Here is a 72,089-nt window from a genome sequence, read left to right on the forward strand (position 1 = left end):
GAGATTTGATATCATTGCGCTCTGTGATCAAATGTTCGGGGCTGGGGGGGGGGGGGGGGGGGGTGGGATATTACGATCAAGGCTTCTTTTATATAAATAAAAAAGACGATATCTTTACACTGCATTTCCGTTATGACGGACACGGTTAAAACGAAATTCCGGTTACCACGAGGTTAAAATTTAGGTCGCAATATTATTCATAAAATTATGATTGTGATTATAAGGAAATTTCGATATAATGAAAGAAAACTGCCGGTCCCGAGGACTTCGTTATAACGAGAGTCTACTGTATACATTTTTTTAACGCGTCTGTGTCCCCCTCCCCCCCCCCCCCCCCCACAAACAAACAAAAAAACAAAAAACAGCAGTAAGTGTCTGATAAGTCGTTGGTTTTCGTCTGTGGTAGCTTTTCGCCTCTCATCTCATGCCGTTATCCGCTCAATACCTGCTGCGCACCCAGCGCCAGAGAAAGAGAGAGAGAGAGAGGGGGGGGGGAGCTCCCAAGAAAGCTGATTGAGATATTAAAAACAGCCCCTTCTGAATGGGAAAGTTTCGTCCTTACTGGAGACACTATAGGGGAGTTTTCGCTACACGACGGGAAGACCGAGATTTACGCGGAAGCAATCGCTTTCCTGTTAGGACGGAGGCGTGGAGACAAGATCGCTGATTGGCTGACTGGCTGGCTGGCTCGATCCAGCCCAGCATTGGGACCGAACGCTATTTTGGCCGAGCACCGTGCTCGTTTTCCCCAGGACGGGACGTTTCTTGGATTTGATCATGCGCAAAACCAAATTTTGCACACGACACCCTCAACTACCGGCCGCGTCGTGCTTGCGAAAATTCACTAATGATCTCTATACCAACGACGTTGCAGAAGAGATCAGCGCGACTGAAGGCCAAAATACCCTCCGTAAATTGTTCAAGACAGCGAAAGAAGGCGCAATGCCAAGCATCCGTCCCGAGTCCCATTGTATGCTCAGGAATTATTCATTTCACAATAGGAGAAGACACCTGTCTGGTATAAACTGCAAGGTTGTCTGTCCTAATGAACCCATATTGTTCGCTTTCCATAAAATTGGCCCTGGAAGACGGCAATTGGCAATAGAGATTGTATCCTTCCGCCAGAACTCCAGACTAAATGGAAGAAGTGAAGTTCTGTTTGCTTTGTCGACTTTAGTTCTGGACTTATGTCACAGACATGTCAGAGAAGAAGAAAAGTCCACTTTTCATGGATTCAGTTGTTACTGTTTTTTTCTGTGATGTAATCTTCATCTCACTGAATCAAATGTAAATTGTAATATCTTTTCATTTTAGTAATCAGATAACGCCAAGTCATGTTATTTTGTTATCTTTCAAAAGCAATGACAATGATGAGAATAAACAGAGCAGACCATGGTGCCACATTAAGACAGCTATTTCTATGTTTCATTTTGGTATACCTACGATTTCCATACTCTAGGGAAATGGGCGGAGCCCTGTTTTTAAAGGCTAATAAGCTTCGAACAGTCGAGGTCTCCTTTAAGTATATTTTTTCGCTTCGTTGATAATGGCATCATGGAAAAAAAAAGAGAAGATGGAACCAAGAACGGACTATATAATGGTTGAGCTACGTCGAATCTCTCTTTAAAACACTCTTAACTGTCTCTATCAAGTAAGAGCTCGTGGGCCCCTCCTCACATGATCGCATCTCGGCGCAGTGCTTCGCTTTGTGTTCGACGAGGTTCGGCGTTCTTGCTCATAAATCTTGGCTCTCAAAGTTTGGCGGCATTGGTAAGCTTGATAATCATTTTATCAAAGTATCGGTCATTTATACACTTGATTGTCTTGCAACACGGCACTACCTTAAATGGGACTAATCTTGTTTACAGAGAGGAGTAACTGTTTGGGTGATAGTTGAGGAACTGTTCCATCAAAAGCAGTCCCACTGGATGTTGGAACGACACATTAATTATTACCAGACCTATCTGTCAAACAACCATAATAAACTAAATCTGAAAATGTACTAATACAAGCCAAATATCTCTGAATATTGTTCATATACTACGCTTCGTCCTTAGTAGTTTAGAAACCATAAAGAAGTAGCGTTTGCTAATCGGTATATATGTGGCTGATTATACAATATTTATGCACAGGACAGAGTGGATCTGTGAGAATAGTAATGGATGCGCAAGTTTAACTCTGGAAGTGTTTCAATTTCACGAGAGCAGCAAGTGGGTTTTAGACTATTTCCAAAGTAAAGGAGAGCATTAAATTCTTTTTGATCCACGAAATAGGCCTGTGCATCATTTTTCAAACTAAAATTTGCCTGTAAATTCATGAAATTCATCATTTTTTTTGCCATCACGCGTCTCGTACACCTATAATACAAGGCTTAAGTCACGAGCGTTTGTATCTTATCGGTCGCATTGGTCATGCGTTCGGATTTTACAGGATGCCTAACTCAATGATAAATCAGTAAAAATCAATGCATAATGATTGAACAATCAGATTGAAGAGATTTTATTTTATCTATTTGTTTATTTACATTCTTTTGTCAGAGTAGCCTATTCACCAATAAGTAGTGGTCTTCCATTGGGCCTTGAATAGCAATGATGAACTTTTAATGATTGTGTATGCCCTACATTAAATAGTACAAGGTATATACAGATGAATACCTAGATTATGATATAATGTGCATTGCAAAATAACATTTAAAGAAAAAAAAAACAGTGAATACTACAACATGAGTTCACCGGAGAATGCCGAGATATTTATTGAATCGCTATTATGCAGAAATGATGAGACATCACAGAATAAATTTCCTTTGTTACTTGCACATCTTTCAAACGAATATTTATGGAAAAAGTTGATCTGAGCTAATAATCTTGCTTGTTAAGCTATTCAAGAAAAGGTGAGAAATGATTGGGTAACACTTATGACAATCAGACCGAAATCTTGGCAAACGTATATAGACTTCCACTGTCTATTTGTCTTGTGTGATGTTCATGTACATCGTTAGGCTTTAGTAGTGTATCTAAAGCTCATTTTATAGTTTGGTCTAAATATGGTGACGACGAGGAGTCACCACTGTCATTGTATTTGTTTTATTATAATCTGCAGCAAGTACTTTAATGTCATTTCTTGAGAAACAACTATGTTTGTCATTTGTATCCATATTCTTCATCAATCTGTACCAGAGCTAACTTGAAGTCAATCCTGATCTTTCTTTGCTTTATCATTCGTAATACATGTATCTTAGAAACAAAATACAGCGTAATGCAAATAAAGAGCAGCCTTATGAGTGCGCTAATACCATGAATGTTACAGACATAATTTACCCTTTGCATATGAAACAAAAATCCAGCATTAGTGTTTCATAGCTAGGGATAGAAACAACCATTGTAAAAATTTACCAGTATAGTCGATATTAAATATTGTTAGGTATACAAAATGTAAACCACATTTATAATAAAAATGTTTCCAGACTAAACCGTCTACAGTTATGGTTTGTTGAGAAAAATAGTGATATCTCTTTATATCTTAGGATTTATTGCGTAAATTATATTTGGTAGAATGTCTTGCGATACAACTGAATTACACATATGCATCAATTGTGATATCTTTAACATTAAATCACTGCTCCCAAAGGTAGACAAGACCTTCAAGGTAGGAGCAATGTTACTCCTGTAGTAACAGTTAACCACTTCTTTTTTCTTTTTTTTTTTGGGGGGGGGGGAGGGGTCTTATTTTCTGTCGGATTTATTTTTGCCATATAGGCAGGACTATAATTCCTTCTACCATTGTCTACTGCCGGATATCTGCCTAGCCGGCATCAAATGACCATATTATTTCTTCTTCTTTTTTCATATTTCATCGTTTCCTAGGTGAAGCGGACGCGTGTTGCTAAAACAGTTTGCCCGTTAAGATGCAAATTTGCAAGAAGAAACCAACCTCCGAGGCTGGCGACAGAGATGGGCACAGGCCGGCTACCATGTGCAGGATTATTCTCTGTTTGATCATCTTCGCGGACCTCGGGCAAGACGTTTTCGCTTGCCCGGATGACTGTCTTTGTTATCGTAACCGATGGACGTGGCAGGTTGTGATGGATTGTTCTCGCAAAGGTGTCGTCGTGGTTCCGTCCCCAATACCTCCTGGTGTAAGCGAAATCTATCTCCAAGGTAACCACATCCCTGCCATCCCGTCTGGGAGCTTCGACGGCGCCGACCAGGTTGTAAAACTGCGACTGTCATCGAACGTTATTTCCCACATCGCTTCAGATGGGTTTTCAGGGCTTTCCAGTCTCTTCGAGCTCTCCCTAACAAGTAACGCTTTATCAGACCTTGGATTCTTGTCCACAGCGGTTCTGCCATCTTTGCAAATATTGCAACTGAGGAATAATCATTTGCGTCGACTCTCAACCGGAGCCTTTGACGCACTTTCGAGCGTGAGACAAATTGATCTGACACGAAATAGATTAATAGACGTGACCAATGCCTATATTCCTGGGAGCTTCATTTCCCTTGACCAGAACCGTCTGAAACAAATCGGAGGACACGCATTTCATCAACCAGCTGACATTCACTCGTTGTCATTGCAAAACTGCGAGTTTGAAATGTTTCCAGCGCTTTACAACTTCACCTCACTGCAGTGGCTTTCGCTGAGAGGAAACAAGATCAAGAGCGTTGACGGAACTATATTTGCAACTATGAGCAACATCGCAGACCTCAATCTCAGCGAAAACTACATTCGAGATGTCACTCCATTTAGGAACATGGCAACCCTTAAGTACCTACATCTTCGAAATAATGGAATATCGTTCATCCCATTCGATGCATTTCCGGGACTTCCCATGCTTGATGTGATTGACCTGCGGCAGAATTCCTTGACGGAATATGCTCTTCAGTTGCCTGTGAGACAATCACTTCTTCTGAACGAGAATAACCTTAGCTTGTTCGAAGTGCCTCCAAAAGCTCTAGAAAGTGTTCAAGTTATCAACCTTAATTCCAACCCTTCTGTCACTTCTGCTTCATTTATTGGGGCCACTGAATTAACTACACTGTTCGTTGTAAACTGTAGCCTCACCCAAATACTTGTAGAGAACGGCAATGAGTCTACCCTGACAGCAATCTTGGCTTCGGGTAACCGTCTTCATAACCTGTCAAGTTTTCACCATATGCCCAAATTGTTTGTACTTGATGTTGCTGGAAACTTGCTGAGTTATATCGATGCCGATGACATGCATGGCTTGCCTGCGTTAACCAGTTTGGTCCTCGCAGATAACCGCCTCGCACATGTTGAGCTACCAGAGCTGCCTTCGCTGGAACTACTTGATTTATCTAATAATGCATTGATTAGTCTGTCGAGCACACTTTTGACAGCAGCTCCCGGGATAGAAAAGCTAATTCTCAGTGGAAACAACTTGAGTGTTATACCCGTCTTTCCTTTCAGCGACTCTCTGCGAGAGCTTACCTTGAATTTCAACCCAGTGAAGTTCATAGCCGGTGGCGCCTTCCAGAATCTGACCACGCTCGAGAGACTTTCAATGTCGCATTGTGGCATCACTTCGTTATCGTCTCTAGGCCGAATGGACACGTTGATGTATCTATTTCTACGTAATAATCAGATTAGAGGAATAAACAACGAGGAGCTTAATAACTGGCCACAACTAAGAGCATTGTATCTAACGAATAACAATATAACGGAATTGCCTGCCTTCATGGAGATTCCTTCCCTTGTTACTCTCGACGTTTCTTACAACACGATCAATAGAGTTGATGATTATGCTTTTGTCTTTGCATCAGAGTTAGCAGAACTTGATTTCACTCACAATTATCTTACGACCATTGATTTCGTTTCATTTGTGAGCGGGAGTTTAAGATTCAAGTCTGATCATAACGAAATAGAGCGATTCCCTGCATATGGCTTTCCAAGTGGCACACGTGTCGTAGAACTTGCCAGTAACCACCTCTCTGATCTCACCTCCGATGTCTTTTCCTCCGCGACCTCGTTGTTCTCACTCGATCTGGGCCGAAACAGATTAACGACCATACAGAGCAACAGCTTCCGTGACTGCAGAAGGCTGACTTCCTTGCGTCTGAGTGGGAATCCCATTGAAACTGTAGAAAGAGACGCGTTCGCCGGTTTAGAAGAACTTAATTTTTTGTGGCTAGAGGACGTATCGATTGCATCGCCCCTTACGACGATTTTCCATCACTTGGAGAGCCTCAGATATGGGTATTTGTCAAATAATACTGTTCTCAGCGACTCAGAGGCGCCTATTATGCAACCTTCTCTTCTCCACTTCCATATGCATCGCACAGATGTATCTTTCATTCCCAATATTGTGGCCCCCTCACTCACGTTCCTTCTTGCTGACCACTGCCTCCTTACCAGTGTACCCCAGTGCGGTATTCCCTCGTTATCCCTTCCTTGAACTCCTCACAGCTAGCCCAGTAACAGAATTTTTCAGATTCGTGCCGGAGATTTTACGAACGCTTTTAAGCTGGCGTCACTAAATTTAGCAAACAACAGGATTAGTGTCATCGAAGAAGGGTCATTCGATTCTGTTATTCGCCCTTCTTAACTTGAATTTGAGTGGGAACGAGCTCACTCACATCGCTGATATTTCTATCACACATTTCATGTTCCCGTCCCTCGATCTGTCGCTCAACCCCTTGGCACTTGTGATTGTGAGATTGATCCGATCCGTGGTATGATGCAACGTTCCTATTTACCAGTGGATGAGTAGCATGCCGGCCTTTTATTGTTCTTACACCAGCGAATCTCACACGAAATCAAATACCGTCGCTTTCGCATGAGGAGCTGGACTGCCATACAGCGTCCGGAAGACCCGAAGAAGTGACACTTAAGTGCTACACAATGCGAGCAACTCTACAGACGTCGTGGCAATGCTGTTGTCTTCGGACGGCCCCCGAGGTTATGGCTGACATGGCGCTAGCAAGAATTGTTTTCGGTTGGTCAAAGTCTCCCTGAACGTTACGAGCATTGAGAATGAGACATACGTGTGCATTTTTGAAGTCGAGCAAAGTCTCGCCAACCGATAATGCCATAACTGATGGAACCGTTGGGACAGAGTACTACGAGGTCGTGACTGGGATCGACGGAGATTTTGACGAAGTGGTGACTGAACTAGTGGAATGGGTTACCGAAAGAGCCGAATCCTGGACAGGTTGGCAGGTCATTCGTGGAGGATTACGTCGTCACTCGGGAATGGATAACGGAGAGGACGACGACGCTGGTGCAACAGCCCCCTCTACGATGATCAGCAACACGACAGTTGACGATTTCCCGATCGTAGGATTTAACTGTTCTGATAAATTGCAGATTTGCTCACATTCAGAACATGTAAAGCTCAAAATTACGGTGTTCATTGCTTCATTAATGTCATATGTATTGTGCAGCATGACTGCCTTGTAAAATGAAAGTCATTTACTTTATTCGAAGTTGCCAAGTTTTCTCTTCCCAATTTTCTCGCGCAATTACAGATCAATATCTCGGACGGCTAGGCCTATAGATTTTGAATGGCAACGGGAGCGGAATGTTTACCATGACTTGTTTGATACATAAAAAAAGAAAATATATAAATAGAATGTGAAAGAAGTAGAACAAGTAAGAATACTATTAAAAGACAACATGATCAAGCCCACGTTGAATTTGCATTGGCTATCTATTTCAAAAGGAGTATATAAGATTGGCCTTCTACGTAATGGAGTTGTCATCAATAACTACCCTTTCTACCTACACTATAATTTTTTCCATTCACACCTCCAAGGAACCACCGTTTTTGTCGAGCCCACCGGAGGTGCGGGGAGACTATTAGGGATCGCCTGCGGCGTCTGTCCGTCCGTTGTCCGTCAGTAACGCTACAAAAACTTGAATAACTCTCTATTGAGGACTTCAATCTCAATCAAACCTGGAGGTAAGAGTGGTTATGCAAAGTTACACATTTTACTAAACATGATGTACACCTCAAGGTCAAAGGTCACAATGAACTTTAGGGCCCAACACTCTTATTTCCTAGGTGATTTTGCGCGTACGAATGCGCGTTGACGGCTGCCACTGCGCGCACAGTTTGGTAGATACCTATTAGCGTATAAAATACACATACGATCTTGATTGCTAATTCATTCGTACATTCATAATAAATGCAAAAGTTCAAAACAGGCCCATTAATTGGACCCGGCCCACAATTGGTCCCCAAACGGTATATTATAACCTTGTACATAGAATGAATGGATACAGGTACACGCGTGTGGCTGTAAGAGCAATTTTGGTAAAGGTACTCGCTTGTACCTGTAGATACACTGCCTTTTTTTTTAAAGATGTCATAGTGATACTGATGGTGAAAAGTGAAAATATCTAAATAAAGGTTTAAAAACCAACAAAAAAGCATGATATTTAATTTCATACAAACTTTTTTTTTATTCTAGACCCTAAGTCTGCAGCTACTGCATGTTAAGATAGACAAAATTTTGACTTTTCTCCATTCCATTAGCATAGACCTAGACCTGAGATCTAACAAAAAGAAAAACGGCTTAGGAACGACACCATCATCATGACCATTAAGATTTGAGATCATCTTCACAAATGAACTTCATTTAGTCAAAAGTTTTCATTAGTTCTACCAAACACATCACAAACATATCTGTGATACATATTTTGTTCTGAAAATATTCTAATAACATGTAATAAATAAGTTTCATTGTACCATACGGGTAGGTTCCGTGCATGTACAGTGGAGGTGTAGCTAGGTAGGTTCACTTCTTTTGTAGATTGGTTCTAACGTATAGCATATAGCCCAGGGCTACGTACAAAAGGTAAGAGCTACCGTACGGCCGCCTACGGCAACGCCATTACCAGTCAATGTGTCCGTGTCGAAGTTCATTTTGCCCTAAATAAATCTGACTCATTAGACCATGTTTCAGGCAACTATTTATATGAGTGTTGTGAATGAGGTGGGTACTCGCCGATGAAAACTCCTATGTATTCCTCCATTCCGCATTCCTCTGGAAAAGTGCACACAAAATTGTCCATCTTGAAGACAAAAAGTTGCAAGACATCACGCGGCAGCTGCGGATCGTCGAGAAATGACGCTTCTTTTTCTTTTCACGTGGGTACTACGTCACATAGGACACATGACATGTTTTGTCCAATGTAGCACGCGTATGTCATGTACACCGCACTGGGTATTTCTGATGTGACTCTGCGCCGGTGTAAAAATCCGATAACAAAAATGATAACTCAGACTTGAGTCAGAAGTACACGGTTGGTGTTAAGTTTACACGGATCGGAGTGAAAATTTGACTCGGCAGAAATAAGAGTGTAGGGCCCCAATGTTAAGTTTTTACGGTGCGTTTCGATTATGGCTCATAACTTTTGATCCCTATGTCGGTTTGTGACCAAACCTGGATGGTAGATTTCCCTTGGGGAGTTGAAGTTCATCACAAGGTCAAAGGTCACAGACAGGGGTCAACGATTTTTTTAGGGCCCAATGTTAAGTTTTTATGGTGCGTTTGAATTATAGCTCATAACTTTTGATCCCATGTCTGTTTGTGACCAAACTCGGGTGGTAGATGTACCTTAGGGAGTTGAAGTTCATCACAAGGTCAAGTGTCATAGGTGGGGTCAATGGATCTAGGAATTCCGTAAAGGGGAGGCGCCTTTACAAAATTAAATGGGGGGGGGGGGGCACGCAACCGCCCCCTTTTTTTTTCTTTTCATATCTTTTGTTTTAACAAAAAATAAAGATGGGGCGAGCGCCCGGTGCGCCCTCCCCCCCCCCCCCCCCCCCCCTCCCCCCCATCCGTCACTGTTAATTGATGAAATTCATCTTTTTACTGGCAAGGGGGAAGTCTTTTAACGTGCATAGAGTCTTTTTAGATTAGGCCCTATAAATCATATCATAAATGCAAATTATTGTTATTATCGTATTTATAATCATAAATGGATATATGCATACAATATTATGAAATATATAACTACATACTTCTATGCCCAGTGTAGTGATTTTTGTAAGCCTAAAAGTCCTTCAGCTATCAAGTAGGACGAACCTAGCCATTGAATGTAATCATGATTGTATGCATAGTAACGATCACTCTAAGTGGTTCCTATTTAGAGTGTTCTTTTGTGGAGCTGGAGGACAGATAGCAATCATGCGGCATTCTTACTGAAATTGCCTCTAGACAGCTGTATAAAGACCCTCTCTCATTGGCTAGATTGTCGTGCTTCAGCATTTATATGAGAGGATCGGGAGTCCAGTTTTTCAATAAGAAAATTCCTCATCTTAATATATATGCAGAGATATCATAAGACTGACTGTGATCAGCGTACTTTTGGAAACGAAACAGAAACCGGCGTACTTCGGTGAGTGGTCAAACTGACATGTATTCTTTTTTTCTTTTTTGTTTCCCCACTACATGCCGTAACGGTTACGGGCTTTCTAATTGTTTAAGAGAGCAGTGTGATATATTCTTCTTTGTTATGTTTGTTGATACGACCATCTAATTTCACCTGTGTTAAAGATTGAAAATTGTATACTTATCATAATATTAACAATCAAGTCAACATGTTGTTTAAGAGAGCAGTATGATATATTCTTCTTTGTTATGTTTGTTGATACGACAATCTAATTTCACCTGTGTTAAAGATTGAAAATTGTATACTTATCATAATATTAACAATCAAGCCAACATGTTGTGAATATCGGCACAAAAGAAAGGTTACAGCTCGTTATTCCGAAGGTTCGTTATTCCGAAGGCTCTTTATTCCTAAGATTCGTTATTCCGAAGGTTCATTGTTCCGAATTTCATTTTCGGATTAACCAATCTTCGGAATAACGACCCTCGGAATATAAACGTCATACATTTTTGGATTAACGAACCCTTTTTCATTTTCGGATTAATGAACCTCTAGGTATTCGGATTTTGCGTGTTTCGGATTAAAGACCCTTCGGAATAACGAACCTTCGGAATAGCGAACCTTCGGAATAACGAACAGCACTCCAAAAAGAGAAAATGTGATGGCTAGCGCAACAAATACGATTATCAATTTTACGTCTTACCAGCTGAATTTACCAACTTCTCAAGTTTGTGCTAGCGTCCTGTGATTTCAATAACATATTATTCCTTCTTTAACTCACAGGTCTTACTTCCATTGTCTTGTGTTCATTTTTTTTTAACGTGTTAACATGTTTTCATCGATAAACAATGCATCTGTGTGCAAAGACATAACTCAATGGTAGAGCTATACCTTTTATACAATGCTACTGGCAAGCAACCACAGTATTATCATCTGGTCATTTAAAACTGAACGGTTTTGTCTTAATGCTTAAGATGGGTACCAGTCGCTAATTAAAGGATGTGTTGCTCGGTATTTGTGTGTACCGAATGTAACAATGTCGTCCTGATATTTTTCCCGCAATTTTGATTGAGTTATTTCATATTTTTCTTTGGTCAAAAGACACAATATTATATGACACATAAATTGATTTCTTTTGTGTTTTCCGAAAATATTCGTTTGAGTTTACTATTTTTTAAAGGCCAGGAAGGAAATGTTAGAACAGTTTTATCATTTATAAACGTGCTGTAATTGTAAGAGGAATATACACGTAATAAACACATCGCACCGCAGGTTCAGAGTTTTTTATCCTCCCTTTCAATGTTTGAAACTGGATTTCAGACCAGAGCCTCCCAAGTAATTTGTAATAAGCCCGATTGAACATAAGTGGATTACGAAAGATTGTGATGTGTATACTGTACAGCCTGTATTTGATAGTAGAATATCATACATAATTGTAATAATGTAGGGCTCAACATCAGCGGCGGCCCACTGGTCCGAGGCCACCAAAAATTAATATCGGACCAACAAATTTCCAAGAAGTTATCTTTTGGTAGCCCGATTGGCAACTATGATTTAAAATAGATTGTAATGTTTCCTTTTATCTCTGGTCAATATATTTCTTCAGTATATTTTTCAAGCCACCAAAATTTCACACTTAAAAGGGTCCGAAAAGGCCAACAGAGAGAAAAAAAAGTTAAGTATGAAGCCCTGAATAATGTTTGCACATTTTTTGTGAATGATTATATAAGTTGATAAGTTATAAAAAGATTTCATTTCCATGACTAGATGAGTTAACTTTCAGTCAAATTAATGTTCATATATGCATTGTCCTTTGTTAAAAGTCGCATGCAAGAACATTGAGAAAACAAATAGCATGTTATCTGATTTCACGGAAATATTTATCGCTTCGTACCCCATGACATGCGAATCTTCGTGTCTTAACAATCCACGCAGTGCTTGTAATCTTACACAAAATGCTTTTTCTGAATGAAAAATGGTGATAGAAATACATTTATTTTGTTCAATGAAGAGACACAAGAAGGGATAATCGTGATAGACGCATACTATCAATGTGCATTTTACAATGGACACAAAACAAAAACGGGAATGAAATGCATGACGAGTCTTATGTCATGTATGTTTTCAAAATGCACAAGGCGTAGGCATGGAAGCACTGGTGGTCACTGACGCCGAATTTCGGCCTTACGAGGAAGACACTGACGTGAACACGGCCTTCAAGGTCCTCACGGGGACGTGCGCGGTGATCGGATGCTTGGGGAACGTACTGGTCATCGCAGCCGTGATCACCCACCCGAGGCTTCGGCACGTCGGCAACGCGTTCGTAGTCAACCTGGCGGTGGCGGATCTTTGTGTGTCGGCCTTCATCAATCCGTTGTGGGTAGCGGGACTGGAGTCGACGGGGCGGGTTTTCGACAACAGAAGCAGTTTCTGTCAGTCTTTAGGAGCCGTATGTATCACGAGGTAAGCTGGGTTTTTCTTGCTGTTGTTGTTAAAGTCGTCGTCACATCGTTTCAATTACCGGTCTTGTTCTAAGGATGGTTGCGCTTGCGCGTCTTTATGATTTAGGCCTAATGGTAATCATTGATCCAACATCTTCGTTCAAAAGGAAGCAATGTGTTCTGAAAAAAACACACACACAAACAAAACATAACTCTCAGAAGAGATATAATTATTTTAAGAGTCCAATTTTTCGCGATGTTGAGAGGGTTACTAGTCTTCTCCTTGGTGTTTTTCTTTTTGTTTGAATCAAATACAATAAAGATTAATTCCTTTTCTTCTCTTAAAGTACCTATCGTTTTCTTCCTGTGACTTGACTCACTGTTTGTTTGTTTGTTTGTTTTATTTTTCTTCCAACACAATTTCATACATAAGTCAAGATTCTTTTTGGTAATATCACATAAAATATCAGTATACAGATTACAATGTACATGATTCGCAGAAGAAAAATGAATGTTTAGAATAATTCCATTAACAAAATCGTATTACCAAATTTCCAAATAATTACCTGAGAAATTATGTGGAAGAAGGACTGCTGCCACTATAAAAAAATGCATGAACAGGTGTCAGCCCAGGAAACCCATCTAAATAATACACATATTATGTATAGCGGAATGGGGAAATACTACTGAACATGCATCATGTTTGTTTGGTTTTTTTTTTTCATTTTGGTGCGTAAATACGAATAGAAATAAGGTGAATTATGATGATGATGACAACGGGGTCATGATGAGAAAAGAAAAGTGTGATAATGAAATGGATGGTGTTGATGATGAAGGTAATGGGAATGAAATGAGATGGTAGGCACAGAAACATTTTGTACATCTGCTGTAGTTTTAAATCCAATTTACTGAAAAAAAAGTTCTGATCAAGCGAAACAAAATCTATATTCAGATTCTGTATTGTGATCTGACCGTTAAATAGTTTTCAACCTAACCTTTAAAGAATATAACGTTTTACATGATTTAACATGATCTGGGAGTGTGTTCCAAAGGTTTGGTCCATTATGTCTTATATATTTTTGTGCAATTAATAATTTGGGATTTACTAAATGAAAATTTTGCGAATTACGAGTGGGGTAGGAATGAACAGTATCATTTAGTTTGAAGAAATCATGAAAAGTGTTTGGAAGTAAATTGTGCAAATATTTAAACATAAAAGCAAACAGTGAAATGTATTTATATCAAATATACTCACTGTCTATGGAGTATAGACCCTATAATATGGTGATACTACCAAAAACACATTTCTTTTTTTTTGGGGGGGGGGGGAGGAATAATAGAACATAAGAAGAAGTTGTTGCACATTAAAGGGATGGTACAGTATTGGTGGAGATGAGAATTGGGCTTTTAACATTTCGCAAGATACCAAGAAAACACTTATGAAATAGTACAGAGCATACCATTTTAAGAGGGATTCAAAGTTTATTTGATGAAAATCGGGTTTGGCATGACTGAAACATCCAAAAACAAAGTAAAACAAAGCAATCATAAAAAAGTGTGGGTCCCACACTTATTAGAATCGCTCTGTTTTGGATATCTCAGCCTTTTCAAAACCAATTTTCATCAAATAAACGTTGAATTCCTCATGGAATTACATGCTCTTTCATATTTCATAAGGAGTTTCTCATTATCTGACCGAAAAATGTTAGAAACCTGAAATTAGGTCTCAACTAAAACTGTACGATCCCTTTAAATTTGTGTAAAGCATGAATGAATATCACCAAGGTCTTGCCAACCCTGAAGAGCGGGCATATTACGGATAACTTTTTCTTTAAACCGATTTGAGCTAGATTTTAATAATTATACACTATCTCGAAATCGCCAAACATCTTCTTCCTTTTTGTTGATTTTTGTACAAAAAACAAAAGTAATAGAAAACACATAATATTTACTCCTCAAATGCATGGATTTTCCACTTGATTTGACACAACATGGGCTTTTTTTTAAAAGTGAATGAGCTAATCGAAAGCCTGGTCGAAAGAAAGGCACATTTCAAATGAAAGCCTATATATGTTGAAGTTTAGATACGGTCTGATGTGGGCCTGTACTGGATATCTTGAGAAGGGGCAACTTTCAAAATTACGATAAACAAACATAAGCCCCAACAACGTAAAGATAAGATTTGTAAATATTTTCAATTCGCCTATTATACAGTTATATTCGGACCAATACCTTGACATTAGCTGCAGTTTGTTCTTTCGCGATGTGCAAAGAAAATAATCATATTATAATTCATAACCTACCTTCAAGGAGTGCGGGCATAAATGCTTGAAGGGTCACGCGATTTTCACGCAAATAAATAGTATCTTGTTGAAGTTTGAGGAAAGTAACAAGTCTTGTCTGATTCGCCATATGTTTTTGTATCGATACTGCTTTACAACATTCTATAGCCTTTACACACACACACACACACACACACACAAACATATATATATAAATAAATAAATATATATATATATATATATATATATATATATATATATATATATGTATATATATATATACATATATATATATATATATATATATATATATATATATATATATATATGTATGTATGTATATTATTGCAAAGGCGTGGAAGTCTTAAGGTGCCTTTGGTGCATTTTGGTGCCTTGGTAGCGAGGTGAGAACAAGGGTAATGCATTCTAGTCCGTACCAATACCTCACATATAGGCCTACACCTGCCTTCCCAACTCAGAAATCCAGCGCTCATCCACACACGCACACCCGCACCCAACCACACACACACACTTCGTACATGTCATATCCACAATAGGTAGTGACTCCCGTGTACACTAATGGTGACTACAAATGTATTTTGCCCGCCCACCTCTGTTTCTGGTTTTTTGTTGTTGTTGTTGTTGGTTTTTTTTTTTCGTTTTTTTAAACCATCTATCACGCTCATAGCGTAGCTGGGTAGTGTCAAAGCCTTTTGTAGCTCGAGTCCGAGGCCAGGCTATCAAGCATTGTTAAATAATGTATATTACAGCACTTAAACAATATTTTTTTCCGCCCTTGCTCTTTTAGCATTCTACACAATGACAGCGTGTATTTAAGTGCCAAAGCCTTCTGTGGCTTATTAAAGTCAGAGGCCATGCTATCAAGTTAATGTATAGTTCAGCAAACAAACAGCGACTTTTTGCTCGTATCACTTTTAAGCATTCTACGCGTTGAAATCATGCTGTATAATGTCAAAGCCTCCTGTCGTTAAAAGGCATAATTTATCATTTGCAGATGAAACAAAACCCAGCATTAGTGTTTTAAAAAAGTTCTAAAATGTGAGTTATGGATAGAAACAACCACTGTAAAAAAAATTGAATCTGTATAATCACAGTTAAGTATTGTTAATTACACAAAATGGGAACAGTAGTTGTAATAAAAATGTTTCCATACTAAACCGTCTACAGTTATGATTTATAGAGAAAATGGTCGGGTCTTTTGTGATACAACAAACCTACACAAATACATCAAATGTGACATCTTGAACACTTTTAAAATCAGTTTTCCCAAAGGTAAACAGGATCTTTAAGGAAGAGGCCAGGCTATAATCAACTACATCCTGCACTGAGGGGTTCCAGTTAAAATCATGAATTCTTCGGTAACTAGCATAGCACTATTTTCAGAGGGGCGACTGCTCGAAGAAAATAGTGCAATGCCAGTCACCGAGGAATCCATAATTTCAGCTGGTACCTCGAAAACAGTGAGTGGCGTATTTGGATGATATCAAGCATCATGAAGTTCTGAAAATAAAAACACTAATAATTGTTACAATGTGTACGCCTGATATATATATGTATATACATACACATATGAAGTGGGTGAATTATTGGCCAGCTGCTGTATAACAAACTGCATGCACGGTGGTAATTTAACAGCTGATGCTGCAGCGCAGGCGATATAGCTCGCCGCACGGCTCAGCCTCATCGCGATTGCGATTCACTTTGTCGAGATATCGATAACTAACGATCTGGTTATTGCCAAAACGTAATGTCAAAATCTTAGTATGGGAAAAAGAATATATCAAGGCTGACGTCACGTCACGTCCGCCTCCTTCCAGACCTTAAAAAGAATAATAATAATCCTAAATGCTAAAAAGAACAGAAAAATTCGGGTTATTATGATTGCGTCATTTACTTTACCACAGGAAAATTTCTGCTACAAATCAGCACGAGTTTTCTCAGTGAGAACGCTTTATGCAACAGGCCTTAGGAAAGGTATCATAAAATGGTAATGAGCATCACCTCACGGGAAACAAACTTGTCATCTTTCTACTCATGCAGGTGCCTTCATAACATAATCCGTTTTCATTGCCATCTTTTCTCTTCACCGTTATGATATACATTGTACTGGCCCCCAGTCGATACAATGTCTTTATTGCGTTATCCGTTTTCATTGCTATCTTTTCTCTTCACTTCATTCCACCGACTTTTAACCGATATAACCCTCCTACAGAGTTTCATCGTTGGCCTTCCCAAAGCACACAAGGCCGCACGCACACACATAGGCTACGTAATATGTATCAACCATATCGGGCATGAACACAACACTGTACAGTAAAGTTCGCACTTACATTATGTAATACCAGTGAAAAGATCCTTGGGAAGTGTAATCATATCTTTGCCCTTTCTTACCACATGGTAGGCCCTATCTACCAGCCGAAGCATAAATATGCATTTTATCCTTCCCCAAAACTCTGAAGTACAAGCTGAGGTGACAGCAGAACGGGCTTATCACTCAAATAATCAGTTTGTCTTTTATCTGATATTTCTAGTTTAACTTCTTTATGTTTGACTGAAAATTTTTCAAAAGATTTTTGGTTAAGACACAACAGGAATAGTCACTTCATTTACACAATCCATGAATGGTCATTTGCATCGTATAAGGTTATTAAGAAATTGACATTTCAAAGGCTTGAAGATGAATTATTTTATAACTTTTTTCATCTTTTGCTCTGACTGGTTTGACCACTCAAATAACTTGCGTATAAATACAGTTTGAATTTTGTTGTTATAGTTGTCAGTTTATATGCTAAACCACTTTTGGTTCACTATTAAAAAAAGGGACTAAGTATTAAGTATGAACTTTTCAGTCAATTGGATATATTGGGACCACATTGGCCAATGGCTACCGGGGTCATCCCACGAGACATGCCCACGAGTCATGCAGCTCACGAGTTCGACAAGCCTTTGAGTTCGACACTAGGTAAAAACAGCCTACGAGTTCGACAGATACAACGAGGGGCTTAGTTCATGTGTCGGTCTCGTGGGCCTTGTTAGCTTAGTGTCGAACTCATGGGCTGTATGACTCGTGGGCTCTATCTCGTCGTTGTCGGTCTCATGACGTGCAATCATAGCTACCAAGCAGCCCATGAACTGAACGGCTAATTGTCAAAATTGAAATAAATTGTATTCATTCTATCTTTTATATTTGTATATTTCTCAAAGGAATCACAATTTCTGTGACATAAATGAATATCTTATAAAGATAGAAACACATAAAACCACGTGCTTGTATTGCACATCAAAAAAATAAATCACGAACTACTAAGCAAAAAAAAAAAATCATAGTCGTTTCGTTGTTCGACAGGTGTCTCGAAGAAGTAAGAGAACCTTAATTGATGAAGAGACCTACATTAAAAAAAAAAAACTGAACTCTTAAACTACAGGTTCCAAAATTCGTGGGTGTGCAAATTATGAATGTCTAATTGATCAACTAAATAATGATTCAAGTAATCGAATCAATGTTGAAGACTGGATTAGTAAAAAAAAATATATATATATATATATAAAAGTACACGAACATATACACTCTGAGGGCGCACTTTGGATAATTTTGAAGTTTTCATGGTTACGACGTCGTTACTTCAGTATCACTGATATAATTTGATCACGGGAAATCTTAGTTGGGCTTATTAAAGCGGGTATCAGACGTTGCACACGATCGACCGGTAAAACGCATCTTCGGGATTTCATTCCGATCCGATAGGGGTATATATACGTGCCAAGGCTGCCGCGTGTCCACTGGTGCTTTGCCCAGAGTAGCGGGGACACGGGGGACGGGAAAGACTACAGTAATTGGGTTGTCCGATCAGGGGAAAGATGACGGCTACGATGAACGGGAGTGTCGTATCAACTCTTTTCACGGAAATTTTGTGGGTGAGCGATCATGCTGAATCTACAGCTGTTCGCGTCACCAATGTACACTACGTGAACCCTTATCAGGACGACGATGTCGTCAATGAATTGCTCCTTCTCGTTACCGTGTTCATGTTTGTGGTCGGCTGCATCGGCAACGTCCTCGTTATTTGGGCCGTTCTCACCCATCGAAAACTTCGCATCCTAGGGAATGCCTTCGTGGTCAACCTCGCTGTCGCCGATCTCTGCGTTTCGGCATTTCTGAATCCTTTCGCCATTACTGGCTTGGTGACCGCAGGAGAGTTTTTTAGTGACAAGGAGGCGCTGTGCCAAATCATCGGCGTTGTGTGTATAACCAGGTGGGTTCTTTGTCAAAGTGTATGATTTGTAACTTTGACTTTGAAAGAAGAAGAAGAAACGTAGAAAATGTCAAGATGTGATCAGTTATAGTGCATATCACAATATTCTGCATAGACGTAAAAAGAAGCAGCGTCATTATCATGAAACGAAAACTACAACATGAAGAAGAGAGCGGTTATATTCTTTCTAACCCTTTCAAATAACGCGATGATAGTGATGAAGAAGAAAAAAATTCTGGAAAGAACACTGTGTCCCACAGTGTGAAACGCAAAGTGAAACACAGTGTGCATTCATTGTGAACACATTGTGAAATCTCTTCACACTGTTCGAGCGTTTTGATATTGCGAACACACGGTGAATCATCAGTTCACAGTCAGAAACAGAACATTATCATGTGAACTCTTGTGAAAAACCACAAAACAGTTTGAACTCATCTTCATACTGTAAAAATTTGAGCGTTTTCACATAGTCGACTATGTGAACGCTTGTGAACACATTGTGGGACACTGTGCTCTTTCCAGCAGGGGAATTATTCTAAATCTTGAAGACATAAAGCGTGTGACAATTGCATTGTATGACAAAAAGAAATACCTGTTTTGTATCATATTATCTATCATAATCTATCTTGATTATCACTTTTTGAATTGCTGATGCTCTCGAAGGCAAAATTAAATTCATGAATATGTATTGTCTTTTCTCATGACATTGCGTAGAGGGGAAAGCATGGGCATTGCATGGGGAAAGTGAATCAGGAGTTTCTGGTAACTACTGGGACAGTTGCATTTGAAACGTGGACAAAAAAGTCGCAAGAGTAATGTAATGGTCCTGCAGGTGCTGTTGGCGGTGGTTTGAGGAGGACGGAGGGAGGGAGGGAGAAAGGGGGAGGCGAATAAGCCACTTCGGGGTTAGCTCATGTGCAAATAATGGATAAAAATGACATGTCTTCTTTTTTTTCAGTTGATTGGGCACTGCACTAGTTTTCAAGGCGATAGAATGTCTAAAATTGCCCAGAGTAACAATTTATGAAATTTATCAGTCATGTTCAAACAAAGGATGTACTTGCGCATAATCAGGTGGCCAGAATGATCCATCAATTAGCACTTTGGAAAGCATCCATTTCATTTTTTTCCACTGAATATATTAACAATCTTTTTTTTCTTCTATTGATATCGTCAAACACCGCTTTTGCTGTCAGATTGATGTACTTATAGCAAGCACCACTTTATAAGTACACTTGAATAATCATTACATTGCAGATGCTTATCTCAGTGAATTTAAAGACCAACATGCTCTGCTGGTACAAGTGACCCTTTTTTCTGCTTATGCTCAAAGTTGAATCCCAATCTGGCTTATTCAGATATGTTAGGGCAAGCAACGAAGACACCACAAACTGGCTTTGCTTCCATAAGGTGCAGGGTTACAGGTCAAATCGATGGTTGACCTGACTAACAACGATCGAACTAGAAATAATAAAGATTGAAAAATAAAACTAACCAGGAATTTATTTTTTCGACTTAAACTCCTAGCCCTAAGTGACGTAATTGCCACTAAAATGAATTGTTGCAAAGCATTGGTGTCTGATAGTATAGTGGTCAGCAGCAATACGTTTGTTTGTGAGTTAGAGTTTGCAAGAATGAAACTATTATTCTAAAATCTCACATCTACTTTAAACGATGTGTCATAATTTCGTGCTTTAATAGATTAATAGTGAATTTTGCATGGCTTTTCGATGTTGTTGCGTTGGGTGTATCCATACAAAGCATTACCTTTGACACTAGCCTAGCGGTGGCCCGGTGGCCTGGGCCAAAAAAAAAAAAAAAAAAAATGATGTCGGTACACTCAATATTTTCAAAAAGGCTTTCTTTTGGTGGTTCCATCAAGCAGCTAACATTGAAGATTACCTTTTATATTTTCTCATATTTCCGGCAACTGTCTTTTTTCGGGCCACAAAAATATTGAATTCAAAGAGTTAAGTTGCCCGAACGGGCCACCAGAGAAAAAAAGTTGGGCCCTGTTATGTTTACGGTTTAGTGCCACTTGGCCTACTTCCCAATTAGTCTAACAACACTATACGGCTAAACTCATTTTGTCTAGTATCAATTTCGTCTAATACCCATTTTCTTCGTAGGGAGTACAAAAAATAGGTTGAAATTGAAATTACATGATAAATTGATATAATTTTTGTGACTAATATTATTGATCATACTTGCGCGTCTTTTCTGCTCCTGCTTAAATAATGTCAAAATAATTCATGAAGCTCACTATTTCGTACTTGTCAACAAAAATTTGCGTTAAAGGAACTATGCGTTGCAAGTCCGTATTGACTAGTGTTGATTCATGATACCCTCATATCGCTTACTTTGCCAATCATTGACTATCTGAATACGTGAATGCTATCTATCTTTCACTGCAATTATTTTAAACAATTTTTTCCCTCAGATTACATGGATAAGCCCAAAACATAGCCTGTCAAACCACGATTGTGTCTATGACATCATCTGTCAAATCATCGTTAAAAGACTGATTGATTAAAAAAAAAAATTAGAGTGCACTTTCTCCTTGACTGAGCATAACTTGCATGTTTCTTTGTTATAATTTATGATTAACAAAAGGCAGAGCAGCTACAGAAACTAGTTACGCCCAGTCGAAAGGAAGGTGCATTCTGTAGTGTCTTTTCCTATTACAACTACCTTACCAATACTGACACAATGTAATTTTTTAGAGGCTTGGCTTGGAAAGTTTTTTTTTTTGTTTTTTTTTTGTTTTGGGGGTTTTGGGGGGGTGGGGGGGTGGGGATGAGGGTGGTGTATAGAAACCGCAAGAAAAGAATAATATAATCAGTACAGGTCAACGCGCATATGCATCGCAAATTCACTTTAATTGAACTCATATGGAGGCAGGCAATAGGGGAACGACCTTTTTTTATATCGATGTCTGTCACTGTAAATTGGCTTGCGTAATACAATAGGCTCAAACGGATGGTCGGATTTACGTATATTGCCAATTAATTATTACGGTTGACTCGATAGGGCTGCAGATACGTGTGCAGTCATTGATCCGTTAAGATTCGAAATACTTTTTTCTCCTCGGTCAGGCAATGATGGAACTAGACACAGTGAAAAAAAAAATCACCCGCTGCAGTCTAAATCAGGAGTGATTGATGCTCTATATGTTTTATCAAAATTCAGAAAACAAAGAAAGACTGCAGTTATGTAAATATTTCGCTGTCCCATTATATTAGTTGCTGAAAGATAATACTGCGAAAATTCGAGATGAAACGAACAAAGATTTAACGTGGCACTACGTTGTTAGATCCGTAGAAGTCATGAAAAAAAATAAACAGATGATGGTTGTCAGTGTAGACATCATAGATGTCCTGATGAAGAGATGCATCATCATTAATCAGTTTTAGTGCATGATGGTATACACTGTCAAATCCAAGGGTATGAATCCAATATTATATTGCCAGTCATCCACCGTGAAAGGAACTAAGAAGACCTTTTATTATCAGTCTCGGTATTAAAAGTGCGTGTTAATGAAATATCTTTGGCAAGGCTATGATTTCCATGAGGAGGAAATGAAAAGGGTTACAGCTCGTTATTCCGGAGGGTCGTTATTCCGAAAGCTCTTTATTCCTAAGATTCGTCATTCCGAAGGTTCATTGTTTTGAATTTCATTTTCGGATTAACCAATCTTCGGAATAACGAACCTTCGGAATAACGCCACAAATTTTCGGATTAACGAACCTGTATAGGGAATTTGCGTGTTTCCTTCGGAATAACGAACCTTCGGAATAGCGAACCTTCGGAATAACGAACAGCACCCATAAAAAGCAATCAGTGGCGTTTAATGGAATTAATATTTTGTTTGTGTGAAAAATAACTCAGCGGGCGAATTTGGTCCTTTTGTTTGTCTGCACGCGGGCGTGCAATGCTTATTGTATTAATGGTCCATTGTATCGATTGTAGCTGGGAGAGGATAGAGAAGGAGTGGCAAGTCTTCCTAATTTGATCAAATTTATGCGAAGATTCTACAGTATAGGAATTGAATCCATATCATTCCACTGGCTGTGATGTTTCAAGCTCCGAGCCGCAGCGCTCTTCCATATACTAGACTTTTGACATGAAGACCAAATTGCCAAAGAAGAGGTTCTTGATTTCAAAAATTTTTAAGCGGTATGACAGAGGAACGGTTTTGAAATCCTGTACAGAACTTTCTGGTAATATGTTGCGGATTACATCATTTCAGTTGTTCTTCAAACCCTCTTAATTTCTATAGTATAAATAGTATCTCGTAAACAGTAAACATTTCACCATTTTGCGCACATTTGTACATACGCTTTATGGCCAGCGGAACGGGGGGGGGGGGGGGGGGGGGGCTCGGGCCCCCACTTTTTGTGCACCATACAAAGGAATACATAAGGTGTCATCACTTTGGGCCCCCACTTTTTTTGTTTAACCTGGAAGTACGTAAGTGCCACTAAATAGAAATAGATAGAGATCTTGGAGTGTGAGCGCGGAAAGGTTATGTTTTTCCGCTGAAGACCTTTTTTTTTTTTTTTTTTTTTTGCTTGTCAGCTGAAGAAACCCGGAAATGGTAGGGGAGAGATGAGCTGAAGACATTTCTTTTTTCTTGTGCTTGTTAGCTCATGAAGCCCGGAAGTGCCCCCCCCCCCCCCCCAACTTTTGAAAACGCTCCGCCGGCCCTGCGCTTGTATAGTTTTGTTCACCATGCATTTGGTTGGCTAATTCGTGTTTCTTCGTGTTTAACAGAATTTACCGTTGACATTAACATTGAGTAGTGTATATTGTATCAGGGTATCAATCAAACCCAATAAAAGCTTGCACAAATCACCACTGTCCTCGTACCGCCCTTTTAAGTTGAAAATGAGGTTTGATATTTGAATAGTTGTGATAATTGTCATGTTCGTTTAAATATTCCGAAGGTTCTCTTTATTCTACAACACACAAGTTCCCTAAATGTAGATGTTCGTTAATCTTAGAACGAAAATGGATTCGTTTGGGATTGTGGTGTGATTCCGAAGGTTCGATAATCTGAAAATGGAAATAAAGATTTTTTTATTTTGCAGGTTCTTTGAATCCAAACACGAAATGGGTTTCATTATTCAAAAGGTTCAAAAGGCAAAACCTAGAGGGACGAGGGAGGGGGGTCAACTTTTTTGTCGAGTTGTAGAGGTTGGTACTGTCAGAGGGGATGATCAGTACACACATGTGTGTGTGTTGTTGTTGTTTTTTTTTTGATGACATCTTACGGTAAATGTTTCGGCATCATGCATAATTCATCCTGATGACAATGATGTTGAAAAGGAGGGGCATATGGAGAAGGAGATTGTATTCCAGTTTGCCAATAAGTATGTGTATTGCATGTGTGTGTGTGTGTGTGTGTGTGTGTATGTGTGTACATAACATCTCTATAACGAACTCTATCTATTTTCTCATTCAGTTTTGGATTAACGAGCCTTCGGAACAATGGACATTAAATAAAAAACTTACTTAATTTAGGAATTACGATCATTCGGAATAACGAATCTTCGGAATAACGAACTGTAACCCATACTGACTTCACAGCAAAGACAAAGTCCTTATCTGTAGACGGTAAGCACATTTAACGCCAAAGTCTGCTTTATGCAATATGTGTTTAAGAATAGCAGAAATAATAAAGGTGGATTAATCTATCACAATCAATAACTTTCATCACCTTTTTTTTCTTTCTCCATGATGAAACTTTAGCATTCATGAACTCCTCTTTTCTAGATCAAATGTTTTCGTCTGACAACGGTTAATGGAAATGAAGACAAAAGGAAATCGTCACCATCATTTCGGCAAAGAAGTTTATTATCATGATAAATGTAGCATAGAAAGGGGAGAATACATCATACTAAATTATTCACATTTGCGCTCATGATCTTAATTATAACTGACTACTGCCAGCATAATTTTTGAAGCTAGAGATAGACAGGGGCTTACATTACGCAGGATTCTCTTAAAAAGCAGAGGCCAAATGACCAAGGCATGTATTGACACGTGCATGAACTGACAGACACTCTCTCTGTAAGACACGCACACACACACACACACACACACACACACGAACCCGAAGATGTGAATCAACTTGGGCATGATAAATGCGAGGGATCACAGAAGCTATGCAGCTATACAGTGTGTGTGTGTATACAATGTATAATTATATGTATATACATATATTATACAGTCAAACCTGTCTATAGCGGCCACCCAAGGGATACGGAAAAAGTGGCCGTTATAGACAGGTGGCCGCTATAGACAGGTAATCCAACTTTGTGTGCATTGCCTACATGTACATGTATCATTGTTGTATTTATGTGTGTACGTATGCACACGTGTGTATCATGCGTAGAACAATGCCGGTGTTTATGAAATTGTTGCACAGTACACTAGATGTAGCATGTGCACAGTCATGAATTAGTTCATTATTGTGACTGAATAAGTGATGAATGCAACGGTGGCGATCACTGAATGTTGCCCGGAAATGACTGGCACGGCTAAAAAGCAGAAAAACACCCTGAATTATCAGCTCGGCTACGGCTCCATCGGGTTTTTGGCCGCTTAATAGACAGGTTAAAATCTACCGCGGGAAACAAAATTTGTGGCCGCTGGCCGCGTTAGACAGGTGGCCGCTATACACAGGGTCTTTAACATGGCTTTTCTCTCGGGGGGATTTTTCAGTGGCCGCTATAGACAGGTGGCCGCTATAGAGAGGTGGCCGCTAAGGCAGGTTTGACTGTATATATATATATATATATATATACATACATATATATAATTTCAATGTATATACCTGAAGTGAAAAATCTTGAAGCATTGTAGAAACATACATTTCCAAATTTGAATCGTCTGACACGGGCGTCCACATTTAAAACCACGTCATAGATATAGGCCTATAGTGGTTCATAATACATTATGCGTGATGCAAGCGGTGTATACTGTAATGCTATGTCGAAAATACAGATAAAGCCAGCAGCATCATACATAAATTTTAATTCAATTAAGAATAGTTCGTAACTCCCTGGAAACTTAAGTTATCAATGACTAATCGAGTAAAGCCTTATTAATTGTGATCTTTAAAAACAGCACCGTGAAACCATGGCTCAGGATAAATCAGCGCAAGGACAAATTTGCCATTATTCTGCAGAAGAGAGAGAAAAAAAAACATTTATGTTCTCTTCATACTATAACGGCAGTAACTCTAATGGGTAGTGGAATTGGCAGTGCAACTCTTTTTTTTTATCACGCGACATTTTCTTTCCAGTTTTTTGATCATTTCAAATTTTCTGTCAGCTGGGTAATTTTGACATGAGTTGGGGACAACGCATTTTGGTAGTGGACATTTTGGAGCTGCCATAACTATATCAATGGGTCTATACCTGTCATTCATCCCTCTCAATTTATCAGTTTGAGCAAAATGGTATTATGCAGAGTTACAGACATACAGAATATGGATCACTAGATGAAAATAAATTAGTATCTTGACATAAGCTCGTATCAATACATGAATAAACTGACTGATGTTGGGGGTTTTACCCGATCCCTTCGAAAAGAGCATATCACGTGATTATTACATGACTGCAAGGGATAAAAGTTGGGTTTTTTTTTCTATGCTGCTAAAATAACCCTCAACTCAACGTAATGCAGTGATCTTGCCATCTATGATAATACCCCACTGGTGCACCCCTCCCCCTATTTCTCTCTCCCTCTCCCCTTGCCCTTTTTCTATTTCTTTCTCTCTCTCTCTCTCTCTCTCTCTCTCTCTCTTTCCCTCTCTTGCTCTCCTTTTCATATCAGAACCACACGGGCTTCTCGTCTTTCGCGATAGGATAATATGATACAACAAACAAACAAAAATCCTCCATGTAATCCTAAATGCTTCCTTCTTTTTATTTTGATTTCGAAACACGAAAATTCTTCTTGGGACCTACGACTGAACAAGCTTGCTTTTACGTAGGCCCCATAATATTTCTCGTACAATGAGCATAGGCCAACGCTGCTGGAAACAGAGCTTAGTGTTTTGAGTCCGACTTCATTGAAATTTCACCTGATAATATATGCCATATAATTTTGGTCTTGTATTCTTTCTGTCCCCTTTTCGTGCCAAATATGAAAATAATATGAAATGAAAATGAAATTCTATTCCATTTTTTTTTTTAGCAATACATAGCGAGCAAGACAGGTATGTGAGAAAAAAGGCAATAATACTGAGTAAGGTCAAGTCGTAATGACACGCAATTAATGGCATTGATGAATTGACAGCTCTTATACAGTCCGTATTATGAGTAGCCGTAATTGGTATCTAACTATTCAACCCAGTTTTACAGGCAATTGCGAAAAATCCTAGGACATTGAATAGGTTGATTTTAAAACATAGGCAAGTAAAATCAGTGTTGACCGTGAATAACAACTGATACGTACTGTATTGTTCTCATGTCGTTCGCTGTCGAGGTGCGGTGACGCTTTCATATCGTACTCATTTTAGTGCATCAGCAACGGTTCCCGGCATTTTTGCTTCGCGTAGATTACGCGGCGGGAGAAGTGAGAAGCGGAACTGATTAATTACGTTCTGTTCCCTTGCTTATCGATTATTAAGTCTCTGATAGAAAGACTCGACGCCAGTCAGGGAAAGCAACCATGTTAATTTAGTCCCAGATCGTAAATGAGAACCATAGTATAAACACTCTTCTCTTTTCATCCACCGGTTCCTTTCAGGAATAGCATCCTTCATCAACATCAACGTGCGCTTAATTCGTAAAGATCCATATCATTATGTTATAGTGAGCAAAAAACAAAACAAAAAACATATATAGGCCTACACACCCACACACCCCCCCCCCCCCCACACACACACATACGTAAAGTAATTCAATATTAAGAAAATTTGATTTCCTTTCCAAAATGTTTGAGTTGTTACGTGCAATGAGTACAGGTCAAATGCGATAATAATTATATAGCTCCCATTGCAAATACCTTCAATAAGATACACATTAGACTGCTGTTTTCTTCATTCGATCCAGTTCAGTTCAAATCAGGATCATTTCGAATCCTACTTCTACGTGTTCATCACAGATGTTCAATTCAATTCAATTCAATTCAATTCAATTCAATTCACTTTATTGATAATCATAAAAATAGAAATATACACAGTGTGAAGTGTGTCGGGGAGTTCACAAAGAAAGCCAAAGGCTTGAGACAAGTGATCCCCTTTGTAGAGTTGGATACATAAGAATATACATGCAAACGCAGATTCAGAATTACATTCAGAGAACTTAATGACAGTTACAGATTACATGGACAAATAAAATGAAATAAAAGACATATGCTACTACATTACACAAATATAACTAACAGACAGAACAAAACTAACAAAGATTGAATAATACAATTCAATAGGCCTTTAAAAGATATCTTTTATATCTAGATTTAAAAGTACTTTAAGTGAATACATTCTTAAAATTTAATCTAAATCATTCCAGAACATTACAACCTTATATAAAATGGAATTTTTTGTTTTATATTCAAACGACAAAATGGCAACACAATAATGTCCTTATTTCGAGTTTCAATGTTGTGTAATGTACGTTTCAGTGTAAAACAACCATCAAAAATATCAGGTAAAATTGCATTCGAATGTTTATACATACAAAGACCAAGTTTGACTGAGACACTGTCAGACAGTGCGAGAGTATTCAATTTTTTTTTTTTGAAAAATGAAGCAGTGTGGTCAAGAGGGTTAGCGTTTGAACAAATTCGAATTGCTTTTTTTCTGTAAAACAAATAAGCGACACAAATTAGTTAGGCTGGTTCCAGACCATACAAGACTACAGGAATCAAAATGAGGCAAGATAAAGGCATTATATAAGAAGGGTTTGTTTGCAAAAACCGATAAGTCCATTTTTTGAAGATTTTGAAGTACGATCTCTGTCATAAAGTTCAAAATAATACCTTTTTAAATGATATATTGGTCACTACATATAAAGGTATATTTTTGAAGTTATGGTCAAGAGAAACAAAAATTTTCTTATTATTCTCTTTATTTTTCTTGACCTTTAATCGCAAATATCTCCATTTGGCAAATATGGACTTATCGGTTTTTGCAAACAAACTCTTCAGTATTAAACATAAACAGAGTATGTAACTGCAGTATTGTACGGAGCTTATGCAGTATACCGATAGAGATACTATTCTTCTCATGAATATTATTCACATATTGAAAGTTATTCTTTGTTAATCTTGATGTGGATTGTTCTCCAACTGACTAACTAGCTTGATACACGTTTGCAACTGCACGCTGGAATATGGTGTCTGACATTAAGACTGTTCTGTTAAGCTTCTGGATCGGTTCTCTCCCCCCCCCCCCTCTCTCTCTCTCTCTCTCTCTCTCTCTCTCCGTCTCCATATACATCCCTCTCCCTTTTCTTTTTGTTCTTTGTTACTTTCAGGGATATTGATTGGCGGTCGATGCGGTACTCTGCAAAACCATGAATGCAATGATATTATACTTAAAAGAAAACCCGGCATCAGAGTTAAAAACCATACATGAAATATCTGCAATGGCTTTGGAGATGCTATTTCTTTCAGCCAAGGAAGGATTGAAACGTTTCTATGTAGAAGATTTCATTATCTCTGGCACTGAATGCCGGCTAGATGCACCTCAATCTCTCGAGAAAAGTCGGAGAAGACAAGAAATGAGATTGCAATGCTACTATATTTTAAAAATCCAAATCGATTTTTCATTAATAACACTCCATGTAATGTGCCAAAAAAAGTTGAACTTGTTCAGAATAAATAAGAAAATGATGATAGATATTTCTCTCTCTTTCTCTCTTCTTTGACCGATGAGATTCATATCTTACAAGCAATCGATGCAAGGTCAGCTAGGCTAACAAATACACCAAATGTTTTTAAACAGATTTTAAAGAGAAGTGAAGGGAGATGACATCACGTTGTGTCTACGCTGCACTGATTGTTGCAATGTTTGAGGAGAATATACTCTCAACAGATCGATCAACGAAAAGTAAGAATAAGAACCATTCAACATGCAACTTTTATGGCGTGCGTCCTTTTACAGTACCAGAAGTGAAAGAGAGAGAGAAAAAAAGAAGAAGAAAAGAAATGAAGAAATACATCCTGGCGAGGTATATTCCACATCAAACGTTCTACTACCGCTGCACCGCCTTCTTCTATGCTGGATTTAAACTAAATTTCACGAAAAGTTGGATACTAATGTTAGCATCAGTTTCTGACATCTTGAAAAGGGATATAGATTACTCAATAGTGTCTGCAAATAATCTGAACGTCGGATGTCTGGCCTTTCTTCATTAATGTATTTCCTTCTATCAGCTTCCTTAGTTGTTATTCGATCTGATTTAACGTTTTTAAAGAAACGTTATGGGTAGATCCTTATATATAATGTGATAACAATAAGCTTTGGCTATATGTGTTTTGGATGATTGATAGGCTGCATTTTCATGGGGAGGTGAATATCGCTTTATAACAAGGAAACAATTTTGAGAATAATGATGGATGTGTAAAAATGATGAATTTGGATGTGGAACATCAGGAATAGGGTGACAAAACAATGTTTTATGGAGAAAGGAATCTTTGGGCGAAAGCCACATGACAATAACTAATATTATTTTAGATTAATCTTTCTTTGTAATTAAGATTGGCTTTCAAATTGTTTCAGAAAGTATTAACAACATTGATTCAGAGAGCTTGAAAGTGAGATGTGACGCTGAATGATGACTTTTTTTTTAATGAAGGTAGTACTGCTATCATGTTTGTTTACTGATAAATTTGTGTGTCAAATGATTTTTACAGAGATTTTGTTACCTGGTCGTGTTTGTGAACGAGAAAATTCTAACTTGTGCAGTGATAGATTAATTGTGTCCATTTTGTCAACTGGAAATTGACAAATTGTATATAGGTACTATACACTGTACACAGTTCAACATCCTCATCACAGATAACGTGGGGGAGGGGCTTCCCCTCCCCAACCCCCAACCCCCGCCCCACACTAATTTTGCAAATGTGCAGAAAAGAAATAAAAAAAAATCGCGGTAAAACTCAGAACACCCGTATTTACATCATTTACAGCTAAATTCTTCCCGTATAAGGGGAAGGGGGTATGGGGACCGCAGCCCCCTTAAAAAACAAGAGACAATCAATCAAACAAACAAACAAACGTTCCACTGCCCATTTCTTTTTCTAATTGATTTCGTTGATCAAGAATGTTTTGCTTTGCGCTACCTTATAAGTCGGACATCGTGTGACATGGGGTCCAATGTGGCTGCCACGATTTTGATTTCTGTACTGACAAAGAAAGAGTGAAATCTAACAAGCACAACAGTGAAATTTCTATGAAAATCGGATAAGATTTTGGTAAATAATGAAATTGGGAAGTTTTGCTAATTAACACTAAACAGGTTTTTTTTTTTATTTAACGGTCAATGAATTATAAATATGGAAATGAGTGAGCTGATGACATCGCCTCAAAACTTGCACTTATAGTTATAACATAAACTCTTGAAATTTTTGGATTTTTTTTAAAGTTCTTTTTATTGATTCTTTCTTCGTTTTTACTAAAGCGTAATCTGTCCCTAGTCCTACGCACCCCCCCCCCCGTCACACTAAAGCGGATCGAGCCACGAATGCCCATCGAATTCGAAAATTCAAAGATACTCCCACATCCGTTGCTCGTCGTTCGTGACCCGTTTGACGTTCGCTGTATCCGCTAGCTGTTCGGAGAGATTCGCCAAATCTTGATTTTGGACAAGTCCAAAATCTTAAGCGGATGACAAAGCGAATGACAATCCGCATTGTGTTTGTTTAACATCCCGCTGTTCGAAAGTTTTGCTCGCTTTGCGCCCGTTTCTCATTCGTCCGCCGTTCGTCCAAATTCGCCCAGCAAATCTGGGCAGCATAGGTAGCATTTATCAGATTGTCATCAGAAATAGGGCATCCTCTTGTGCCTCCGGGATGTGAGAATTCCAGCGTTTGCCTCTGTTTTGTTGTTGTTGTTGTTTTTTGTCACTGAAGGTCCAGACTGGGATCAGTTGGAGGCACCAGACGCAATGGAGGATGCTGGACTACCCGCATGATCATCAGAAGGAAGTGAAAGGATTGCAGTTTTAGGGGAATCTTGAGGACTGAGGATAGCGACATCAGTAGTACTTGGTGGTGATTTCTGTGCCTGCTTGGAAGGTTGCTTTCTTCTCTTTGGGCCATTTTCACAGCTAGAACATTACTTGAGACTGTCACTGCTCAAAAGGATTCGGTGAAGTGTGCGTCAGCCGAAATCAGTCACGGGATTGCCGCAGCATCGCTTTGCCTATTATGTTGGGCATCCGCTGGTCATTCGTTTTAACCTCTCAGCATTCATTGGATGACCTGTACGCATTCGCTTTCATTCGTTACTTTATCCGCTCTTAGCACGGTTAGCATATAATTATGTTCATCATTCGTTAGGCGAACGTTCGAAAACCACATTTTGGTCAAGAATTCGAGCGGATTGGAGCGTATCTGGACTTTGCCAAATTTTGCCCTTGGTACCCGCTAGGCATTCGCTGATATAATACGCTATAGTGTGACGGATCCTTACAGTTTATTCACCCATGAAGAAATCTATGTTTTACAGTTTTTAATAAAAAAAAGCGTAAGTTTTAGTCAGTCTTTTTCTTACTACATAATCAAAGAAAAATTGTGAGGTGATTATAATCATTATCATTGACTCATTTATTAGCCAGTTAGCAATCGCTATAGATATAACTATAGGAGAATATTTGGTTGTTTGGCAAAAATTTGCGAGACTTCACATTGTCAAAACTTTCCTACTTACTATTCTATTTCAGTATTTTCTATTGTCTGGTTAGTAACCCTTATCTCTTTCTTTTCTAGACTTCTCTGAATTGATAAATTGCCCTCAGAATGATGCAGATTAAATGCCATTCTCGAAGGTAATTGAAATTCGTGTGTGATATGTTTGGTATTAAAAAAAATATGTTTGATACCGTCCCTCGTTTCTGCATCTTTTAGGGGGTGTTGCAAGAAATTCGAGTTGCGATTCATTGCAAATATCTATTGGAAACTTTGCAATAGATAGGTCCATTGCAACTTGCAATCAATCGCAAGATGCAGTTGCAAGAAGGGGGCTTGTAATTAATTGCAAGTGTGCAATGGATTTCAGGATTTGCAATAGATTTTAGGGAGTTGCAATTAATTGCAAGTTTCTTGCAACACCCCCTTATACACAGTCATGATATACTTTGCCACTTTCAGCTGTTCGTGCTCGATGTGGAGCATCGCTTCTGTCGGCGTCAATCGCTATGTGGCCATCGTCCACCGCAACGTTTACCACCAGATCTTCAACAGGCGTACTCTCCCGCTCCTCCTCATCTTGTTATGGGGCACCTGCTTCCTCATCGATATGCCGAACCTGGTGGGCTGGGGCGCCCACTCGTTCGACCCAAAGCTCATGCTGTGCACGTACAACTACACCACGTCCTACAGCTATACCTTCTTCTTCATCGCCACTGGCTTTGGCATACCGTTGTCGGCACTCATCTTCTGCTACTCCCGAATTTTTATCTATGCCCGAAGGTCTACGAAGGAAATTGACAGCCTTAAGAAGTCAGATATGGTGAGCTTTAAATTATTCTTATATCTCAATTTAAAAGAGAAACAAAAGATAAAAATCATTGAAAATAAATTTTCAGAAACGACGCTTTAAAATCATTGGTATATGCGTGTTAAAGAAAATACAATAAATATATTGTGCAGTGCATATCAAATAAAAGGTAATCCAACTTTAGAGGGCTATTTTTTCATAACTGTAAATTATACATTGTTATAGGAGCACAGTGTTAGTTGTGAGGAAAGGACTACTCTTCTTCTTTCCAGTGATACCTATTGTGATGCTGACAAATATCATACATGATTGAGTACGCTAACATTAAAGGGACATTCCAGACGATTTTCATACTTTCACATCATGTAGTACATGAAACGACAACTCCATGTATAGATTTGTGGAATTTATTGTGGTTCTTGAGGAGAGAAACAATACTTTGAAAAACCTTAAACAAATTACACTGAACAAGGATGATGACATAGGAGGTTCACATATTTCAGAAATGTAGCAGTGTAATTCCATTACAATACCGCTTGCTTGCGAGTTCACCTGTGTATAATCTATGCAAGCCTTCTTCTTTTGTTCTGCTTCCTTGAGCCCCAACTCATGCATTCGTATGGTGACTCTGCCATGTCATCATCCTTGTTCATTGCAATTTGTTCTAGATTTTGAAAATATTCTTATTCTTCATCCCAATTATCACAAATTCTGAAACTCAGTCCTCAGTATAACTAATTTATAATTGTTCAAATGTAAAAATCTGAAAATCATCCGGAGGTCACCTTTAAGGACAACAATGGCAAGATGTACTTTTTCCAATTATGAGCGTTATCATGAAGGAACATTTGAGTGTCTCTCTGAAATGGATAGACCTGTCAATGGAAGTGGTCAAATAAACAGGCCAGCATACGCGACTGCAGGTTTTTGTTTAGGATCTCCTCTTACCTATTGTGGTCCATAACCTTCAAAATGGCCACATGCTGGATAACCTGGTCACTCCCACAAAGGCCGACCCACACAACCCTTTTCTCTGTTGATATTAAAGACATGATATGTTGCTGCGAGATACTGAGTATGTGTTTATATGAAGAGAGAAAAAACTGATTGAGAGAGACGGTCTTTAATTGTCGGCGTGACTATGCAGGTTATCTATCCGACAATGGCAATTTGGAAGATTATGGACCGTAAAAAAAAAGTACGAGAAAACTCTAAACACAAGCATGTTTACAAATATGCATTTACTTTGAGAAAAAAAAAAGACAAGGACAATGAGGAAATAGAAAATAGCATGAATGCTAGTCGAGTCTGGCCCCTTGATGTTCAGGTAGTTACAAAGTATTTTTCTTATTTTTTCTTTTAACTGTGCAGTTATGTGTTTCCATGCACGGTTATTGTTAGATAGTTATCATTAAGATATGCTAGTGCCAAGAAAAGAAAACATGAAAAATTCATTACATGATGAATAATATACTGATAATTGTAAACCTGCAGTCAGACATCCTGGTCTGCTTATTTAACCACTTTCACGGACAGGTCTCATCCATTTCAATGAGACACTCAATATGTTCCCTCATGATAACGCTAAAACTTGGAAAAAGTGCAACTTGTCATTTTAGTCTTTAAAGTTAGCAGTGCTCAGTCATGCATGACATTTGTCAACACAATTGGCCCTGCTGGAAAGAACGCATTGTCCCACAAACACGGTGTGAACGCATTGTGAACACACTGTGAAATTTCTTCACACTGTTCGAGCGTTTGAACAGAATGAACACATATCAAATCACAGTGTGACACAGATCATTACCATGTAAACACTCTGTGAAAACTAAACCACAGTGTGAAATCATCTCCACACGAAATTCGAGCGTTTTCACGTAGTCGAGAATGTGACCACACTGCGAACACACTGTGGGGCACTGTGTTCCGTCAAGTAAGGGGGAGGGGGTATCAATAGGAAGAAAAAGAGTTCCCCTTACCTCACAACCAACGTTGCGCTCCCCATAGTTGACATTTTATGAAACGGTAGCCCTCTAAATTTGGATTACTTTTTCTTTATACACACTGTAGAACGATATAGCTGGACATGGTATTTGAGCTGCTTCGACAAAGTGGTCACGTGACTAGTATGATAGGATCGATGATATAGGAAACCACAAGCGGTTGTCGAGTAAATATTTTGCTACAGATGTAGATGCAAAATAGAATAATTCAACTCGTAGTATACAGTAAACAGGAGGTGAAGGGGGAGGGGATGACATTTGCTGAAAGATAATTCGCACAGTCTCCACAGTATCAGCAGTTCGTTACTTTGGATTGATTGGCAGCTGCAACGTCAAGGATTTTCAGATTTCCTCATGTGACAAAAATGTGTGAGGGCGACTCGGCAGCATTATGTGCCTTAAACATTTTTTTTCTACTAATGTCACCACTGAATTACAAGAATATTGTAGTCAACCCCTTCCCCTTTACTTTAACCAAGGCTTTAGGGTGTCGCTCCACCTGTATCTTTTTTTTCCCTCTCAGCTCTTAGAGACTCCCAAGTTTTTTGTCTTTTTTCTTCAACGAAATGCATCTACTTTTGCTGTCGTAGGTTAAAGTGATCGTATAGTTTTGGTTGATACCTAATTTCAAGCTTCTAATATTTTTGGGTGAGATAATGAGAAACCTCTTATGAAATATGAAGAAGCATGGAATTCCAAGAGAAATTCAACGTTTATTTGATGAAAATTGGTTTTGAAATGGCCAAGATACTCAAAACAGGGCAAAACTAATAAAAGGTTGGACCCACCTTTTATTCCGACCGCGCTTTGTTTTACTCTGTTTTTGGATATCTCAGCCATTCCAAAACCGATTTTCATCAAATAAACTTTGAATTCCTGTTGAATGGTATGCTCTGTACTATTTCTTAAGTGGTTACTTGATATCTCGCAAAAATGTTAAAAACCCATTTCTCATCCCCACCAATAATGTACCATCCCTTTAACCAATGTACAATACAGGGATTCAGGTCCAACTGATGTCAATCAAGTGTGCAAATCTCTATTATTAGAGTATTTGTGGCAAAGCTTGTCTGGACAATATTACTTGATTGTAAGACCTGAAGCAGAATGAGATACCGCCAGCGATTCGTAATACAGTTGTACTCTTTTCAACTCCTCCATAAGCCCCTTTTGACGGCTATACGGATTAAAAGGAGCGGAAGATTCGTACGATCCTTTCATGGTTTGTAGGGAGTTTTGAATCCATCATTTTTCATGAAGGAAAAAGTAAAGAGTATAGAAGCTGTATAACGAGGTGTCAGGAGCAGGCTTGAGCTCGCAACATGCTTTGAAGCAATAAAAGAGAACCCCATGAATGGGTGACCTATTTTGGTAAATTAGCTGCCTGACACACACACTCATACACACGCACAACACACGTGCACACACACACACACAAAACAACAACTAGCTTTTCTAATCATGACAGTAGAATTATATAACAGCAATATTTATGTAAAAATTTTGTGATAGATTGCGCTAGAATGAGTTGAATAACAATAATTGTACAATTCTCGCGAACTTTGTGTGTGAGAAGGGATTTACGATGTTCTTTCAGGGCTTGTTCATAACGGAAGCACAGGACGACTTGTAAATAGCTCTATTATATACTTACGCCAACTGAAGAGAATCCATGAAAGCTGCTACAGCGCATTTTAAGAAGTTTCTACGACAACACAAACATTTTTCTGCCGTCCATGACACAACTCACTGCATTTCCTCTTTTTATTATTTCATTGCTACAAACCATATGGGTTCATCTTTAACATCATTCAACCTCGAAAAAAGAAATGTCTTTGAAATGACAATACTTGAAAGACGATTCCTCACTTTTTAGGGTGTACATAAAATTGTAATAGCGTAATGCATACAAGGCCAAAAAAGAGTAACAACAAGCAACAACAACTTACTTTTAATACTGACGGCTTTTCAGGACATGTATATCCAAAATTACTCTGTTCTGATCTTTCTCCCATACATCCACCAACGCACCGAATATATATCAATCAAATTCCCCTACTAATTATCACTTTTTTTGCATTGCAGTGCAAAAGTTTACAGATAACAAGACGGAGTGCTCATCAAGCTATGAAATTGATTGTGATGTAGGCATACTATTGTTTCTGACTCCTAAGATGTGATGATGTTCTCTATTTAAAATGACACTGTGTTTATATTTACCTTTAAAGGGGATGACTAGTAACTGATCACTGGGAATCAGTGGAAATGCTGGGGAAAGATTGTTCCAATCCTTGTGGGATCTATTTAAGAGTACATTATATATATATGAAGCAAATAATTTTCAAAGAGCAATAGATACATAATGTACTCTTAAATGAATCCCACAAGAATTTGAACAATCATCCCCCAGCTTTCCCACTGATTCCCACTGATCAGCTACTAGCCATCCCCTTTGAAATGACACTTTGTTTATATTTACCTTTAACACGATAGATAGTGTAGGAAACCAAACCGATCTACATGTCGTCAAAGGTTGTGGTATCCATGTATATCAGTACGTAAGGAGATCATCTTTTTTTTTATATCAGCGGCCAAGGCTTTCAAGGCTGATACAAAGGAGTCGAACAGATAATGGGATAATTTCATCTCCCGAGGAGAGACGGGTGATCATGATGGCATCATCATAGACATGTCACGGCAGTAAATTTACAAGCCTCCACAAAAAAAAAGAGGAGTTCTCCAATATTTGGGCAAAAATATTCATGCACCAGATGCAATGCTTTTCTAGCAGAAAAAAAAAACAACAACAAAAACAAAAACGTCTTTATTCTACATCCTGCTGCGTTATTACTGATCAGGATTGCTCCCCCTGGGGCAAATATTCAATGAACATGATGAGGACATCCAGATGACTTTAAAGGTCCAGTTTACCTTTAGGAGCAGTGATTTAAAAATGTTCAAGATATCATATTTGATGGATAGGTCTATATCACAAAACATTCTACCATATAATATTTTCACAATAAAGTCCAAAATATCATGAAATATCAGTATTTTTCTTGATAAACCGTAACTGCAGATGGTCTAGTTTATATAGAGAATTTTTAATAACTATTGTTTACATTTTGTGTATTTTACAATAATAAACATTGATTATATACCGATTCAAGTTTTTACAGTGTTTGTTTCTATCCCTAACTCACATTTCAGAACTGTTTTAAAGCACTAATGCTGGGTTTTGTTTCATCTGCAAATGGTAAATTATGCCTTAACCTCGCCTTGTTTCTATCGTTATGTGTTTATGTAATGATCTGCAGTCGGCATCGGCCACAAAGCAGGAGTCGATTAGGAACAGCGACCTCCGCCTCCTACGCAGCGTGCTCACCATCGTCATCGTGTTCCTCATCATGTGGTCACCCTATGCCGTCATCGTCGTGTTCGACTTTAAGGCCACGTGGCCACGCACGGTCTACGTCGTGGCACTCGTCATGGCGCACATGAACAGTTGCATCAACAGCATCATCTACGGTGCCACCAACCGGAACTTCCGGCAAGCCTACGCGCGTCTTATCTGCGCCGTATTCACCTGCGGGCTGAGACGGGACGCGGGGAATACGGAGAGTGGATCTGTGAACAAGAGCAAGAACACCTCGGAGTCTGGATTTTAATCAGTTTGAGTTTAAGTTTATTCGACACTTTCGCTGAAAAAAAAATACAAAAAAGAAACAAGCACAGATTTATAAAAGACACACACACACAAAAATTATATTACAATAAAATGAGAGTGAGCAAGAACACATCATTACAAAATATTTATAACATTTTGAAAATGTCTGAGTCAAAGAGGAAGTCTACGCTTTAGAACAAAAGCCCTTCCCCTCAGGACATCAAATAAAAAAAACAAGATGATATAACTGATTTCAAAGCATTATTCATTCAATTTGCACATACAAGTGTAAGCACAGTAGGCATAACCACACACACACACACACACACACACTGACATTTTGGTTAAGGAAAACATACCATGAAAGTTGAGTGTGTGAATTCATTCGATGAAATTTTAATTTTCTTATAGATGCAATTACCGATGAGCTCTGTTTTATTTCAATCGGAATGCTATTCCAATTTTTTTTTGTCCATAAAAATAGAGAATAACATAATTCATTGCATAACTATGGCGTGAAAATGATTACCGCCCTCCTGTAGTTTCTCTGTAAGACTTCAGAATTTGTGCAAAGAAAACTAGATTGATTTAGCAATTCTAAAGCGTTTTAGAGATGTCAAAAAGTTAATCATTATCTCTTATCAAAAGTAACATTGGATATAAACCCAACAATAGCAAAAGACATGGACTGCCCCACATTACTCCGGACCCAAACTATTCGTTATGTTTTTCTCGGTCAATTTCGTAAAAATAGCATTTGTTTAGTGCATTCAAATTGCTTTGAAATCGTTTCAAATCATTTGAAATATCAGAGTGACTTTCTGACTTTGATCAAATGATTTCATAGATTGTGCTTTCAAATTTGTTTTAGGCACATTCTATTTCGTGTTTGGGCATGATTTCGAAAAATGTGCATTCAAATAGGTGAGATGAGGGAGGAGGAAGTAATCGCTTCAAAACACTTTCAATTTCGTTTTTTGAGCAGTTGATTTTGGCAACTGAGGATTTGATTTCGCGAAATACATGTATTTAGCATTGAGCGATTTTGTCCATTTCATCATTGAATATGACATTTACTGTAGATCTTTTCATAATCATAATCATTTTTTTTTTCTAATCTGAAAATCTTTTCTTATTCCTACATGGATCTTAAATAAAATTCACAGTGTTTTATTCTATATTGTCATCATTACCATCAAATTTCCTTCATAATCATCAATACTTTGTAGCTTTATTCTCAACATGCTTATCATATTTTGTAACATATTCCTCGCGTATCATTATTTCATTTTAAACGGTATCTAATCTTTCCTTAAACACACTTTAAAATAGCAAATTATCACTAACGCCTGCTACAATGACACCTGAGAGTGAATCTTCAACGCTTTTTTGTTAAGATGTAATCAAGCTTTAGGGACACGTGTGGGACTTGAATCAAAGGATAAAATAAATACACTATTCCAGTATATACGCCATTCCAGTATATCAAGAAAACTACATTACATAGAAAATGGACATTAATTAAATCTAAGTTTTGATCTTCTAAAAGATTAATTGATTATCTTTTTCAATTTAACATTTTCAATTCTATTTTATAAATATCATTGAAGAATTACAGAGATTAATCATGTGGGCGTTGTACAACACCGAATGTCATATTTCTAACCATACTTTTGTTTCTCAATGAAAATCTTATCTACATTTAGAATTCAAGCTATCATTTACATACAATCCTACTCCTCCATCTAATTTCGTTTCTTGTCCCTTTGTAAAATGATTATGAACATAAGAATATGAATTATTACTTTTTAGCCACGTTTCTGACGTCTGACATGATTAGATATCGCTGAGAACTTCACACCCGACGTATTCATAAGGCAGGCATGCTGTCAAAGTTTTTGTGCACGGTGCGTTGATTATTATGAGAGGAAGAGAGTACATTCGATGACATGCTTTCTTTATGATTAAAATAATGAGAAGGATGGATTATACATGGTCATTGTCATAAGGTGGTGATACATTTTCAGAAATTGTTTTAATGTTGCACGAAAATTGAAAAAAAAAACCTTTATAATTGTTGGTGCAATTTCTTTTTTTTTACCAGTCATGATCCAGCATGTCGATGGAAACTCACACAAACAATACGTTCAAACGAATAAAAGCATAAAATTGCACTAATTCAAAGATGGCTTGTTGCACGATGGTGATGAATAGATTTGTTTATCTTGAAATCCATGTATATTTGATATTCTTAATAATCATATATTGCACATATTTAAGATTATATTCAAAAGACAACACAAGTAATGGTATTAATCATGTGTCTTGTGTAGGTGTAACTATTAATTTGCCGAGTCACACTTCACTGAAGAGAGCAGCAAAGACATTAATACCAACAATAACATTATAGCCATAACATTATCAATAACGACAACAAATCAAACACTTATTTTAATTTAAAAAAACTGAATATCAATAGCAACACCTAATTACTTCTCGTGGTAAAAAAAAAAAACAAACTAGGCAGATTAACCTCTTTCGCGGAAAAAAAAATCATAAAAAAGAACTGCGTAATCATACTATATGATGACATACCAATTAGAGTTAACCGCTAAAAGGAATTTAAATCAGTTTTGTTGTTTGATTAGATCAAGGGATCTTTTTTTTTATCACCATAGACCTTATAACCACTCACTTTGTTTTATTTTTGTTTGACTACACACGTTACAAATATCAATCTGTCATAATTTATTCGTTTCTCTTTTCTTTCTGTCGAATCATAATTATTTTGTCTCCGGTTCTTTCCTTCTGATTGAAAAAAATACGACGAAGCATAATTCATAAAAGCCAATGTCAGAAAGATGAATAAATGAATAATCTATTGTGAAATGAACAGTTTCTATAAGGAAACACTAAACCCAAAATTGAATTTAGGTGATTCTGCTGCTCCTCCCCATCAGTGTGTGCCCCCCCCCCCAAAGAAAAAAAGAAGAAGACAAGGTAAGATAAGAAATTAAAAGAAAAAAATTTAAGGGGGAAAGGAGTATACTGCAAAAGAATGTATTCACCATTGAGTTTAGGATCTCACACTCTGATAAACAAATTTCGGATGAAGCTACAGCATATTTTGAATTCTTTAATATCGCATTGAAGCAGATCATTTCTGAAATTCGAAGGGTTTTAACGTGAATCTCTTTTTAAAAAGGAAACACAAACCATGGTTGTTAACATTTAAATACCCCTGCATGTGAACGAAAAAAAAAATCTACCTTAACTGAAATCATAAGTAAGCAAATTTAAGTAAATACATGATATAAAAATATAGATAGCAAAGAAGTGATAAGAAATTAGTCACTCTATAAGCAAAATGTTTGTAAATAACTCAATAAACGCACAGATTATTATTGAATTGTCTGAATTGAGTATTTATTTTGACTTTCATTCATCATGAACTATAATGCGAATGATGTTAGATGATTATAATCTAAGAGAATGTCAGGCACGAAAACTAAAGTTTATTACACTGGTAATCGATCTACTTTTTGAGCTTAATAGGAAAAAAGAACATGAAAAGAAAAGAATGAGAAAAAGAGAGAAGAAAAACATAAGAGCAAAGAAAACCAGACCAGATTTGCTACTGTTCTTTAATAGTCATCCTAGAACGAAATTCTAAATTCTACAGGCAGTCCACTCAATCTGATAAAAAGTAATGACTTGTATGTATGTATTGATAAGTATAATGTTTATTATGTGTATATTTTATAATATGTTTTATGTATAATAATATTAATAGCAATAATAAGGAAAAATATATATATACAATGTCGCCATTATGTATTTTGTCCATTATGTACTTTTTACATCATATATATATATATATATATATATATATATATAAGCGAGAAAGAGAGAGAAAAGAAGAGAGAAGGCGAACATTGTCGCTAAATAACACACGCTTGCAATTCACGCGACCTCATCAGCGGGCTATACAGCGTAGTTTTCTCTTTCCGCACGAAAAGGTCACACCAATTATGATGTTGAACATTATCACTGATGACTGAAAACTCTGGAGCAACAGGAAGCAGACGCTTTTCGTTTTCAGTGGTATAAGGAGTAACATTTTAGATTAAGAGTTGACATTGAATGTTATTAGCGTTTGATGGATTTGACGATAGAGAGTTGTTGGTGGGGTTTTTTTAAAGATATTTCTCCAGTTAATGCTTCGGTTGCTGTTGTTGTTTAAGCATTCCATAATGTATCCATCCAGTGAATGCATTGACTATGACATTTGAAGGTCGCCACGATTGAATGGCATTACCTTTTGTCAGCCTAAAACCACATCTAGAGTTTTTGATTCCCTGCCCCTTTCTCTATCGTATGTCTAACCTTGTTTCTTGTCACGGTCATGTTGAGGGTCGAGAATAATTTGGATAAGAAAAACCAGGGAGGTCAGTCTCAGCTGACAGCATGGATGATCAACAGAACACACGCACTTGCAGACTGAAATGATGATTGAATTTTGATTGGAATGATTCTATTTATTTTGTCATTTCTTAACTTGCGGAACTCTTAAAATGAACAATCGCCCCGTCACTGTACAGGCATGCTTACCTGGAAACATTAAACTGCACATTCTTTGAATATGAGACCATTCTGAAGCAAACAATTTTCACAACAATAGATACATAATTTACTCTTAAAATGAATCCCACAAGGATTGGAACAATCATCCCCCAGCATTCTCACTGATTCCCACGAATCAGTTACTAGCCATCCCCTTCAAGGAGACTGATATAATAAAGTCAACGAAATGCTTGATAAGTTTCCAGATATGAAAAAATAAACATCTGGACTTGAGAACACCCCTCCATTTCCAAGATACAAAATCAAAAATATAATACACATTCCATGGAGTGTAAAGTGGTCTAGACTTTAAAGAAACACTGTCGTCCTCATTTTATATACTTTATCGCTATACCACATCCTCCCCGGCCAGAAAAGTAAATGAAATGCTGTAACCCCATTCCCTACCCAAAATATTGACCCTTTTTCGAATAACATACATTCAGAGGGTGTAAGAAAAATAAGTTCAGCACCAAGGGTCAACAATGTCATCAGTGGGTGTCATGTAAAATGACCATTACATTTTGTGGGAGATATTTCATAACTCGACCGTGCAGCAGTTCTGCCACTCAACCGCTCCGACTACTAGTACAGTTGTATGTTGCAGTATTCCTTCAGATACAATACGCTGCAGCTTAGCAACACGGGTGGTGTAGTTTAATGCCATGAGTCTCTATTCCCATGGGAGAGGAAAATGGAAAACGCCAAAGGACGCAATTGTCCGCAGCATCCGTAACTGTCCGTAAATGTCCGTAAGCGGTCGTAAGTGTTGTGATACGTTAACTTGCGGTTAATTTCGGATACTTACGGCGGACGGGAATAAACGCAAATGGACGGGAGGTAAACTTATTTGCGGAAGGTCTGCGTCCAAGCTACGGATCGTTACGTTCAGTTACGGATAATTACGTTTAGTTATGGTTACTTACGTAAGTCTGCATCCGTGGAGTGCCTCTGCGAAATTTTAAACATTTCAAAATTTCGCAGGCTTGGCCCCGTCATTTTGCGTTTCTTTACGGATTAATTACGGACAGTTACGTCTAGGCCTACATACGACCCTGCGGAAGCCTGCGTCCACGCTGCGTCCCCTTGCGTCCACTCATCCGTATATCCGCGGCGGACGTAACCCATCGTAAGGCACTGTGTGACTGGGGCATTAATGCTTACACAAGCCTGATGACAGTTTGCTGTCCTTGGCTCTGTTACCTTCAACAAAACGCGAGCTATAGGGCCTACTACAGTATAAGCAATTATTTCTGCGTCGATAAAGTGTCTCTGGAACTCTGGAACAACAACTTGGTCCGGACGATGACTGCTAATGACCATTGCGGTCCCTGTTGGAGCGGATGTGGCTGCCGCCCTCAATCTCAACAAAGAGTGACTTATCAGTCCTGGGAAATAAAACTGTATAAAATTTATTTGAGAGAACACCAAACGAAACGTATTTTTACAGAGCCGTTTTCTTAGTTACCCTATAATGTTTCTTAAAACCTGTTCTTCTTACTATATCTTGCAATATCACTAAATAAGTTATAACAAAATACATCACTAACACAGCCTCATATATTAACTGCTCATTACTTATCCCGACTCTATCAGCTCATCATAAACTTGCTGCTTTAAAATGGATTAGCAAAACCATATAAATTAACGTCTAAAGTACGTGATATCACCGCACCCGAGTTCTTTTTTTTTTTTCTATAGCTAAGCTGATGACTCCAGGTACAGTCGCTATCGATTGTAAACATTTTGGCTACAAAAACGTGACATGAAATACCGTCATAACTTGGAGATTAACCCGGGCAGACAGACATAGATTTGAAGGATATTATAATTCTTGACTTGCAGGCACCTACAATAATCATAATATCGGCAGCCGAAAAAAAAAAAAAGTTGTCTCGACAAATGAAAGAAAAGAACAGAATGCCAGCTAACACGTTCAGCAAGCGTTGCCCTACCAAGAGGTGGTCAATATGTAACCTGTCACTCTGGGCATATTACAAACCAGCAAGCCTCGCTAGGCATTAGGCAGAAAAAAATAATTATTATTCATAATACCTTACAGATGCCAAGCACATGCTGTGCGTTCATGATGTCCATTGACAAACCGACCTTCGGCACTGAAAGAGCATTGTACCTGCAGAGGCTGAGCGAACACTTAATTTGCGTTGTATTTTCTATAGATTTGCTCTAGAGTGGAAAAGGACATTTGCAACGGGTTTATAATTATATCTGGTGGCCTCTAAAAGTATTTTGTTACATCCGTACTACTGTCGCAGTGTTGCGCTGCCATGAGCAATTTTCCCTAGGAAAATATTTAAAAGTAGATACAAATATCATTCTAGCCTCTAGCTTATGACAATCATTGGGCTTTGCCACATTGGTCCAATGGCGTACCCTTGATAGGAATTACGAGTAACCGCTTCGTGCATGTTTGATTTCCTTCCCTCACCCACTTCTTTTCCGCCCCTCTCTATTTTCCCTTTTTCCCTTTGTGCATGATTGTGTGTATAATTATGTGCGTTTGTGTGTTGCCACCTGGCAACATTGAGTCTTCATGTGCTGGAATGAAGTATTTTCCAATTTGATGTCAGTGGATGTCACTATTTTATGTGTGTATTTATCTGGATCAAACTTGTACATCACCTACCATGCCCGATAAAAAGAAAGAAAGAAAGGAAACTCGTCATGACATAATTCTCAATGTAGGTACCTATACAAGCACATCAATGGATTTGCTGATGATGGAGACAGACTTGAGATCATAACTTTGTTTCATTCTATAAGTACTAAATAAAAGGGAGAGATAATATATGCCAGCTAAAAGGTGCTGAATCAATAGGATTCTCTTACTCTGACAGAGAAGCGAGTCTCTTCTTAAATATGTTGGAGATTTTAATTGTGTTAAAATTCAAGGAGATAAGCGTCCGTATGAATGACATCCACCTGACAGTAAGTCTGGTGTTTATCAAAAATAACAGAAAAAGTTGTTATGCCCATATGGAAAACTTTCGCACGATTTCGCGCATTTAGGGTTGACAGACCAGAGTGCACGTAGTCGCCGAGAGCCAACAGCCGAGTGCACTCGAGCATAATATGGGAAGGAGCGGACTCGTCCATTGTACGGGAATCGGGAGAACCGTGCGTGTGCTTACTGGAGGGACAGAATGCATGAACATGGAAGCCATTCTTTTTTATCTGACAGCTAATAATGAAATGATATTAGTATTTTTAGTACCGGGAATCTAGATTTCCTACAACGGCATTTCCATTTCACCACACAAGTTGATCATTCACGAGCACACACACCAACGCGTACAGTATCTACATAATGGGTTCATTCACCCCTGTTGATTTAGTGGGACTGAACCATGGTCTGTTCAAGCACGGCTTGTCGCAACCTCAAGTCATCTCTGCAGAGCAAAATACGCATGATGATCCTTGTATTTGGCAATATTTAGCTCTGAAAGAAGTGGTAATACACTCTGCAGGATTGTCAGAATATTAATAAAGACTAATCTGTTATAATGTGGACGAAAGACGATTCAAAAGGCATGATATCCAGCGAAAATTGTGAATAACTTGAACTCTCCCGCCTTCGTTTCACAGCACAAACACAATTGTTTCTTTACGCACACTCGTCCGTTGTCCGTAAGCATTAGGGGAATTGTGTACAATGGACAGCACGAAAGCTCGCACGCTTTAGCAAAGTCACAAGCAGTTTTGTAAAACATTCTTTGATTTGACAAGAAAAGTGCCCTAATTTCTCTGTGACCAATCAAATCAAGTTATACATCACTGAAGAGCCCAAACATTCTACTTCATTTTGAAGTGCGAGGGTAAACAATTCCACTAAGCTTCCGTGGTACAGCCTGTGATTTATATGGGCATGTCCGAAAATTATGGCTTATTTTGGGCACTCCGCCATAGACAAACTCAAGATTTGGTGATTTGAAGCAGAATTTCAGAGGAAAAGTGCCCTAATTTCCCCAAACCTATTATTTGGGGAAATACACGGAGTAGAAAGAGGGTACATTCTAGTTTCATTTGGAGGGCGAGGGTTTTGAATTCATAGCCATGTTTTTTGTGCAGAGCTATTTTTGTCCCAAAGGAGGGGGATATGACGCGTCTTTTCACGTGTTATAAGCACCGGTGCTCTCGCTCCGGAGCAAATGCGCGCAAGTTTTCCATATGTAAATCAAAAAAAAACCAAACAAACAAAAAAACACATACACAATGAAACGATACCCGCCGAAGTATCAATTATCAATTAACCTGGGGGCATTTCATGAAGGAACTTGTCGGATAAAATATCTGACAAGTCGATTATATCCGACAAGTTTTGAGAAATTCTTTGGTCTGATTGGCTGATTTCTCTGAACTTGTCGGATGTAATTGACTTGTCGGACATTTTACCCGAGGCATGAAATGCCCCCCTGGTCTACACGCAAATCCATTCTTTGTTTGACCATGAATTTCATTCATTGTTTGGTCGGACGAGCTTATGCATTACGCCCGTTTGAAAACGAGTAATTTGAAATTATCAAAATAATGAGAGAGGAAAATAGACATGGAAGTATAGATCTGTTACAAGCAAACTGAAAGAAGAAATGTACCGAAATTATGGTTTGTTTGTTTGTTTGTTTGTTTGTTTGTTTGTTTTGTGTGTTTTTGTTTTTGTTTGTTTGTTTGTTTGTTTTTTGTTTTTTGCTGAATTGTTTGTTTTTAGTCTGCGTGTATCATAAACTGTTGGAATTAGTTTTGTTTATTTTTCTGGATGATGGACCAACACTTCTCCACAGTGTCTGTCTCCTTCTTCTTCTTTTCTCTCTTCTCTTGCTCCGTCCCTCCCTCTCTCATTCACTCTCCATCTACCCCCCTTTCTCCCTTCCTTCTCTTTTCATTATTAGTTTCATCACACATCGAATACTTTGTTTGTGTTTGCATATGCTTTTTTTTTCTTCTTTTATTCCTATAAATGAAGAGTTTGTTCGCAAAAACCGATAAGTCCATTTTTAAAGATTTTTTAACTACGGTCTCTGTCATAAAGTACAAAATGATACCTCGTAAATGATATGTTGGTCACTGCATATAAAGGTACATTTTTGAAGTTATGTTCAAAAGAAGCACAAATTTTCTTATTATTCTTTTTATTTTTCTTGACCTTTAATCGCAAATTTCTCCATTTGGCAAATATGGACTTATCGGTTTTTGCGAACAAACTCTTCAAATATTGTTTGCAATGTCACTTTGTTCCTCGTTTACCATAGGTGTAAACTACTACAAGTATTTCCACTGTCAATAAGTTTATTGTTTCTGTCGTCTCGACAGGTTTTAGTTTGGCTGTTGAACAAAGGACATTTTTTGCTTGTTAGCTGAAGAAACCGGGAAGTGGCACCAGAAACAAACTGCCCCTTCCCCCCCCCCCCGTTTTTTTATTTATTGATTTTCTTTTTCAACAAACGGGGCACCGGCCATGAGCCGTTTGAGACGCATTTGATATCTAAAGCGGAAATATAAATCTGTAACAATCTATAGTACATGTACAGCTAGCGAGTTGCCAGTAACGGCTTGAAACAAGACTAAAGTTATGTGCTTCCACAAACTAGTTTCACACCGCTGAAACATCACAGAGCCAAGAATTCTACCTCTTTCTAGCAAAGAATGGAGACGATCGTAGAAGAGACGGTTTCTGTAGAGGACCTAAAGGTATGCAAACTGTCATTGTGTCTTTCAAAGACAGTAATTTGGTAAGGCGCCGTCGGTCTTGTAAGATGCTGCTCAGTCATGGCGTATTACCCCACCCAGAAGTAATCACAGTCCCATAAACTGTATATTCTGTGGGGTCCACATTCTGTCATGTAGTAGGGTAGGGCGACCGGCGATCATCGCATTGTGATCATGACATTGGAAACTAATTCATGTCACTAGTGATCTTTTAGATCTGGGTAAACGGTAACTACATCAGATTGACGGGGTCTCTATTTTGCTTTTTTTCTCTCTCTCTCTCTTCGTATAGATAATAACCTGTTCTAGTGATCTCATCAACAATGATCAAGAGTAGACATCATCGAATCGCTGGTCATGCTGCAGACATGCATGTTCCTGCTTGAAACAATCGTAGAAATTGATTTGTAACAATAGAGCTGATCCCTAATGTATAAATGTGGTGACTTTGCTTTCATTACTCTAGGTCTAGAATCTAGATCCTTATAAATTTGGTAGGAAACTAGGCCGGAAACTATATTCTACAGACAGCGACATTGTCCACTCAATGGACAATACTTAGTTAGTGAGTGTGAAGACAAGGATATTAATACCATGATACGAAGGACTTGACTAAATCATCAAGAGTAAAGTTTAGGACTGCTAAGCAACTTCTTCTTCTTCTTCTTCTTCTTCTTCTTCTTCTTCTTCTTCTTCTTCTTCTTCTTCTTCGTATGTACTGACACACCCCTTAGTAGGGGCCAACCGGACAGGGAGTGCGCTGGTATTCAACTATAGGTGTCTTATGACTATCAATGGGGTATCTTGTAAAATGTATCATCATATAACTAAAATAAGGTCCTGTGTTTCAAGGATCAGCTACATGTATCCCACATGATGTAAGGCCTACTGAAAAGGACCAACCAAAGCTTAGGCTTTTGTTGCATGAAGAGTCGAGGACATTATTGATTAGGTTTATGTTTGACACCAGTCTGTGGATATGTTTCTGTTGAGAAAGCACAAATTTATAGACCTTTGAATGGGTTACTCCCTGTAGTAAGATGAAGCTGTCTCAATTGCCACTGTCCCTCTGATTTACCAACTAAGCTGGAGAGAGTTAAGCAAGTGCAAGTTCAGGTGATTGACTCAATCATATTGACAAAAAACTTTCAAGTTCTTCTGAAAATAGACAGAGAAATTAAGCCAATTTTGAAGAAAACAAAATTGTCAAAATGTTACCCTTTGATACCTGCATCTCTTTACCAATATTCAACCATGAGATAAAGTCATATTATCTCCATTTTATAACAAGAAAATTTTACATTTCATGTGATGAGTTAGCACTTCCCTCGCTTTTATGTCAGTGGTTTTTTCACTAGGACAGTGATGAGGATGTGGATCTAAAATTGGCCATGCCATATTGATGACATTCACTGCAGGTGTGCATTTAAGGAACTTCTCTGGAGAAAGTTCGTGAAAGTGAAGCCACTTGTTTTGGAACTCAGATACTAAACAAACCCTACATCATACTGAAAAATTGTACCCTTTGAATGGACATGTGCACATACTTTGAATTGAAGAAAATTTACCCCAAATAAAATGTGCAGTCTGTGAGTGTATAGATATTACTGGAATACATCAATGAAGTTTGAAGAAAATTTTACCTATACATTCAAAAGTAACAAATCTTAAAAGTTTTGGCTGTAAACTATAGTCTGAATAATCTACAAACATATATGTGTGATGTCACGGCTGGGGAACGATGTATGAAAAATGGAAAGAGAAATCATCCTAATTTTCTTTTGACTTGTTTTTTTTTTTCATCCTTTATTTGTGTTTTTCCCTGTTTTGATTTGTAATGCAGGAGCTAGAGAGTAATTTTACAGATATGTTGGTATGATACCTTTTTTTTTTTTTCTGGAAGTGTTATTTTCAGCAAGAGTTACGCATATAGCCTTGACACTGTGTCTTCCTTGACCATTACAGAAACATGAACTTCTGTACAATGGAGAGCTGGCAAGGGGCAAAGTGACAGTAAGGACACAATTCCAGTACGCGTGGTGTCTGGTGAGAAGCCGCTACACCCAGGACATGAGGAAAGGAACTGTGCTCCTCGAAGAATTGCTTCACGGAGGAAGTCCACAAGTTCAGAGGGACTGCTTATTCTACCTAGCCATAGGACATTACAGGTTAAAGGTCAGTTTCTGTCCAGTATCATGTATTTGTTGACTGAAATAACAAGAAGTATGATTTGTTTATTTGTTTATTTATTTATTTATCTTCTTCTTTTTTTTTGTCAGAACAACAGAAGCTCAAGAAGTAGGTAATAAGATTTTAGTCTTGGAGTTATGATTGATATCAAACCATTCAATCGATTTTAGCTCCTTGTAATTCAGTATTCAGGTTGATAGATGTATGACAGCCCACCCCCCCCCCCCCCCCAAAAAAAAAAAAAAAAAGTTTCAAGTGAATAATGAGTTCAGTTGTCCTTAAATTACTTTTGTACTTAGTGGAAATACTTCTCATGATTGGCATGTTTTGATAATGCTGAGAAAGCTTCATAACAAAGGTCACTCTTTTGGAAGTGTAGTAATCAGGGCTTTGTCAACAAATGACTCTGAGCAACAACAACAAAAAAGATGATAATGATAATAATGATGAATAGGTTTAAATACCCAGACTTGTTTAGTATTTGTATTAATTCATTTGTCTTTTTTTCGGGGGGGGGGGGGGGGAGTATTGTTTTCACATCATTATCATTTGTTTCTAAGTTCTCTTCAAAATATTCATAATACTTACGAACTTTGTGAAACTTACTGTAGCTGGCAACCTTGATAGGCAGTTTCATAACTGCCACTATTGTGGCATTGCTCAGAAATACTGCAGGAATATGAACTGTGATAAAAAGCAAATGTCAAGTTCTGAAATGTGATTTGCTGGTTTCTCCTGTTCAGGACTACACCAAAGCTTTGAAGTTTGTGCGAGGCCTTCTACAAATTGAGCCCAACAACAGGCAAGCAGCTGAGCTTGAAAAGCTCATCAAGAAGAAGATGAATCAAGGTAAACTTCAAAGTTTGCATTCCGAGAGTTTGGCACTAACATTCTGAGTTTTAATGTGTCCTTATAATTATAAGTCGGGGGGGGGGGGGGGGGGGGGGGGGGGGAGAAAAAGAAAAAAGCCTTCATTAAGTTTTGCAAATGTATTCTTCATATTTTCTTTTTTTTTTGTCCTTCATGCTCTCAAACAATTCAAGAAAGGGAGTTCTATTGTTTCTGTAATCATTTGAAGTCTTTTTTTTTTCTTTCCTCTAATTTCAATTGTGGGGAGCCTTGCCCATTTTGCTGCACAACAAGGTAGTGTCATTTTGTACACTTGGGTTTCTTCAGTTTTGTTTCTTTAGGACCAATGATACATGCTTTTCTGAATTGAAATCTTGCTCTACTACCTACCAACCAATGCATAGTTACATTGTCCCCTCTTTCAAAAGACCCTCCCCCTTCCCCCTTCCCCTTCCCCCCTGAATGGAATGATGCTTATTAATTCTCAGATGGAATGCGTACATCTCAATTACAGATCTTGATGCACTTTTAAACCTCCCAGTCTTTCCTATTGCATAGTTGATGCATTTCAACATCTCTTAGTGCAACTTAAGGGCAAAATATGTCTCATGTCACCAAATGTGATACATGTATTATGCTATATGAGTGTATTTATTGCTCAATTATGCATGTACTAAATTCGTATCAACAGTCTATGGAAATATTCTGAGTGTCATCTGTGCTCTTCCTCTGGTTAACTGTTTTTCTTTTTCTTTCTTTTTTCGCTCACCTCGTAATGCAGATGGACTCGTTGGCATGGCAATAGTAGGGGGAGCTGCCATGGCAATAGCTGGTCTGGTTGGAGCAGGAATTGCGCTGTCCAAAAAGTGATCCTGTTCTCATGACTGCACGCTATTCAAATTAATGATGTGTTGCGATGTGACCAAGCAGTGTCGCCATTTGATGTGTTTCTCACTGCGGAACTCTGTCTCTCTCTCTCTGTCTTTCTCACTTTTTGGGGAGAACTTTTCATAGGACTTCAAGGTCCATTTATCATGTGAAGATCATGCAGTTGTAAACTGTCAACTGTGCACCGCCTTTGTGGACCTATAGAGGCCGAAGGTGATTTCATTTTGAATCTAAACTATTGCTGATTAAAACAAACAAAAAAAGATCTGTTTATTTTATGCATTCTTTCTGTTTTGTTCTGTAATTTGCAAAAAAAAAAAAGAAGAGGTATGTTTTGTAGTTGTAACATATTGACTCCTTTGCAGTGTTGTACGAGTGTACAAGACCCCATGCACTGAAATTATTTTTAAGTACAGTCTGCATGGTGTATCATTCTGAAAATTACAGCTCATATTTTGTATATAGTAAATGTCAAAGACAATACTGTTTATCTTAGATCATTTAAGATCTTTTTTTAATTCTTCAGGTGAACTATCTGCAGCTGCGAGGAATAATGACATATCTCTATTTTGTATTATCTTGTTTTTATTACTTTTTGTTGTATTTGTATATTCATGGTCTACTTTACGTAAATTGAATCCTCACGAGTCTTAATACTCCCTCTGAAAATGCCTTTAACCTGTTGAGGATGGACTGATTTTGCTACAACACACATCAAGTTTGCTCGGGACTTGTCCTCAACGGGTTAAACATCCCTGCCATATTTTCCTTCACTTTGCAAAATTGTGTGATGGGCAAGCTTTTTTCTGTGGACTTGGCCATTTGTAGTTTGGCAAGATTGTTAGTGCTCCAGTGAAAGTGATTTGTTTTATGAATTCACAATGAGTTTTCAAAAATTAGTAATTGCTTTCTTTGATCTGAATAAAGCCATGAAACAGATGATAAAGGCAATGGATTCTTGTAATGAACATCACTTAGCATAACACACTATCATTATATTGATGCAATATTACTTATGCATTTTTGTTTTTCGAACTCTGATATTACGAAATTTGAAAGGATAAAGTAGTTTCATTGGTTCCAAGAAGTTTCAAATCAATAATTCTTGCAACTGATTGACAAATTGCCCTTCTGTTGGTGACGTACATAAACACCAATTATTCAGGGGTTGGGTGGTACAATAGCCATGATAAAAAACCACGGCCACCCGAATATGAGTTTTTATCATGGCTACTGCTTAAACACTGGATAATCGGTTCTTACATACGTTGATGAAGGGCAATCAGTTGCAGTCTGACAATTTTGTTACAATGAAAGTCCACTTTGATGTTGAATGAAATGTAAGTACATGTATCAAAGAGAGGGGACTGTTGCAGCAATATCATTCCATTTGCCAAAGTGGGTGCTTGTAAAAGCTCCTACACATTGTACATGTAACTCTTGGTCAGCTAAAATAAGAGCCCAAATAAAGTGTAGTTCAAAAAGTGCATGTGAACTAGGGATGTAGAGATTTACTGATATCATGGGAATTATAGTCTTTGTTTTGACACACAACAGGTTGTACTCTCGACTCTAATTGCAAGCTTGTTATAGGTCAGATCGTGTATTAAATGTTAATAATAGGGATGGAATGTTTGGTATGTTATTGAGTAAGTGTCCAGTTTTGTGCAAGTCCTTGTCCATTTCGTCACTTCATGCCTCATTTTATAACATCTAGACTCATGCATAGTTTTAGCAGAAGGGGTTGTTATCATAAAACGTTGTTTGCATAGAGTTGGTGCAATATATCGATTCTTTTATTCCTCCCAAGTAACCAGAAAAAAAAAATCACCGTGTATGATATGCAATAGATTAGTATACTGTCAAGTAACATGAAATGGACATGTAAAATCCCTCAAGTTTGTTGTGTTACAGTTGACTGTTTTTTGTTCGTTATTTTTCTCTGTCAATGTTAGTGTTATAATGACAGTTGTTTTTGTACAATGATGCTATTGGTGTAATACAGTGCACTCCCGTTACAACGAACACGGTTATAACGAAATTTCGTCATAACGAAGTAAATCTTCTGGTCCCAAAATTATCACCATTAAAGTCTATGGTACAAAATTCGCTTATAACGAACACGGTTATAGCGAAATTTCCGTTATAACGAAGTCTTTTCCGAGCGCCACAGACAAAGAAAAACAAAAGAAATGTGCTCCGTTATAACGAAATGCGAATTGCTTTCTCAAATACGTAGCGGAACAAGCATATATAGCGTCTCTGCATGGGTGAACGCTTCACACCACTGTGAGTTCGCTCCTTGTGTCACTGCACAGTTTCTGAGGGGAACTTGCGTTTATTATTGTAATACAGTTATCCCATCACATTTCACATAGCTTTCTAGTGTATGATGACTATTCAGCAAACAGGATATGATGTATATACGTGGTTTCCTTGTTTTTGTTATATATTGTATTTGTTCGGTTATAACGAAATTTCGTTATAACGAAATTTCGTTATAACGAAAGAAAACTGCCGGTCCCGAGCATTTCGTTATAACGGGAGTGCACTGTAGTCGCCATGTGCAGTTGTTCTTTTCAGTGTTGTTTTTAGTGAGTTCTTATTATGATGAAGGTAAGCATAAAGACATACAATGCACTGTGTTGTAGGTCCAGGGACAAGCAATCTTTATTTCTATTGGTTTGTAATAATAATAATAATAACAATAATAGTGGCTACTTATATAGCGCACAGGTCCACTTTTCAGTGCTCATGGCACTTCAAATCAATATTTGAAGCGCAAATGAAAATGTTTGAATCAATTTGAATTTGAATCAATCAATTTGAATCAATGAAAAAATATATTTTCATTGGAAATCTTATAAATACAGATTATTATGCCAACACACTCCTACTGTGAGCTCTATCTCATTTATCAGCCCTTATGATTCTCATATTACCAATGGTAAAGTGCATGTCAGCTCTTTGATATTCTTCTCTTGTGTCAAAAACGAGTTGTCTGAGTGTGCTACCAGAGAACAATTTTTTTTAAAAATTCAAAATCATACTGGCATGAATTTGAAATACATGTAGCAAGAGAATAAATATGAAAGGATACAATATAGGTGGCCTGCCAGTTCTTGATATCATTGCTAAATAAAATCTTGTGTAGAAGATAAAAGATTTTTGACCAGAGGATACAAATACAATTGATTCCTTTGACTGTGACATCATAGTTGCAGCTAAACTGGAATTTAAAAGCTGAAGAAGAAGAAAACAATTCATAACTTTTGCAACAGTTTCATGGACCGAGAGTTTGAGGTTTTGCCACATTCTTATAACAAAAGAATTATCAAGAGAAGAATGCATGTAGGCCTATATACTTTCTACAAAGTGATCTATATGATACAGGAGACTCCTGTTATACAGAAATCCTCAGGCCCGGCAGTTTTCTTCCGTTATAGCCAAGCAAAGTAAAATATATAAAGTTGTATATAAGATAATGCTTTTAGGATGTAAATTTTTACTTCATTGTAACAAGATTTTGTTGTAATCATGTTCGTTGGCACTGTACAGTTTGACATCTATAGGAGAAACTGGACTTTTGAGACTTCCACTTTTGTTCACTCTATTGAGTCATGCCTTGTGTGATTTTTAAAGTTTGCCACAAAGCACCTATTGTACGATGTACTGTATACGCCATATATTTCGCAAGTCTAAATTTTTGCGAATCGGGACTTCGCAACAATTTCGCGAGTGGTTAAATTCGCGATTGTGGAGTCCTGTACTGAACGGAGAAATGTATACAGTACATGTACATGTACGTCAAATTCTTATCGGCATTAAAATCAATATTTTCGCCTGTTTTTAATTTTGCGAATAGCAACTCACTCGCGAAATTCGCGAAAATAAAAACCCCACGAAATATTCGGCATATACAGTATTAGTATGGTGGCTAGTGGCACTGTTGTTCCTCCTCAGTGAACATCATTTATAGGCCTATCTACACTCTTTGCTCCCTCTTTGTTAGAAGAGTATTTTGCACACTGTACATTTCTGTTTAACATGTGAATACAGTCATATTATATCATTGCAATAATTTACACGTACAAGTACAAGTGTGTCATACAAAGTGAAGCTGTACATTTGGGCAAATGTGTTGTCTCTGTATAAATGCTTACTTGTACATCTCACATACCGGTATGTCAAATTGTATAGTACAATGTACAATCGCCATGTACCAGTTGCAAAAAATAAAAAATAAATAAATAATTGAGAATGAATGATCACTTACTGCCAACATTTGTCACTTTTTTATTATTGGGATTGATTGTCTGCCAGTTGAATGTTGAACTTTAGGGATATTGTGTGAATGTATTACATCTGTAACTCAGAAAGTGTGTCCGTGCTGTTCACTTTGAGAATAACCTCTCATCCCACCAGCCACACTCACACTCACAAACACAAACACAGGCACGCACGCACGCACGCACGCACGCACAGTCAACAGCCTATGGAAACCGGCTCTTCACAAAAAGAATACTAGTACACCTTGAAAGGAAGTCGGCACATAACATACAAGAAGGTGTAGAATGATGTGTCTAAATTCCAAAGAGGCAATTTATTTCCATATCTCACCGAAAATGCTGAGAGATGGTACATGTACATGCATGGGGAGATGCAATTACAACTTATGATAGCAAGATGTTGTATACAAGAGAGATGTTCACAGCTGTTTCAAAGACTCAATAGGGGGAGGGGGGGGGGGGACAAAACATCTGCAGCAGTAGTAGCAGTAGTACAGTACAAGAGGCACAGATATTTGCGCAATCAAAAATGAAAAAAATGGTGTTACATTTCCTGAAGGCTTTGATAACAAAATGGGACCCACAGTGAAATGCTTTTTTTGCCGAACAGTTGACCTTCTATTAAGATAGAAAGGTAAAATAAATGCAAAAGGATAACTATTTCGTTACCAGTATGGGGCTACCTCTCACCCTAAGGCCGCCAAGGCAATAGGACATGACTGTAGAATCTGGAAAACTGACCTATCTGTGTATAAAATGCATTCTGCACAGCACAGTGAATAGGTTCCCAATCGCCTGTATATATCCAAATACATTACTTTATGCATATTACTAGAGCACAAGCTGTTTCTGACCACTCAACAGCTGGCAAGAAGCTTACCTGACAAGGCACCATCTATTAAATGTGAGCAAACTGAACCTATCAAGGGTTTGGGCTGATTGGGATATACTCTAAAACCATAAATGTTTGCTTGTGTTTTAATTTTGCAAATGTTGTAAGAGCCAAGAGTATATAAAATATAAATAGGCACATAATTTGTTTAAACTATGTGCATTAAATGCCTGTGACAATTCACAATAATTTCATGCTGAAAAAGAAATGGCAGTTGGCTCCAATTCGCAAAAATTTCTTGCTGCAAATATTTCTTGCTTTACAGCAGATAAATTTGAATACATTAAATAATGAAATAAAAAACAGAGCAAAAAACAGCAAATGACAGATTTTTAATTTGTCATACATAGGCAAAGAAAAGACAGGTTTCTCTTAGCACCAGCTAAGCTTGTCTAACCCAATTCTAACAAGCGAATCAAATGAATGGGATAAAATTCAGGTTTTAACAAAATATCTCAAAAAAGATCAAAATGAGAAGGCCACAGAGCAGATGAAGAAGTTGCAAAATCAGTCACTCTCGCCTGAAAGCATCTGAATAGGCCCTACACATGGAATATTGCCTCATTGGTATTGTGTGATGAACGTGCAAATACATAAAAGACTGAAATAAATAACTGAATGGCGAGCAAGAGTCATATAAAATGATATAAATGAAATGAAGCATCCACTTCGGGCATGTCTACACAAATATGGTATCAAGAGAAGGAATGACATAATCCCCCATAAATGCTCTCAGGGTATATGATATGAAACATATTGGCTTGAATTCACGAAGGTGGTACTATCTTGTACATGGTTTAAACCATGGACAAAGACCATGGGGCGCCAAGTGTCGCACAGAATATTTCGTTACGAAATCAGTCATTTCGTCGACAAAATGGTCATTTCGTTAATGAAGTTATCATTTCGTCGATGAAATGTTCATTCTATTACAAAATGTTGTACAGGTTGTATTTCATTACAAAATTATTTCGTTGACGAAATGACTGATTTCGTAACAAAATATTCCATGCGACACTTGGCTCTTCATGGTCTTTGTCTATGGTTTAAGCCATGGACAAAATTGTACCACCTTCGTGAATTCGGGCCATGGTGTGCTAAAAAAACACAGGGTTGTGAGAATCTGTACTTAGATAATAAGAATGACCTCACGGCTTGTCACACGTCAAATGAGCTTGTGATAGAGTATGTGAATCACTCACAAGCACTGAGTTGACTTATAACCTCTTGGCTTAATGAAAAAACAAACAAAAATGACCCCCAATAATGTGAAAAAAAAAATCATAAACAGATCGTATATTCAAGGTAATCATGTTAAGAAAATATAGACTGTAGATACAAGTATTGCAATTTATGAATTTATAAAGCTATTCAGGTGTTAATAATAGTGGATGTTAGTGAGCATACTTTGAACAAATTGAAACCATCAAGAATTACGTGGAAAAGACAGATATTTGAAGTTACCCGTACTTATTGAATAACTTTACAAAAATTATATGTATTGTGTGGAGTAAACAGAGAACAGATTGGGAACATTTAGAATTGGTCAGTGAGGTGACACTAAATATTTTTAGTAAAAAACTTCTGTATGCAAAGCTACTATGTAGTGTTCATGTTTATTGTATTGTGGATATTCTTTTTTTTAAAGTCTTTATAGTATGCTTTGTCTTCTGCCCTCAGACCTTTATCACCATGGAAATTGAGATGATGGGTATACCTTTTACAGAATATCAGTAACATTTCAGGTAATTTTGAAAAATAATCACATTCATATTGAACTCTAAGTAAATTTCCTTACCTTTCTGTCCCTCTCTCTCCTTTTTTTTTTCTTTTTTTTATTTCCTGGGTCAAGAGAACAGTGCTGTTTGATGCAAAAGTCAAGTAGTCGGTGATTGTTAGTTTCCTTTACGGTACAAATATTACAAGATGAAATTCAATACAACTTGACGGTTATCCTACGTTGAGAGTGATTTTGTAAAAGCTAAAAGGACTTTTAAAAAAAGTATACAATATCAACATCACAACTACACTACACGTATATAACATAATTCTAATACTTTAACGGTTAATTAAATACTACATGTGCGAGATGTACTTCTTCAAGTTGTTTCTTGCTCATATGAATTAGGGGAGCTTCAAGTTTGCAATTTAGAACATGATCATGTAAAGATATTTGCCATGCATGCAAAGAAAGCTAGAGACGCATAGTATACAAACTTTGGAAAAGTCGGAAGCAAAGTTTGCTTTCTATGTTACGGAGAACAAGGGAAAGGAAAACCAAAATCCATATTGCACTAATTTTCAGACTCGCTTCAGTCTCTGCATTTGTGAGCAAAGATCATCTTGACGTGGTCTTTCTGCGCTTCAGCATGTTCCTTTTTCCATTCAGAACTGAAGTTGGTGAATGTCTTTACAGTGGAAGCCTTATCAAACATATATCACGACTCTACATCAGTTACTACCAGTCCCATGTGCAGTCAGACAATCATATCATACAGAATTTGGGTGTTACAAACGACATGACTGAAATGTTTTCACCAGGCTTGTAATGATGACTTCACTGCAGCTCAAACATTTGAACGGAATGTATAAATAGTCAAAGGAATGTTAGAGAAAAGTTAAATGTTGTATATAAATCGATGTGACATATGTATGTCATCCAAATGAAATTTCATGGACTGTGATCTCTATTGCATTCTCCTGTAGAATGCTTAGCTCAACATGTTGCCATATTGCATGTATGAAGATCTTACTAGAAATTACAAGCATAGAAAAATAAGTACCTGTATGTCTGTATGTTCCAATACAAAGCTACTCCCCAACCCAACATCCTGCTCATTAGCAAGATATATTTCACTGAAGTTTAATGGACACTTTCTAATTTGAGTCATAGACTTTTCAAAGTGCGAGGTGCATACCACTGCAGCAAGATGGCTGTGCTTTGAGGAAACTTTGTTCACATTGACACTGTTGCACAACAATTTGAAGACCACATGATTGGAGTTGTATATTGATAGGACACACAAATAATGAATTCTGAAAATGGAAATGACAAAAGGGAAAACAAATATGCATCCAGAAAATTGAATAATAGCATACTGTGCATTGATGGAGTCTACTTGCATTCAGCTTGCATAACAAACCATCGAAGTATTCACAAAGACAAGAAGGCATGTGCATACAACCCTAGGGTCAAGTTACTGTAAACACAAACATATAAATAATATATTTCTGTCTTTCCTGTTAAGTTACACTTTGTCAATCTAATCCGACTGTTTCAAAATAGAAGGGAAGTTGTGCTTCCAAGAGTACGGACCGAATCCACACAAACAGTAGCAAAAGCTAGGCACCCTCTCCTCTCTACTCCAGTTATGTGTTGTGAGCAAACTCCCAATTCATGTCCAAGGTATGGAATGAAATCAGATGAACAGAATGGTAGAGGTTTCCCACAATTTCACAGATCCATGATATTTCTTGCCAGGGGCCGGTTCTTTAAAAAACAAAACAAAACAAAACAAAACAAAACAAATCAGACCCCACCCCTCCCCCCACCCCCCCCCCCCAAAAAAAAAAAAAACCAAGTAAACTGGGGGGGGGGGGGGGTCACTGCACCCATGACTTTCCACAGGTCGCTGCCCTCTGACATTCTTTACATCAAAGAGGTGGGTGGCTGTAACTACTGACTTTCACCCTTGCCTCCTTCTTCAAATAAGGCTCTCCTAGCCGAAGGCCCAACTAATGAAATTCAACCATGGTTTTCAAAGGTTGTCTCACTGGAAATTGCCTTTGTTGGTGGCTTAACTTAATCTCGAATAGCAATCCTCTGCTTTGCTTCTCTTGCAATTACTAACAGCAAGGGAGCCTTTGACAAAGGTACAGAAGTGCTAGCCATATACTGTACAATACTGTATACACCAAATATTTCGCGAGGTTTTTATTCTTGCAAATTTTCCGAGTCAGGTGCTATTCGCGAATGACAAGCGAAAATACTGACTCTGATCCCGATATGAATGTGACGTGCATACTGTTCAGCACTGTACTCCACGATTGCGAATTTAAGTCCCGATTCGCAAAAATGTAGATTCTCTATCAAAATATATGGCGTATACAGTACAGTGGAAACTCGATATAACGAGATGGTCGGGACCGAGTCATTTTCCTCGTTATAGCCGATATCTCGTTATATCAGTAGGCATAAAAGAAGGCATAAAATAAAGACATTAATTTGCACATGTGGGACTACCCATCATATTTCAATCAACACTGATAACTTGATAATGTATGTGAGGGAATTACTCACCTTTATGGGTAAGAAGATGTTTTTCGCCAAGGAAATGCAATATCAAGAATGTGTTTCTTATTAATTGTAGATGTTTGAATTTGTAAATTTATATAGCTTGCGATTGTATCAAGATCGTCTGTGGATTGGTATGTGGTTATCGTATGGGTGTGTGTTGTGTGGAAAGCTTGAATATGGTCTGCACAATTCTGTGTGTGTACGTGACACATTCTGTATGTACATTATGACTGCGAGTGTGTGAAGACGGGGAATTCCCTAAGTAGAAGGCCAATCACAGCATCAGATTGCCTCACACCTGCTAAACGTCATGATATATGGCCGTCCCACCACATTTCCTGCATGTATCAATGTGCATGCACACACACACTTCACACGTACAGCATGCAGTGCTAGCTGGAGTGCACTGAAGAAAATGATTATGTGTATACAAGACAGTTTTTGGCGCATCAAGCTTTACAATCTCGGAAGATGATAGCACAGGCGAAGTAAAGCTTTACCGATGGAAGGCATTTTGCTTTACCTCGCTATAGCAGGTTTGATTTACTATGTTTTTCTTTGTTTGGAAGTCACAAAATTTATCTCGTTATAGCAGTTATTTCGTTATAGCCGATCTCGCTATAAGAGTAGCATTTTACATAGACTTGTGTGGAAGGAAATTTGGGACCGAGAAAATTTCCTCGTTATAACCGATATCTCGTTATAGCAGTGTTCGTTATACCGAGTTTCCCCTGTATATGTGACCCTGAGGTTGGCTTTTTCCCATGCACTGTGGAAGTTTCTTCCCTCCTGCATCACTCTAGCAAGTGGTGGTGCATTATCTTCCGAGAGCATGGTGAGCCATTGACTGCCAACAGCAAGCAGCCGGGTTATAACCATAACATAGGGCTGCACACTAACCCATTTTTTCCACTTGTCCAACCTGTCTGTCGCACCAGTAGGTACCCATTTTTTCCCCCATTTTTTTACTGGTCCATTCCTGAAAAAAAGTTACTGGTTTAACAGTGACTTTTATCCGTCAGGGACTGTCGGACCTGTGCCAGTGTGCAGCACTGCATAACAATGCTACAGCAAGCTTGCTTTAAATGAGGGGATTGCCGACAAGCACGTCTTCACCAAGCTTTTATGAGTAACAGATGTTGATGTTCCACCAGTTATCTCACAAAAGAATGCATGAAGACAAAGAGGAGACAGAGAGAGAATGAGAGAAGGAGATGGAGGTCGATAGAAGTTGAGGAGCTCGCTGGCCTTCTGTCATGAGGAGTAGTTCTTGAGGTTGAAGTTCTTCTCAAGGCGTAGCGGCAAGGATGACGAGGAGGACAGGGAGGAAATCTCCCAGTACAGACTCCGTGAGAGGAAGAGGCGGTAGAGGAGCACGACGATGACGGCCTGCATCGACGTCACAGTAACCAGCAGAAACTAGACGGAGAGAAGAAAACAAAACATTCTATGTAATGTTTGAGGACAAACTGATTTTGCTCTAACACGCATTTCCCACAGACACCTTCCCGAGTATTCTCGAGATTCGGTCTTCAACTGGTTTACTAAACATGATGAGCTATCACTTCGTCCTTTTTATATCATCTACAGCAGGTTCTTGTATAACTAAAAACATGAAAAAATACAATGTACAGTAATCTCAATTTTCTTTTTTAAACATAACCTCCCAACACCCTACTCCCTCGCACCCCCCCCCCCCAAAAAAAAAGAGAAAAGTACAAAGAAGAGAAAATAAACAAAGGCACTACAATTCTCGATGACTATCATCTGCATACTGGGTTAATAAGCTTTTGATTTATTTTTTCTAATGACAAAGAGAAAAATTAAAAAAGAAACACACAACAACTCGGCATTAACACAGGAATGTCAAGTGGAGACGGATCTATACATTTACTTTGCTATTGTGTATCACCAATTACCACGGTACACAAGAAGAGCTTACCCTCTTGCGGATGAAGTGTGAGAATAGAAGTGAAACAAAGACCAGCACTGGGTACGCAAAGAACCATATTAGAGACAGCTGCGGAAATGCACAAGAAAAATATTCAAATGATGAGAATGACATACTTAGATGATACTCTATACTTTAATACTTTGATACTTTATGCCTTTTTTCAGACATAATGTTCATCTATGATTGCATTTTATCATGTGTTTATACAGACGGAGCTACTCCAGTGCTTTCAGTGTGACAAAAAGTCTTTGCAAAGTCAGTCAATTTAGGGATGCACCAAAAACTTAGCCCACACCATGATTTCATGGAATATATGTAAGTTGTGCAGCCACTCATTAGAATTCCTTCGACATTTACTTCCTGACAAAGTATTTTTGCAAATTACGGTAAAACTGATGGCTACATAGTTAAAAAAACCAAACAAACAAAAAAACAAATTCAAATTGTGACATAATAACCATAAATAGTATTTACTATTACATATGAAGGTAAAATAAATACAAATATATATCAAATGGTCTACATTAATACCCATCGGTGTTTGGTCATAATGCAATCATGTGACCAATGCAGACAGGATAAAAATTGCTACGATGCAATCAGTGACATTGTGTCAGGTATTATAATTCCAGAATTTGACCAGAACGTAATAATGTGTATTCATGTATACCACATAATAAAGCAAATATAGCCCTGTCTATCATTGTAAGATAATATTTGATAGTCTTTTGGGGGTTATATTTTTTCCCTCGAGACAATATTTTCCCTCATTACTGCATGTTTCAGGAACATATAATCTCTTGAAGAAAATATAACTCCTGCTGGGCTATCAAGTGTTATATTGCACCTCTTATAGGGCAATATCCATATAACAGCTTTCTTTTTAGGAAAATGTAATTTCTTGACGAAAATATAACTCCTGCTGGGCTGTTAAGTGTTATATTGCACATTTTATAGGGCAATATCCATATAACAGCTTTCTTTTTAGGAAAATATAATTTCTTGAGGAAAATATAACTCCTGCTGGGCTGTCAAGTGTTATATTGCACCTCTTATAGGGCAATATCCATATAATAGCTTTCTTTTTAGGAAAAGTGTTATATTGCACATTTTATAGGGTAATATCCATATAACAGCTTTCTTTTTAGGAAAATATAATCTCTTGGGGAAAATATAACTCCTGCCGGGCTGTCAAGTGTTATATTGCACCTCTTATAGGGCAATATCCATATAACAGCTTTCTTTTTTCTTTCTTTCTTTTCTTTGTTTGTTTTTTTGTTTGTTGTGTTTGGGTATTTTTTTTTGAGAGAGAGAGAAAGAAAGAGCTAAATAGCAATTAATGTATGGAAGCTGTTGTTATTGCAACTCTCTGTACTGCACCTTGGCAAAGTTTCCGTAGAACTCTCTCCTGACAATACTCTTCTCCCTGGAGACCACCTTGTGGAGGTTGTGAGCAAAGAGGATCGCCAAGGAGACCCTGCACATGATGGTGACCACACCCAGAATGCTCTGGTGACTGTGGTAGGCGGAGTGCTGCGTGTATAGAAACTGCTCCCACAGAATGAGTACACACTGCATTTTTGTGGCACAACAAAGAGTAATATGACAAAGAAGCTTTGAAAATTCAACCAGTGATTTGAAGGTATGGGGTCCATTCAACCCATGCAGTAATTGTCTCGATATCATTTAGACTAGGGTTTCTGAAAAATGTATATCATTGGATTATGAACAATATGCAATAGCGTACTATTATGGGCAATTTACAAGAAATCTATCTAGAGTCTATAGTACAGTCTGAAGTAACAGTTGAATAAAACAATAAACTTCAGAGTGTTAGACAGAGGAGATTTGGCAAATACGTCTTTAAAAACATAACCTGGCTTACATGTACGCAATTAAAACATTTGGGTAAATGCCACTAGAGCATGATTTTGTAGCCTTTTTTTTCAATTCGGTTGTCATGGAAACTGAGTTGATAAGCGGAATCCCTTGTTGTTGCCCATAATTATACAAATGGGTAGGTCAGCTTACCTGTACACTAGCAATAACGGCAGCAATTTTGGCAAGAGGTGTCGTCTTCCAGACCCTGGCGGTAATCTGGGTTTTACTCGTGCTCAGCGTCCAGCCCAGAGAGAGACTCAACATCATGTAGAGCATCCCAAACTGAGCTATGATGTCAAGCACTGGATGGAGAAATAAAAGAAACACACTGAGGAACATTCAAAACAGAAAGGCTATGGTAAAAACTACTGGGGCAGTGATTTGGCTCACTCGGTAGTGTGTCTGCCTCCAGATCCAACGAACCTTTGATTCCTGAGTCCAGCTGAACACTGTTGTGAGAATTCATACTGTCCCTTCTAGTATTAGAGGCAAAACACTCTGTCCCTGGGATAAGACATGAAATGGAGGTTCCGTGTGTGAGTTACTCATGACTTAAGCATGCATGTAAAAGAACCTACTTCATTCATCGCAAAGAGCAGGGTGCTAACCCAATGAACTAATCAACCTGCCTACCCATAGTATAAGAAAAATGAGTGAATGATGCCAGTCCTCTGTGGTTCACCCGAGGTGACTAGCAATAGTCGGCAAATGGTATCAACCAGGCGCATTGTACCATACGAGATGAGATGAGAAAGCTAAGACTGAAGATTAGGAGGGGAAAAAACAAAACAAAGCAAAGCAACAAGTTTGGCCTGACAGCTGCTCCACATCATTTTTTGACCCATGATAGGGGAAACTCTTGAGATATGGAGGAGAATGTTGCATAGTGGGCAAGAAATCTGCCAAGGTAAAGCTCATTGGAGCTCGATGGAGATCCCTTGCAAGGCCGGTGGAGAGCAATGACTTTAAGCATTCTTAGAATCTAGCTATCAAAACATCCCATTGGACCTTAGGAATAATTACTAAAAGGGGTTCTGTGCTCTTCGTGAGGTAAAGAGAAAATCTGACTTGCCTACTACACGAGCAAATTTCTCTCTGATGGATTATGACCATGACTGACATTATCATAAAACAGTCATCCCTCAAACCTATGGGTATGTATATCATGCTACACTCCAAAATGGAAAATGAATGGTAAGAACAAGAAGACTTGGAGTGTGCAATTAGAGGGGTTTGTGCTTTATGACACTGTCTCACTTTGACATGGATCACTGGACAGATTAGTAAAATCCTAAAAAGGATGGGACTCTGTGAAAGGAGAGAATGAAAGGCTGCTCACATTCTGCTACATTCTCCATGAACGCCGAGCCGAAGCCATCTTGCGAGAAACGGTAGAGGTGGAGCATCATGGAACAGGTGCCAAGTCCCTGGAAGGCCAGGACCGTTGTCAGCATACCTAAGACCTATTAGGAGTAACAGGAACAGTCTCAAGTCATTAGGGGAAGTGTGAGTCATTAAATTAGACAGCGATATTATGAATAGGGCGCAAATACAAGGGTCCTATTCCTCCTGGGAGAACAGTGCTCAACCCATTGAAGCTGAGCTGATTTTGCAACAACGCGCATTTCCCATTGACACCTGCCCGAGTATATGTACTCACGACTAGTCTTCAACGGGTTAAGTACCTTGCATTGGGTAAATAACACAAGAGCCCCATTTCATAAAAGTTGATAATTTATGATAGCAACTCTTGCTAGAATTGCAACTTCCCGTAGCAACAGCCAATCAGGAAGCCGGATTCTTGTCGTTACCATGACAATTGTCATTCCAGCAAGAGTTGCTATCATATCAAATTTTTATGAAATGGGGCCCTGATCATTACCAATCCCACTTTAAAGGGACAGTATAGTTTTGGTTGAGACCTAATTTCAGGTTTCTAACATATTTGGTGAGATAATGAGAAACCTCTCATGAAATATGAAAGAGCTCGTGTAGTTCCATGAGGAATTCAACATTTATTTGATGAAAATTGATATTCCAAAACAGAGCGATTCTAATAAAGTGTGGGACCCACCTTTTATTACAATCGCTTTGTTTAACTTCATTTTTGGATGTTTCAGTCAGTCCAAACCCAACTTTCATGGACTATCATGGACTATCATGTGACCTAGGTCACTTGATAGTACACAGTGCAACACACTTTCACTTCAATGCCGTGCGGTGAGCACAGCAAATTCATTGTTTTGTCATCTACGCGCACACGTAGCCTAAGCCCTATTAAGGATACCTAAAAAAAGACAGCTAAAACTGTTTCAGATGTGGAATAAAATGGGAATTTCTAGGACCCTAGATGTGGAATATAAAGCAAATATATTCGATCTGAATGTGTACGCTATCTTTCCTCAGCTGCGCTTCGGAAAGATAGCTACATCCAGATCGCCTCAGAAGTGACAGTTTGTCCAATCACCTTCACCAACGTTGATTATTTGCTTGCTATCACAACTCTAATGATGGTGAAGTGTGGGGAATCAAGTTTTCAATTCAGTAGCATTATCTTTTCAAATTTTACTAGAGTTGAAAGTGAAGAGTGTGAAAAAGTAAGGATATATTGGCAATATCCCTTGCAAATACACACAAAAAAAAAACACATCTAATTCCAACACTGTTATACTACTATAGTGGTGTACTCATACATTCACTTAAAATTTGGGAAAGAAATTGCATATTGGTGACCAGACCTTGTACACAAATTTGTACATTCCATTTACTCATTTTGATCTGTTGATGAACTTCTTGCTTCTAACACCACTACACTTTACAGGGCACTCACACTAAATGATAGAAGGCAAAAAGACAAAACAAAATGAACACTAACAAAGATGACAAGACAAACAAAATTTTATCACGATGACCACCTGGCAAACAACTTCCTGACTCACCTCATGCATTGGACCTCTCTTTTTCAGTGTGTCGTACAGCTTTGGGGCACATATACATCCCACTACAAAGTAGACAAACGTCAGTCCCTCGTAGAATGTTAGCAAGCCTGTACAACAGCACCATAAAAAAAAGATATGTGGGACTACAACGTAAGACTCCTTAATCATCAAAAATTGTCTTCACAAAGAATCTTAAGTTGGCTTTTGCCAAGAATTACAGGGAAAAAAGTGCATGAGCAATAATAACAATAATGATAATCATGAACACTTCTAATGTGCTGTGTCTGTCACACATTGATACTCTTGCCACACAGAAAGGTGAGTGCCCTTTATGACTTTACTTCATACGGAAAGAGTCACGACTGAAAGAAAGCACGAAGAGTTATTGGAACTAAAAATGTTTCAAGGTCTTTCTTGAAAAGAGGACCAAAAAAAAAAAGAAGGATACAACAGCTTGTTAACAGCAATTGAATGACCTGATTCCAAATCTAAACACTTTCTTTTCTTCCCTTGTCAGAAGCACCAAAGATGGATAATTTCAATCTTGCCATGTAATTTGACAATCTGAAGTAAACATTCTGATGTTGCCAGAAGCAAATTAAAAAAAAAATGTGTTGGGTGTTTGTTTGCTTTTTTTTTTTTTTTAGAAAGCTTGTATGGCAAAATATAAACTGTTCTTCTTCAAACAAATTGATATGAACAAAAGTTGGGACCCACCTTTTATTACAACTGCTTTCTTTTCCTTTTTTTTTTTTTTTTTGGGGGGGGGGGAATCTCAGCCATTTCAAAACCGATTTTCCACATATCAACTATGAATTCCTATTTGAATGGTATGCTCTTTAACATTTCATAAAGTGGTTTCTAACTATCTCACAAAAAGTTAAAAGCTGAATCCTCATCTCAACCAATACTACACCATCCCCTTTTAGTAAGTTTCGTATGTTTTCAAACATCAGTAATATTAGACACAGTCGCATACTTAGTTGGCAGAGGTGATGATGGCATCACATCACAAGTCTGTCATTGAACCGAACTTAGATCTTCAATGAATTTCTTTCTTCTTCTTTTTTTTTGACATGAAATCAATTTGAATAAGATGCACTATTTGCTTCTAGTGCAGTCTTGTATATCAAAGTAATGATGACGGGGGGAAGGGGGGTGGTCACAGTTTTTAATTCACCAACTGAGGCAGGATTATGTTATCTCTGTGAACAAATCAATCAGAAAATCATGACGTGATCTATGAATCTTCATATAAGACACTGCACCTCAAAACAAACAAAAAGTCGCCAGACATGAATTTTTAGTTAAGACCATATTCTGAAAGAGCAGACTTTAACCTTTAAAATGATGTATAACTCAAATCAAATGGACTCTCCTAACCTATCTAAATAATGAAAAGAAAGCACAAACTCAGGAAAAGTGTGAACTGAGAAAAGAGGCTCTGAAGTACAGTGTCTATTCAAGCGCTTAATCTTTATCAAACCGTGCTGGCTGTGCGATGAATGGGACAAAAAAAGCAGGAAGTAAACTACCAGAGTGACAATAATGAAGGGATTATCAGATTAAAGTGAAATTTAGCATGCCTCATTAACACATTCTGTCCATAAATAATGCTAACTTTCAAAGCAGTAGCACTATCCTTTCAAAAGTTATTAGAGTTGAAAGTGAAGACTGTGGACAGGGTTTATCAGAAATGAAAACGGGATTTTAAAGAAACACCTAATCACACTATTGTACCAAAAATGCTCGAGATAAACTGCTAAAAAAAACACACTTTCCTGCCCGTTTTATGATACCAAATTTTAGCATTATGTAAAAGAAGACCCGCTCTTTCAGAAAACATGAAAAAATCAAGTTCGG

General features: G+C 38.0%; 3 protein-coding genes across 3 annotated transcripts in view; 2 read left to right on the plus strand and 1 right to left on the minus strand.

Moving 5' to 3' along the window:
• The first annotated feature begins 18,958 nt into the window (after positions 1 to 18,958).
• On the plus strand, positions 18,959 to 39,701 carry LOC139723825 (melatonin receptor type 1B-B-like). The gene is made up of 3 exons (XM_071635032.1): positions 18,959 to 19,353; positions 33,682 to 34,042; positions 39,351 to 39,701. The coding sequence occupies exons 1-3, from the start codon at positions 18,959 to 18,961 to the stop codon at positions 39,699 to 39,701; spliced, it is 1,107 nt and encodes a 368-aa protein (XP_071491133.1).
• Positions 39,702 to 49,921: 10,220 nt separating this feature from the next.
• LOC139723861 (mitochondrial fission 1 protein-like) lies at positions 49,922 to 53,956 on the plus strand. The gene is made up of 4 exons (XM_071635066.1): positions 49,922 to 50,029; positions 52,013 to 52,222; positions 52,981 to 53,086; positions 53,868 to 53,956. Exons 1-4 carry the CDS (start codon positions 49,985 to 49,987, stop codon positions 53,954 to 53,956), a joined length of 450 nt encoding a protein of 149 aa, XP_071491167.1. The 5' UTR covers positions 49,922 to 49,984.
• A 10,519-nt stretch (positions 53,957 to 64,475) lies between these two features.
• Positions 64,476 to 72,089, minus strand: part of LOC139723862 (integral membrane protein GPR180-like) — an 11,948-nt gene continuing 4,334 nt past the window's right edge. Inside the window, exons 5-10 of the mRNA XM_071635067.1 lie at positions 70,227 to 70,333; positions 68,627 to 68,750; positions 67,438 to 67,589; positions 66,787 to 66,978; positions 65,395 to 65,472; positions 64,476 to 64,871 (exon numbers count right to left, since the gene is read on the minus strand). Of these exons, the coding sequence (XP_071491168.1) occupies positions 64,707 to 64,871; positions 65,395 to 65,472; positions 66,787 to 66,978; positions 67,438 to 67,589; positions 68,627 to 68,750; positions 70,227 to 70,333 (818 nt within the window). The 3' untranslated portion in view covers positions 64,476 to 64,706. The remainder of the gene's footprint in view (positions 64,872 to 65,394; positions 65,473 to 66,786; positions 66,979 to 67,437; positions 67,590 to 68,626; positions 68,751 to 70,226; positions 70,334 to 72,089) is intronic.

Source organism: Diadema antillarum, unplaced genomic scaffold (assembly GCF_040938485.1).
Source record: "Diadema antillarum isolate AM-2024a unplaced genomic scaffold, OU_Dant_1.0 scf00000201, whole genome shotgun sequence".
Lineage (NCBI taxonomy): Eukaryota > Metazoa > Echinodermata > Echinoidea > Diadematoida > Diadematidae > Diadema > Diadema antillarum.

Coding starts and splice junctions, on each gene's coding strand:
- LOC139723825 (XM_071635032.1), top strand. CDS start 18,959: ATGACGGCTACGATGAACGGGAGTGTCGTATCAACTCTTTTCACGGAA. Junction 19,354..33,681: donor GGCGTTGTGTGTATAACCAG/GTGGGTTCTTTG, acceptor TGCCACTTTCAG/CTGTTCGTGCTCGATGTGGA. Junction 34,043..39,350: donor GCCTTAAGAAGTCAGATATG/GTGAGCTTTAAA, acceptor AATGATCTGCAG/TCGGCATCGGCCACAAAGCA.
- LOC139723861 (XM_071635066.1), top strand. CDS start 49,985: ATGGAGACGATCGTAGAAGAGACGGTTTCTGTAGAGGACCTAAAG. Junction 50,030..52,012: donor TTTCTGTAGAGGACCTAAAG/GTATGCAAACTG, acceptor TGACCATTACAG/AAACATGAACTTCTGTACAA. Junction 53,087..53,867: donor CAAGAAGAAGATGAATCAAG/GTAAACTTCAAA, acceptor CTCGTAATGCAG/ATGGACTCGTTGGCATGGCA.